This window comes from Ceratotherium simum, chromosome 16, assembly GCF_057802395.1.
Source record: "Ceratotherium simum simum isolate JZ-2026a chromosome 16, ASM5780239v1, whole genome shotgun sequence".
Classification (NCBI taxonomy): Eukaryota; Metazoa; Chordata; class Mammalia; order Perissodactyla; family Rhinocerotidae; genus Ceratotherium; species Ceratotherium simum.
Window position 1 is genome coordinate 40,658,546 of NC_141915.1, and position 72,089 is coordinate 40,730,634.

Genomic DNA, 72,089 nt, shown 5'->3' on the forward strand with positions numbered 1-72,089 from the left:
GGGACAGAGGTAAACAGAGATGGTGATCACGGGGCAGGGGGCTCAGCAGCAAGGGGAGGGGCAGCACACGGGGCGGGCGCAGGTGGAGATGACACACGTGGGGTGATAGCAAGTGGTGTGGCAGGAGACGCGGCCACAGACTGGGCGCAGGCAGCAGGAGGGGCGGCAGCAGCTGGAGCCACAGCAGCTAGAACCACAGCAAGAGGGCCGGCAGCAGCTAGAAAAGGAGTAGCTGGGGCGGCAGCAGCTGGAGCCACAGCTAGAGGGCTGGCAGCAGCTGGAGAGGCAGCAACTAGGGCGACAGCAGATGGGCTGGCAACACACAGATTGGCTGCAGCTGGGGCGGCAGCAGCTGGAAATGCAGCACTGGGCCCTGCAGCAGCTGGACACACTGCAGCTGGGGGGAGAGCAGGTGGTCCTGCAGCAGGTGGGCTGGCAGTAGCTGGGGCGGCAGCAGCTGGAAATACAGCAAGAGGGATGACTGCAACTAGAAATGCAGCAGCTGGAACCACAGCTATTGGAGCCACAGTAAGAAGCGTGGCCGCAGTTAGAGATGCAGCAGGGGTGACAGCATGTCTCCTGGCTGAGGCCACGGCCACAGCTGTGGTCAGAGCAGATGGAGCCACAACAGGAGCTGACCATTTTGTCAGAGGGTGGAGGTTACTACGAGAGTGAGGTTAGCGAATTTGAAAAGCCCTCTGCTGCTTGTCCTCTTTTATACTCTGCTGAGGCTGCTGCATCCATGGCTTACACTACTTCCTACTTTATTTTCCTAAAGAAATATGAGTCATTAAATTAGATCATTATGTTTTTCTCGTTGAATATTGTAAGATGAAGAAAAATAAGATTTCCTTTTCCTGGTGTGTTAAGATTTTCCATCTGGTCCTTCCCAGAATTGCCTTTCCTATTTCCTAGTTTGTCAAGAGGGCCCATCACGTGGCCTCAGTCACTGGTATTTACCTACGATCTGTGTATCACTCCACGATGCTGTTTGCATGAATTGTTCTCTCAACGCCGAGATCTCTTTCGATCTCAAACGAGAGGCAGAATTATAGTAGGCAAATAGAAAGAAAAATGATCATCTTTGTGAGTTACCTGTGTGCCATGAGGAAGACATCTGTGAGTCATGAATGCTCATTAGACAGTGGGCTCTCTGGCCGCTTCAAAGTACGTGCTAAGTGCTACTTCCTGTGCTCAATTTGAAACCCTTATCCATGATTCACTGTTTTTAAATACTAAAAGGCATTTGGAGTGATCTTGAAGGGACTCTCCCTTGCCCAATATGGGCCAACTCGATCACCAAAATGAATATTGGCCGTAACGGATTTTAACCTATTAAATAAAAAAAGAATCCGTGAGTCCATTCTGAGAATAATTAAATAAAGAAATAAAAAAAGATGAGAAATTTATCCATGACAGTAGAATGTCAACTAAGAAATGTAGAAGGAAAAATGGAGTTACAAAATCACCATTTACAACCCTTATAATAAAATTTGATTCAAGTAAATAGCATCATGATGCCATAACTATTGGGTGAAAGTTTGATGGGGAACAGGGTATTTGCACACTTTCAAAATATTTCCGCATTGATTATTTATTAATTTCCAAAGGAAACATCCTAACTTGACTGTGGAGAAACTTAAGAACACAGCCTTAACCATGGGATCGAAGTTCACATCATTAATAGTGGGACAAACTGACATGTGTCTCCTTAAGTCAGACACTGAAATCACACATCAATAGTGTAGTATTCCTATCAAAATGTGTCTTCTGAATCTAATTATGAGGAAACATTAGACAGACACAGACTAAGAAATATTCCACATGACTGGCCTGTTCTCTTAAAAAATATCAGAATCATCTATTATAAAGACAGACGGAGGACGTGTTTCAGATTTAAGGAGATTAGAGACATAGTATCTAAATGCAATACATGGATATGGATAAAAATTTCTCTGTAGGACATTATCGTTACAACTGGCAACATTTAGATATGAAATATATGTTAGATAATAGTAATGCATCAACATTTAATTCAATTAATATCTATACTGTGGTCATGCAAGAAAATGTCCTTAGTCTTAGGATATAAGTCTATCATCTCTCTCTCTCTCTCTCTTTCTCTCTCCCTCCCCCCCCCAAACTCCCATGACCTATGTCTATCTATTGAAATAAAACAAAATATGGCAAAATGTTGAATCTAGGTGAAAGCTATATGGTATAAGGGAGTACTTTGTATTACTCTTGGAACTATTCTGTAAGTTTGACATTATTTTTAAAAATACACAAAGGGATTGAGATTGAAAAAATCTTTTTCTACAGTGTTTAGTACATTAAGAGTGAGTAGTTTGTGTCTTCGGGGAGAAATACTAAAGTATATGATAAATTTTACTTTATAGGAGCTTCTACTATAGGAACTCTTTTTTATATTTCTAACTAATGCAGTAAATCTTTCATCTTTCCTAGATCCCTGACAATAGAGTACTTCTGGTAACATGGCTGGTTAAGGTAATATGGACAAGTATACCTTCTGGTACAAGCAAATCGAAATGTTTGAAAAATATTTTTTAGGTATTTCATTTACATAGCTGAACTTGAAAAAAGAGAAGAAAAAATATCATTTTCCAGAAACAAAAAGGAATCTCAAACTGAAAACAGTAGCTGATGTCCTGTGGCCTATGAAGGTTTGGTATCTAGAAACAGGCTCTCAGAACTGGAGGCTGGTAGATAAAACCCAGGCAGAGGCAAGAAATGGGACCTCAAGCTGTCATAAGGCAGGGTCCAGGAAGGGAGATCTCTGTATAAAGTTTGCATTCTTGAAGTGGCACCTTGTGAGTAAAATGGGGACAAGAAAACCTTGGTCTCCTCACAAGGGATTGCAAGTGGTAATCAAGGCTCTTGGGAACATCTAAACTACAGCAACATCACCAAAATTTTTCATTTACACTATATGCATAGTGAAGGAATCTCAAGGTGAGAAACTGACTATTACAAAATAGTGAATGTCCTTGAAATCATCAGAAACAAAAGCAAAAATCATAGCACACAGGAATAACTTCCATTAGAGAAAAACTCAAAATAAAAAAGCATTAACCATGAAGAGATATAAATCTCTAAGAAACCACAATAGACTGCATGGGCTGTCCACAGGAGAAAATGTTATAAAATATACAAGAAAATAATCCATCATGAGTGGCACAGTAACTATAGGAAAAGGAAATATAACCCCCAAGAACTTAGATAATTGGAGATTCTGAAGGAGATTAAATAAATTGGGGTTCAAAGAGGTTCTTGAATCTGTAGCTTGAAGTCTTTCCTCAGTTTTGTCAAATTGCACACCAGTGTCTCATTCTTTATAGCTTCTGCCTTCTTCTCTCTTCTCTCGTCCTGGGATTCCCATTTATGTGTATGTTGGACCTTTTCACTGTGCTGCATATGTGTCTTATCCTCTTGTCTTTACCTTTTTTTTCTCTGTATTTCAACGTGGATATTTTCTACTTCCAATTTACTCTTCCTCTCTTCTATTCTGTCTAATCTGTTAAATCCATATATTGAATTTGGAATTTCAGTTTTTCAGTTCTAGGTTTTTCAGTGGCTTTTTGTTTTTACAGATTCCAGTTCTCTGATGAAATTCAACCTTTTTAAATCTATTATTTCAAACATATTAATCATAATTATTCTAAAGTTAGTGTTAACACCTATATATGGATCATCCTTGGTCTACTTGTATTGTCTTTTTCTTGTTTTTAGTAATTTTTTTTGGTTCTTTTCTTCTGACATACCTGGTAATTTTTTTTTTTTATTGAATGCCAGACATTGTATATATGAAAAACTGTAGAGGCTTGGGTAATTTCTTCTTCCATCTGAAAGGGTTTCATCTTCTTCTTAGATTGGGGGCCCTCAAATCCTGCCCGCATAGGTCAATTCCTAATGCTTACCAACAACTATTTTCCTACTTTTATCCAATTCTCAATTATCCTAATTGAGAGGTTTGGTCTGATACTAGCTGTTTGTCATTCCTGGAAGCAGAATTCTGTCCTTTAATTTTTCAAGTGGCCACTCTCTTTTGGACCCTGCCCTCAACTGGTTGTCTTCCTACTTCTCTGGCTATTCCTTCTAGTCTCTTGTGGTTGATGCTGGTCCTCTTTCAACTCACAAATGTTGGAGTGTCCCACAGCTCAGGTCACAGATGTCTTCTTTTTAGATACTTAATGTCCAATGACCCGGGAAACCATATACAGTCCCACAGCATTAAAACCCATTTTAGATTTGTAAGCACCTCTCTCACATATTGTGTTTGGTAACCTATAAGATGACCCCCAGTGATCCCTGCCTCCTGGTACTCATGTCCTTGTGTAATCCCCTCCCCTTGAGTATGAGCCAGACATTGTGATTCACTTTGAATGAATGGAATACAGCAGTGGCAAAGGTAGGTCACTTTCAAGATTAGGTTTATATAGGAAGACTGTGCCTTCCATCTTTGGATTTCTTTCTATTTCTCTCACTTTCTCAGATCACTCACTCTGGGGGAAGCCAGCTGCCGTGTTGTGTTAGCAGTCCACAAGGTGAATAACTGAGGCCTCCTGCCAACAGCCGTGTGAGTAAGCTTGGAAGTGGACTTTCCTCCCTTCATATGAATGTAGCCCTGTCCAACAACTTGCCTGCAAGCTCATGAGAGACCCTGACATGCCTCTTCTGGATTTCTAACCCTCAGAAAGTGTGTGAGAGAATAAGCTGATAAATTTGAGGATAACTTGTTACACAACCTTAGGTAACTAATATACACACCAATTCCATATATGTGAAATTCTCCTGGATTTTCCATGAAGGCAATCATATTATCTGCAAATAATGACAGTGGTTTTTTGGTCATTTTCTTTCCAATTTTTCCACTTATATTATTTTTCTTTAAATCTTTATTGTGAAAAAAAGCACTGATAGAGCCCCTCCCCCCACCAAAAGAAAAAAAAAGAAGACAAAAAATTTTTTATGCTGAGACCAACTGAAGGTGCAAGCAATTCTCATCTACCATCTCAGATCCATTAGGAGCTCTGTGCATTGAGTGGGGTTAAGGAATAATTCCCCTACACAAGTGAAATTACTTTCTCCTTAATCATTATTATTCATGTAGTAGAATTCATGGAAGTTAAAGATATTCATGATTGAATACCACTGTACTACTTAGTAGCCCTACGACTCTTCGAATATGTGTTTAGTACAAAGCTTTCTAAATATTTCTCCTATTTTCACTAGCGTGAATTCATCAGAAATTTATTTTTACATTTTTTTCCCCTAAGACCGAGTTCATAGGAATCTGGGAGTGTTCTGAGTCTACCTAAGAACAAAACTAGTTCATTAATTGGTTTCTTGTCAGTCCCCACATTCCTCAGAGAATTTATTGACAAAGTGCTCCAGACCATGCTAAATACACATCCCAGAAAAAGTCATTCAGATAGGAGAATATTAAAATTTGGATATTTTGCATTTCCTGCTATCCCTAAATTTCTCAGGAAGGTTGATCTTCCCAAAAGATAATTATTTTGTTGTCAATGGATGGAGATGAAATTAGAGAAGCTGAGAATGTAATAAATCGAGTTACGTGAGAGACGAATAAACTCTAAGGTGGACCCTCTTGTTTTCCAAGAAAAAGAGACAAGGGAAGAATAAGAGATGGGTGAGGGAGGAAGAAAGAGAGAGGAAAGGAGAATGGGGGGATGAGGCAACTAAGAGAGGAGTGAACTGTAGAGAAAGATAGGCTTCTAAAATATTTAAGAAAGGTTTGTTGTGGGATATAGCCCTTCTCCTTCATACTCCTAAAGATTTTAAATTAAAATCTTTATTATTCTTCAATGCATTTGGAGACATCTATGTATTGTTGTTATTTCTGGGTTTGTTTGTTTGTTTAAATGTTGCCACGTGTTGAGATTTTCCTGAAGGTGAGAGCAGGAATTGGAAAGTCTGATTCAATTGTATGAGGGATATAATTTCCCAGGAAATGAGGACAATCCTTACAAAGCAGCAGAAACAAGAACATGGTATTTCTAGGCCAGGAAAGAGGAGCTTTATTCAGAAGCAGCAACAATAAGATACAGCAATCTCCCTGTAAAAGAAGATAGAGAATGGAGCCCCCAGACTTTCAGATCTGAGGTTGTGACATCAGTACCCCTACAGGCCCTGCAGGAATTTCCCTGTTTGGGACAGGATGACCTGGCACTCAGAAGTCAAAAGGTCTGATGTTGAATTTGGGCGATTCTATTAATTTCTTGCTATAAATACCACCTAATTTCACACTCTGGGTCCACATGGAGAAAAGGTCAACAAAGGAGAGAGTTTGGCCTGAGGTCACGATGTGGACACACAGTTGGCGGGAATGGCTTCTCTTAGGGCATCTATGAGGTGCATCTATGTCTGCTTCTGTGATGAGTGAGACAAAGGGGAGAGGGTGGGTTCAGGGCAGGAGTTCAGCAGCAGGAAGAGGTGCAGCATGTGGGTTGGGGGCAGGTGGAGATGACACAGGTGGGGCGATAGCAAGTGGTGTGGCAGGAGACCTGGCCACAGACTGGGCGTAGGCAGCAGGAGGGGTGGCAGCAGCTGGAACCCCAGCTGCTGGAGCCACAGCAAGAGGGCCGGCAGCAGCTAGAAATGCAGCAACTGGGGTGACTGCAGGTGGGCTGGCAGCACACAGATTGGCAGCAGCTGGGGTGGCGGCAGCTGGAGATGCAGCACCGGGGCCTGCAGCAGCTGGACACACTGCAGCTGGGGTGGCAGCAGCTGGGATGACAACAGGTAGTTCTGCAGCAGGTGATCTGGCAGCAGTGGGGGCGACAGCAGGTCTCCTGGCCACAGCTGTGCTCAGAGCAGACAGAGCCACAACAGGAGCTGACCATGGTGTCAGAGGGTGGAGGTTCTGGGTGGGTTTCCAGGAGAGTGAGGTTCTTGAGTTTGGAAGTCTCTTTGTGACACATCCCCTTTTATACTCAGCTGAGGGACTTCTGTGATTATGAAAAGACTGTTTCCTTCTTTTTGTTTATGTGACTACAAATGCAATTAGTAAATGATATCACTGTATTTTTCTAGTAAAAACTCTCAATGTATAGAAAATAATTACTTCCCTTTTCTCAAGTTCCCCAGTGTTCGCACATGAATCACCTCTTCTGTTTCTTCCTTTGTTTGCAGTGTCACGTGTCTTCAATCCCTGGGTATCATTTGACACAGGTGGGTCACTGTCTCTTGTCTGTTTCTCACCTTGATATGATGTTGGGAGACCTTCCGATGGGATTAGGATCCCTACTGGAAAAGTCACGTTTCAATCAGATGGAATTCTAATAGGAAAAAAGGAAGTAAGCTCCTCTTCTTGAGTGTGAGAAATGAGGAAACTTATGATTCGCTGTGCAGATACCAGGAGTCATTTAGCTAACGAAATTCCTAGGACATTCCAAGCTGTGTTATTTCTCATCATCCTGGTGCACTTTGAAACAGTTAGCAGCAACTCAGTGTTTTTAAGTAGCCAAGAGTCATCTGGGGTTAATCAGTGTTGATCTTCAGAAATGTCTTCTAGGCTGGGAAAGAGTACACTGGGACAATAGTTTTTGATCTGCCTTTTGAAATATCAAAATACGTCGTGGTTGTGCTTTATGGATGTTTTATTAAAATATTTTTCAAATATTCTGAGCTAAAACGTCTAGAAGTTCTTATAGTAGTACCACCTATGTTTAAGATTTTCTTAGAAGCATTAAGGGGAATATAAATGACATATTCATTATCTTACATATACTTACATAGAAATTGCATCCATAAAGTGTTTTATAACCAAAGTCACATATGATTATGCTCCTAAATAAGAGGTCTTCTTTAGTGCCACAGGCATTCAGGAGAAAAAAATATTCAAGGAAAGAACAAATTACCTTCACGACATTCAGTCTTCCTGCAGTCTCTTGTGAGCTCAGCATTCTCCTGGTTAACTTTTACTGGTTAAGTTCAAATGCCATCTTCCTCCAGTATCTTCCATAGCGTCACTCAGAGTAAAGACCTTCCTCCATTGCACTTCCTTTGTGCTTTGTATATGCATGGGCTCTATCATATTATTCTCTACCAGAAATGCATCTATGTGTCTGGCTCCCTCTACAATATAAACTCCAGTAGGGCAGGGACTATGCTTTATTCATCTTTGTACCCCCAAGGGCTGAAATAGAATGAGTTTTTGATAAAGGAGATGTCTGTTTAATGAGTAAAGATTTTGTCTAGGTCATCAAAGAGGACACGGTGACCTTAAGAACACGTTATTCACACAGATGGACGGAAAGAGGATTCAAAAGAAAGAACAACAATTGAGATTGGGAAGAACCCTGGCTTATGATGATGAAAAGGATATGTCTGCAAGGTCTATTTTAAGAAGTAGTGAGAGAGAAATTGAGATTGCTAGAATGAGGAGAGATTGTGTGTGGAGATCTTTTAAAAGCCTTTAGGCAGGGATGTAATATAATATATATGCCCTATACAATTTATTTTAATGTATGATCTGCCTTTATAAATGCCAAAATACACTTGGATTTCTGAGAGAAACATTGTTTAAAAGTTGAAATGGGGCAGGGTGAGAAGTGTGCTGGATGGTAATGAGCATAGCAGTCATTTCAAAGAAAGAATCAGCAGAGACTTGGACCAAACTGAAAACAGAGTTATAAGGAAGATCTTTCATAAAAGTTATAAAACATACCTCAATCTATTTTTTATATGTTTCATAACTTTTATGTGTATAATTTATGCCCTCTACCTCCTAAAAGCCAATAATTTAAAACTTTTAAAGGATAAATAAGTCAGACAGGACTTGTGCTAAAAAAGAAGAACTAAAGCCATTTAGAGATAAGGAAGAGATATTTGCATCAAAAGACAAGAATGGGATATTTGGCACAATTATGCACTAAATATATCCATTGTCCTCAGGAGCCTAAGCAAATGAAAACGTAATGGATGATGGAATTCCTGATTTTCTTTCCTTCCTTCTCCAAACCTGAGTGCTGTACGCTGAACGCTTTGCTGGATGCTGGAAGAATGACCATCATGTTATACAGTCGTCCTAGTGCTTTACACACATTAGCTTGTTTACTCGTCTCAACAACCCAGTGCTGCAAGTTTCATTATAATCCCTCCTTTACAGACGAGGAAACTGAAGCACAGGGAGGATTAAAACCAGTAAGCAAGGAAGCTGTGATTTGATCCCAGCCAGCCCAGCACTGGAGTCCACGTTTTTAACTGCTACACACACTGCCTCTCTGAAAAATCAGATGTGAAACAAATTGTCTTTATCTTCATGTTGCTCCAGGTTATCAGAGCAACGTGTGTTATTAACATACAAATACGGTGCATGAAACTTACACCTAGTCTTTCAACACCCCACTGTCAGCAAATGTCTGTGGACCTGTATTCTGGGTAACTGCAGTCAAATTCCCTTTCATGGGCCTAAGGACCCCTTGACATTCACTATTCATATCTTTTCCTATTTGTTTTCGGAAATTAGCTATGACAGTTGTGTATTTTTCTTAAATAATTCAAACTAAAATCCGAGTCCCTTTCAGATGGTAAGTTATTTATGTTGCAATGAAGCAGAAGAACATAGAACACTTAAACAATTCCCTTGGAATTTACCTCTATGCCCCCAACATGCTTGCTCGCTATTTAATTTTTCTCTTAGAGGATAAAGAAAGTACATGCTTAGTAAAGCTACCTCAAACGATGTAATTGAATTATGATTTGATGCCACCATAGCCCACCGTTTTTCCCAAGGGTCTAGAAACCTTTTCTCCATCCCAAGTCTCCCCACTGTTTGGATCAGCCCTCTGGTCACGCTCACTGAGCTGGGCTGTGGGTTGCAGCCAATCCCTCGGTGTCCACCCCTGTGTCCATATGCGCTGCAGCAGGACCACTATCGCTAAGATATGAAAAGAAAAGAATCCCCTTTGGAAGGAGTGCAGGAAAAGTTTGAATGTTGCTCAGCATTGTCTTGGATAGGGAAGAAGTGGAGAGTAAAAATGAAACAAAATAGTCTCTGGAGAGAGGTTTTTATATTTTGCATCTTTTATATATATATTTTTAATTTTATTTATTTGGTTTTTTTCCCCCCAAAGCCCCAGTATATAGCTGTATGTCATAGCTGCACATCCTTCTAGTTGCTGTATGTGGGACGTGGCCTCAGCATGGCCGGAGAAGCGGTGCGTCAGTGCGCGCCCGGGATCCGAACCCAGGCCGCCAGCAGCGGAGCGCACGCACTTAACCACTAAGCCACAGGGCCGGCCCCGCATCTTTTATATTTTAAATTTTAATTTAAATGTTTTGAATATCATCTATATTCACATGTTAAAAAGTCAAAAGACAAAGTGAAAGATATCCCTCCCACCTTTCTTCACAGTCACCCAGGTCGCCTCCTCGAAGGCAGCCAGACTTGACAGTTTCTGTGAGTCCTTCTGGAGACATTTAGCACACAAGAAACAAATAGTAAGATTTATCCACTTCTTTCCTTTCGACAAATGGTGGCATCCCAGCCATGCTCTTCCAGCTTTGCTGCTTTCGCTTGAAGCATTCAGAGAGCGTCTACACAGCTATGCTATTCTTTTTCATTTATAGTTGCACAGTATTCAATTTATGAATGTGCCATAATTTATTTAACCAATCTCCCATTACTGGGCTTAGTTAGTTTCCAATCTTTTGATATTATGTGCAACGCTGCAATGAAGAAGCCTGTTTATACATAATTCCACACACGTGAACATTTTCTATAGGATAAATTCCCACAGATACAGAACTGCTGAATCAAAGAGTATGCACTTATTTATAATATTTGTTAGATAACGCCAACTTCACCTTCCACAGAGATTGTACCAATTTACATTTCTATCAGTAATGAGTGAATGCTTGTTTTTCCCCATTTTTGTTGACACAACGATACACATGTTACACGGATACATAGACACATATGTAGACATGTGTTGATATATATAGACATCTATCTATCCTAGTCAGTATGACAGAGAGTTGAAAGTTTCTCCATGTGATTTTAATTTGCATTTCTCTCATTGTAAATGAGATTGAACAGCTCTTCAGATGTTTAAGAGCTATTAATATTTCCTTTTCTGTAAAGAAAATTATAGGAAATTTTCTGTGTTATCTGTAATTTGTATTTTTATGTTTTCCTACTGGGTTTAGCCCTTATACATTGATTTTTATAAAAGCTCTTTATATATTATAAAAATTAGCCTTTTTATATAATGTGAATTTCAAATATTTTTCCTAGTTAGTCTTCCTTCTTTGACTTTGCTTATGTGGTTTTTGCCACACAGGTGTTTACTTCTGGTACAGTCAAATTTATTAATCTTTTCTTTTATGGCCTCTGAGGTTGGTGTCATACTTTGAAAGGCCTTTCCGGTTGTAAATTTGCATAAACATTGTCCCACAGTTTCTTCTAAGTTCAAAGTTTCATGTTTTATATTTTCAAATGTTTGACCCATTATGAATTTACAAAGATATATGATATGCAGTTTAAATATTTTTAAATCTGATATGAACAGAGCCCATCACCATTTATTAAACAATACATTTTTCCCCCACTGATTTAAAATGCTACCTTTTCATTTACTAAATTCCTTTATGTATTTGAGTCAATTTCTGGACTTGCTTTTTTAATTCATTGATGATTTCTCATGCACTGGTACCATAGTCATCAATGTATAATATTGACTTGCTCTTAATGGTTACAAGTCCAAGGCCACCTCGCTAGATGAAGGCAATATGCTAGTGAACTCAAATATCTGTGTGTCAAAATAGTACATGTATACCAGGCTCCCCGCCACGAGAAAGTAAATTGTACCTGGCTGGACCCTCAAACTGGTGTTGTAAAGAATGCGTTAGCAGAGTTTGTAATGGCATACCAGTCTTGCTACGCTTGTTGCACTTCCTAGAAAGTTCTTATATATTAGTTACAGCTGAAGCGATCAGAGGCTTGATCTTGTTTAATGACTGAGAGTCCGCTGTTAACCTCTGGGAACTGTCTTCCCACATACCAGCCAGACAGGACTGTCAAAAGGGAGTTTGCAGGAAATAAAACACATGCTTCAGCTATTTCCTTAATAAGAACAGTCCTGTCTTGTTGCTTTTATGGAATTCTATATTGCTTAGTGTTTGCTACCCAGGAGAGCTTGAGCAATTCCGAAGGTATATGTTGAGCATGGCCAAATAAAACTGAGTGAAGGCAGACTTAGTTGATGCTCTGTTCACTTAAAATCCAGCCCAGCTATGCATTCAGGTGAAGTTGATGGGACCACAGAATAATCACTCCGGTCCCCCTTTGCCATTCATAACTTTATCTCTACCACGGTTTTCTCTACCACAATATCCCCTGTATCACTTTTGGAAGTTTTAGAGCACTGTTACTCTCCCTGATGGCAATTACTGTCCATGGAGTGCCTGCATGCAGGAATCCTAAGAGGTTGTGCATGCCACCATCTGGTTACTTCACCCAAACCACTGCATAGGCCTCAGGCCTAGGAGTAACTGTTCCTCACTATTGTGAACCCTGGATACTGAACGATCCCTCATTGCTTTCCCTAAACTCTATCCATATCTTTGTAAATATTCCTTTTTTCACCCAGATTCAATGTGCCATCTCGTTCCTGCTGTGACTCAGTTCTTGTTGTAAAAACAGGAAATTATAAGCTTCATATACTTTAATGCTGAAAAAGACAATATAGAACCTATATACTTTGATTTAGCTCTGGCTAATAAAGCGTAATGTTAAAACCAGAGCCTGCATCCTATAATTAACAGTTATTAAAGAAGAACCTACGGGAGGATAAAAGACATGTTAATTCTAGTGTATAAAAGACAAAGCTGTATCCTGTAGAACATTTCAGAGTATAGTGAAAAAGGTAAAGCTGAAGATGTCTGTGAGACATTTCTATGACAAGAATGTAAAACCCAACCTGTGTTGGGGTGAAACCCACTTTATATGCAGTTTGTGTCTTGACACTTTCAAACTTTTCGGGGGGTGGGGCCGGCCCGGTGGCACAAGTGGTTAGGTGAGTGCGCTCCACTTTGGTGGCCCGTGGTTCGTGGGTTTGGATCCTGGGCGTGCACCGACACACTGCTTGTCAAGCCATGCTGTGGTAGCGTCCCATATAAAGTAGAGGAAGATGGGGACGGATGTTAGCCCAGGGCCAGTCTTCCTCAGCAAAAAAAAGAGGAGGATTTGCATCGGATGTTACCTCAGTGCTGATCTTCCTCACAAAAAAAAAAAAAAAACTTTTTTTTAAATTTTAGAAATAACAACCGACTCTTAGTTACACCTTTAAGTTATTTGGAAATATAACACAGCTAATATGCAATATTTTACTTTGAATTTAAAATGTTTCTAATATACTTCAAATTATGAGCCAAAACTTATAGACCTTTATATTTGTATAAACGTGATGTTATTGTATATATTGTGACACATTTTCGCAGCTAAGGAGGATCATTCTTACCAGAGAGAACTAAGTCTTATGGTCTCTTAAGACCAAGCCAGGTGATGAAAGCCTAAAATGGGAGAGTAAAACCATCAGGAAGATGGAGAAATCTCAGTAATATGAAGGGCTAAAATTATGACGGAGTTTCAGTCTGGGAATACTAAAATTTTCAGCATTGATTAATAAAAAGTTTAAAAATTTTTTATGGAAAAGTTGCCACAGACTTCATAAATTGCCAGAAGTCTGGATTTAGAAGGTACACTTAGTATTCTGAAAGAAAGTATTACATTTAGAGAGGAAAGAAGGGGGAAGGAAGGAGGGAAGAAAGGAAGAAAGAGAAGGAATGAAGAAGGGAGTGAGAGAGAGGAAAAAGTACCTGAGCACAGTAGAACACCCAAAATTTACACAACTAATAATGGAACGTACTGGAAGTAGAAATATAGTCAAGTGAAATTTAGATGACTTTATGATGTTCAACTCACTGGAGTTTTTAAGGGACATTTGAAACATATATCAAAACAATTTTGAGTTATAGCGGGCAGTGAAAAAATTATACACACTCTCTTTGCTGTTCTGTCAAAGGGAACACTACGCTAATTTAATATTCTAGCCAAGGGTAGTGTTTCAATAACAATAACAATAAAATGATATTTATTGAGCGCTTACATTATGCACCCAGCTCTGTGCTAAGTGCCTTACGTGGAGTCTGTCTTTGGACCTTTGAAGAACATAATGTATTACCCTCATTTCACAGAGAAGAAAACTGAGGCTTGAAGAGGTAAAGTAACTTTGCCCATGCCATACAACTAATGTCTAGTGGAGTCTCGATTCCAACATAAGCAGCTGCTCTTGAATATGCCCTGCTGCATTTGAAGCAAGATGGTCCTTGGTGTGAAGTGATAGGTAAAGACACATACACACATGCACACGTGCATGTACACACCAAATCATTAACAAATCAGGGGATTTCAGTAGCAGGGGAAATGGCTGTTTATCAAGAACACATGGAAACAACGTAATACGAGATCATCACAATCAGTGTATACTTAGGATGAAGACATTGCTGGTCTGAAAATAGATGCATTTGGGCCTGGGTTAAAATCATTTGACAAATGTGTTTTCATCCATCATTTCCTAGAACTGAACACCAACTCTGAATGCCAAATCAGAAGGGTTGGCAGCTAAGAGTCCATTCCCCGATCACTGTTTGGCTCCAACACATTTTATATGGCTTGTGTGGACATCCATAGTGTGACAAAGATTACAGGCAGAGATTCAGCAGCAGGAAGAGGCACAGCACGCGGGACGGGGGCAGGTGGAGATGACACAGGTGGGGGGGTAGCAAGTGATGTGGCAGGAGACCTGGCCACGGACTGGACGTAGGCAGCAGGAAGGGCAGCAGCAGCTGGAACCACAGCTACTGGAGCCACAGCAAGAGGGATGACAGCAGCTAGAAATGCAGCAGGTGGGCTGGCAGCACTCAGACTGGCAGCACTGGGGCCTGCAGCAGCTGAAACCACAGCAGGAGGGGCGGCAACAACTAGAAATGCAGCAGCTGGGGCGGCAGCAGGTGGGCTGGCAGGACACAGACTGGCAGCAGCTGGGGTGGCAGCAGCTGGACACACTACAGCTGGGGCGGCAGCAGGTGGTCCTGCAGCTGGTGGTCTGGCAGCAGCTGGGGCGGTAGCAGGTCTCCTGGCAGATGCCTTGGCCACAACTGTGCTCAGAGCAGACGGAGCCACAACAGGAGCTGACCATGGTGTCAGAGGGTGGAGGTTCTGGGTGAGTTTCCAGGAGAGTGCGGTTCTTGAGGTTAGAAGTCTCCTTGTGCTACTGCCTCTTATATACTGCTGGAAGAGGGTGAGTTGTCAACGCAATTTCTTTGTTTTTCTTTACTTAACATTTAAGTAATTATCAGATTACACGATAATGTTTATCTAGTTAGTGGTTTAAACTTGGAAACAAAATTTTCTTTTCCAGATGTGATAAATTCTACCTGATCTGCTTTTTCTCCTGATTCTCATCTGCTGGCATCTTCTAGACCACACTCTCCTCATCTTCCTCCACAGTGGGCTGTCATGTGATATTCGGCATTTGGAATTGCATTTCTTACTCTCCCCTCCTGTATCCCCTACCAGGAAGCAACTTGGGCAGTCATATTTCTGGTTGTGCATTTCTTCCAGTGGCCAATGGGGAAGAAATCCCATCAGCATAGTGTGGCATCTGGCATGGACAAGAGGAAAAGGCCCTACTTTGTGGGTCATTTTTGAGCAAAGAGGAAGGGGACAGCTGTAGGTGTAAGGGACACTGGTGACCTCTACACCACTGGAAGGGATTTCCTCGGATGTTTCAAACTTTGGATCATGTTCCATATTCTAAAACCTTGGCAGGCAATTTATCTGTATGATTCCTGTTACTATATCTCATAGTTTTAAGCTGTTACTTTGCTGTCTTATATATTAGATCTCTCCGCTGGTCTCTTAGATTCTGGAAGACATAGCCTCATTTTTATTCCTTATCTCATTCTTAATTAAAAATATTCCCTCAATGGAGAAAAAAAAAGTTGAATAATCAGAATGTGCCTCTTTTCAGAACTAGGAAATCTACAGAACAAATTTTTTGGGTAAATTTGAAATGTGAATGGATTTTAGTAAATTCAACCTTATTTAATTACTATTTCTACGTATTCTCTATTTATGATAGTCCAACTTGAGCATACATCAGATTCATCTGGAGGGCCTGTTAAAAATGCTTGGAAGTGCTCCCAGAGTTTCTGATTGCAAGTTGGAGCTTGAGGTTCTGTATTTCTAACAAGTACCCAAATGACGTTGATGTGGAAGATCCAAGGACCACACTTGGAGACCTACTGCTTTATTCTGTTCAATCGAGCTTTGAAGAAGTGCCTCTAGTAAGTTCCTGCCTTATTTATAAAGCAGATTTCTTGAGTGGATAATCTGAGAGACACACGTTGCCAGTCACTGGAGTTACAAATGTGGTGTAGAGTCTCTTCTTGAGGAATTTACAGTTTAGTGGGAAGACCACACACACACACACACACACACAAACTGTAACACAATGTGGTAAAGCAACATCAAAGAGCTCATAGCAGTGTAATTTAACTAAAAGAATTGCTCTTAAGGCAAATTAGCCAACATGACAATTTGGTAAAGACATAGATTTATTCATAAATAAATATTTCTAGTCACTGTTTTTAATTTAATTTTTATAATTTATTTTACATTTTAGGTAAAAATTACATACATTGAAATGCACAGATTCTAAGTGTCCTATTTGATGAGTTCTGATAAGTGAATACATCCATGTAACCCCGCCCCTATCAAGACAGGAACATTTCCATTATACCAGAAGTTTCCCATGTGTCACCCCAATAAACTCCCCACCACCATAAAGGCAACCACTATTTTAACATTTTTTTCACCATAGATTCGTTTTGATCTAGAACTTCAAACAAGTGATACATGGTATAATTTCTTTTCTGCCTTGCACCTTTAGCTTGGCACATGTCTGTGAGAATTGCTAAAGTTGATGTGTGTATCACTAGTTCATTCACAGCTGCACTAATGAAGTACCAAGGCTTAATTTTAACTGTTACCAATCAATTTCATGGTAGGGTGACCAGCCGTCCCTGTTTGCCCACAACTGAGGACTCCCAGTGTTAAAATTAGGAAAGTCCCAGGTGAACAGAGACAAACTGATCACCCTCTGATGACATCCTTACATGTCTTAATTAGGACCGTTTAAAGAGCAAACCCCTGTGATATTTTTATCACAATCACTTGCTTAGCAAACACTCGATTTACATGTTTTTATTTTATAGGCTTGCATTTGCAGAGCTAAAGAACATGAGACATTTAAACAATTATACTGTGAGGCAATGTGGTGCCTTGAGGGGAGAGATTTTCACTTGATTTGCTGTATATGAGATGCTGAGGAAAAAATATACACATTAAAAGAGTTTTTGATTATTAGGAGCAAGTTTTCTATATAAATTCAGGACGATTAAGAAAACCCTTTGGCAACAGCTGCAATGGTAGAGTACATTCTTGTTATAGAGAAGTGTATAGAGAATCAGTCCCTAGACCAGTGGTTCACAAAGTTGGCTGCATATTTGGAATCAAACTGGTGCCCGCCTCCCGCCCAGGAAAATTCTGATTTGACTGGCTTGGTATATAGCCTGGGTGTCACAATTTTTTAAAGCTCCTCTCAGGTAACCTTAATGCACAGGCAAGTTTGAGACCCACCTCCTTAAATGTCTCTATTACGTGAATTTGTATAATATTAAATTAGGAACGGAAGTAGCTAAAATAGTAAAATAGAGTTGTAACATCTAAATAGTAGAGAAAATGATCCTGAATTTTTTTTTTTTTTTTTTGCGTTAGTACTACGGGAATTGTATTGTCCATAGGAAAAACAAAACAAAACAAAACAAACAAGCAAACTTCAGTCCCAGTATTGTATAATGAAATGAGCACTGATACAGGAGATCTAGGTTGTCTTGGCTTTGACACTGAGTAGCTATTGGACTTTGAACAAGTTACTTATTCTCTAAAACTCAGCTCTTGTATCTAGGTAAGGGATGACAAATAGGCGGCATGCAAGCTACCGTTTTCCCTAGCAGACATCACTAATGAATTGTAGCACTCTTTCAACAGGAAATGACCTTAGTGTCTTTCTCAAAGCAGAACTCCAAGCAGTCAGGAGCAATCAATCACAGATGGCAATAATGACGAAATCATTTTTTGCCTTCCCAGACCTTGAACATGTCTACTGTTAATTCCAGTATTAAAATTTATTTATTTATTTATTTATTTATTTATTTATTTATTTATTTATTTTTAAATTTTTTGTTTATTGCGGTAACGTTGGTTTATAACATTGTAAAAATTTCAGGTGTACATCATTGTACTTCTATTTCTGCATAGATTACATCATGTTCACCACCCAAATACTAATTACAACCCATCACCACACACATGTACCGAATTATCCCTTTCACCCTCCTCCCTCCCCCCTTCCCCTCTGGTAACCACCAATCCAATCTCTGTCCCTATGTGTTTGTTTATTGTTGTTATTATCTACTACTTAATGAAGGAAATCATACGGTATTTGACCTTCTCCCTCTGACTTATTTCACTTTGCATTATACCCTCAATGTCCATCCATGTTGTCACAAATGGCTGGATTTCATCGTTTCTTATGGCTGAGTAGTATTCCATTGTGTATATATACCACAGCTTCTTTATCCATTCGTCCCTTGATGGGCACTTAGGTTGCTTCCAAGTCTTGGCTATCGTGAATAAGGCTGCAATGAACACAGGGGTGCATGTACCCTTACAAATTGGTGTTTTCAAGTTCTTTGGATAAATACCCAACAGTGGAATAGCTGGATCATATGGTAGTTCTATCCTTGATTTTTTGAGGAATCTCCATACTGTTTTCCATAGTGGCTGCACCAGTTTGCACTCCCACCAGCAGTGTATGAGAGTTCCCTTCTGTCCACTTCCTCTCCAACACGTGTTGTTTCCTGTCTTGTTAATTATAGCCATTCTGACGGGCGTGAGGTGATATCTCATTGTAGTTTTGATTTGCATTTCCCTGATAGTTAGTGATTTTGAACATCTTTTCATGTGTCTGTTGGCCATCTGTATATCTTCTTTGGAGAAATGTCTGTTCAGGTCTTTTGCCCATTTTTTAATTGGGTTGGTAGTTTTTTTGTTGTTGAGATGCATGAGTTCTTTATATATTTTGGAGATTAAGCCCTTATCAGATGTATGGTTTGCAAATATCTTCTCCCAATTGTTAGGTTGTCTTTTCGTTTTGTTGATGGTTTCCTTTGCTGTGCAGAAGCTTTTTAGTTTGATGTAGTCCCATTTGTTTATTTTTTCTATTGTTTCTCTTGCCCGGTCAGATGTGGTGTTTGAAAAGATGTTGCTAAGACCGATGTCGAAGAGCGTACTGCCTATGTTTTCTTCTAGAACTTTCACAGTTTCAGGTCTTACATTCAAGTCTTTAATCCATTTGGAGTTAATTTTTGTGTATGGTGTAAGGTAAGGGTCTACTTTCATTTTTTTGCATATGGCTATCCAGTTTTCCCAACACCATTTGTTGAAGAGACTTTCTTTTCCCCAATCTATGTTCTTGGCTCCTTTGTCAAAGATTAGCTGTCCATAGATGTGTGGGTTGATCCTGAATTTGAAGCGCTGAACTTTAAGCAATTTCTGACTGAAACATGATAATTCTCTTTACTCTTTTAGATCACTCTAACACCAAGACCACAGTCTTACCTGGATGAGAATGGAAAAATGGGGCATGAACCATGGCAGGAAATTACTATAGACTATGCGCTGAATTTTTTTAAAACGAAAATTAAAACCAGGAGAGAAATCACCCTGTGTGCTCCTTGCAAAAATTCTTACCCATCGTCTGGTGAAGTAGAATTGATAGTTAACATCAGGGCCATACACACAAATTATGTAGTGTCTATGTAACATATACCTCTTTTATTACATAGAGTAGATGAAGTGTAATTTTTTTTCTTTTGTGTATGTTTTTTCTTTTTAAACTAATTGTTTTGCTGTCTTTTAGAATTCCATAATGAAAACCTCAGTTAGATAAATATCAAGGAAATTTGAATGAAGTGGACTCAAGTGATATTTACAATCACCATTGAGGAAACTGCGTTGTGTCTCACAGGGAAACTGGGCACGTCATGTTAATTTATCCTTTAAAAATGGGATGAAAAAAGGCTTTTTTTTTAACCAGGAATGACATACGTTACCTTAGTACTCATCATCGTTTTTATAAATACCTGGTATGTATTTTATCTTTAGCTATGTACTACCACTAAGTGAATTATAGTGACTTAGTTATAATATGATCTAAATAAAGACACTTGTAACAGGCATGGCTAAATGATAGAGAATTTAACATATTTCCATTTAATTAGTTCCTTTATAATAAAAATTAAACTCTATTAAAATATTTGAATACTGGAATACTCATGTGTTTGGATGCTCTTGGATAGCAGATCTGAGGTGACACTGAGAGCTGGATACCCCAAAATGCCAACATGGCCCCCCATTTGAATACATTAATCCAGAAACTCAGGGTTGAAGGAGGAGTTTCCCCATCACCTTCTGTTATGAGAGGTTTGGGGATTCGATCGGAGATGTAAAAGACACTTTCCACTCCAAACAAATGGACTGAAGGTATATTTTATTATATAGAGGATAGTAAAGGCGATAGTCCGCAAACAGATCCAAATAGGTCAAATAATAAGAGGGAAAAAACACCAGCTCGACTGGAAAGGGAAAGGGAAAGCTGATGTGGATCAGCTGAGATAGCAGCAGATCCGAATAGGTCATATAATAAGAGGGAAAAACATCAGATCGATCGGAAAGGGAAACACCAGATCGACTGAAGGGAAATGACACAAATCAACCGGAAAGAGAAACACCAGGTTGACCGAAAAGAGAACACATCAAATCAATTACTTTATATCAAATCAGTTATGCACAATATCCACGCCCCACTGCCGGGCGAGCCCTGTCAATCGACGCGGCTGGGCAAGGATCACACGTCCTGGGCAAGGTGTCCCTTCCACAGGTGGAACTCTCACCAGGTCTCAGCTTCCAGCAGTTTATATAAGCAGTTACAGAGTTTACAGAGCAAGCATCTAGTGTTTCCATGCACAAAATAGTTATCAGTGGCGTACGTGCACTGAGCCCCTTGGCTAACGTCCCAGCCCAGTAGTTGTGTACGTGCATTGTTTTCTTTGGTTATCGTCCTAGCCCGGCACAGATGGCCAGTCCATCCCGTGCTACGACGCTCCAAGAGCCTTGAACTGTTACAACTTGCAACTCTCTCCGTGGGAGAAAGGCCAGTTCCCGGGAAAAGGCCAGTTCCCACCACACAGAAAACAGCTTTGTATTTCTTTGTGTGCTGGTGGCTATAGGTCAATGGAGCGGCCAAACATGGCTGTACTCATGTCAAGACACCTTCATTCCCAGTGATCCATTTGGGGGAATTTATGCCTCCCTCCCCTATAATTGTAGGCTCTGTGCATCTAGAGGTCCCCGCTGTAAGAGGGGGACGTTACCTCGAGGGGACATAGTAAAGGTCTGATCAGAATTAAAGGTATGACTGTCACCTTATTGCTTTGGGCTTCTTGTGCCAGGGGATCAGCAAGCAAAGAAAGGAGCTATGGGGGCAAGGAGGAATATATTTAGCGTTTAAGTGATCCACTGGGGGCATTCTTGGTATTCCTAATTCCAGTTCTAACTGCACATGGGGAAGTACAACAGCTGTAGCCTGATGAGGACATAGTAACCAAGGGCTCAGAGCTCTCAGAGATGGGCATCTAGGTCACTCCACTGGGCAAGTCACCTAGATCAGCAGAGGTGCTGCCCACTAACCCTCCTCTTGTGGGTTTCCCTAGAAATTGTGGCCAACCAGTTGGAGTGAGCTTAATGAGAGAAATACGCAGACATGAGCAGTGCCAGGGGGAGACTATATGACGTCCTATCCAGATCCCTTTTGCCATAAAGGCCCCCATCCCCAAGCTAGTGTGAGTATGGACTGCTAGTGGCTCACGCCATTCACCCACACTGTTCTCCAATTAATTGTTCTCAGCCCAAAGGAGCCACCACACCTGGAGGTTTCTGCCCTCTCTGTCACCTCCCTCTACCAGGGGTGGTCCACAGTTGGTGACAACTGATGTAAGAGTACAAAGGCCCAACCACCTTTCCTCTAGGAGGGCAGGTCTGTGGTACCATTCACTTCCATCATCTGTGGGGTCAGATGATGACAGAATTCAACTGGCTTAGCTTCTTCCACTACCCTATCCCGCTTCCCCAGTCTCTTACCGATTTCTCCTGAGAGCACTTCCTTATAAATCACTCGTGAGAGAATCCCTGTTTCAGGCTCTGCTTTTAGTGAATCCAACATAAGACACACAGCTTGGAGTGGTACCCCCTTAAACACAGCCTGCTTCCAGATGAGTGTTACTAACACGGAGAGCCACGTGACTTGTGGGAGTGTGTCTTTTCCCTCAGATATAATGATATGAAAAAAAAAAAACAGATTGAAGACTACTAGTCTAAAAAAAATTGTGCAAAACTTGTAAGAAGAGACAGCAAAATATTCAAAAGATTTAGAAGTTCAGCTGACAGTAAATTCAAGAGTTGACTGTGACACTGTAGTGACCATCCATATTGTATGAAAAATGTTTTGGAGGGCACCGACGATGAGATTTGGAACACATATGTCTTAGATAGGGTGCCTTCAAGAGCAGACCCAAAAAAAGGGGTTTGAGAGCAAGTAGTTTATTTGGGAGATGATCCTAAGAAGCATTGTAGGGAACCTGGGAGGTGATCCTGGGAAGGGACAGAGGCCAATAGAGAATGATTTCAAGAGCAGATTACTCCTGTAGGCAGCCGGGGTCCAATCCCACTGAGGACCTCTGGAGACTGGTACAACATGCCCCCACTCAAGGGGAAAGAATCTAGGGTGTTTATCCATCAACTCCTGTCCGTTGGTGGAGCACTGCTCCTAGAGACTTCAACTCCCCTACTTATGGCCCACCCAGAGACTGCTCCTTCAGCCAAAGTCCTCAGGCAGAGAGTTCCAGGTGCTTGCCATAGGAAACTTCTTATATTAGAATGCGGAGTGCTGAGGGGCTAGAGGTAGAAACCGGAAATCACCTGCTGTAGTCTACTCCTTCTGCAGAGCAGAACAACAGAACAATTGTCAGCTAAGCATGACAATTCAAGAAAGAAAAATAATGAGATGCGATGCTCTTTTATGTGTATGCCTGGAAATTTAAGATTTATTTAAGATTTGGGAATATCTCCATATGAGAAAATCTGGCACAGAACAAATATATCAATTGGGATGATACGTTGGTTGACAGATTTTAGAGAAAATGTAAACTTTGTGTTCACTTGGGAGAGAGATAATAACATGGTGGGGGCAGTATATTTGGAAGCCAAACTCAGTCTAAGAATCAGCTGGAACTGAGGTTTTACGACTGGCCTCTCATAATTCAGCTCACAGATGGACTACATCAAGAAGTTTGATTGATGGTACAGTACAGGGCGCTCAGCAGCAAGAACCGCTAGAGCAGATAGGGCGGCAGCAGGTGGTCTGGCAACAGCTGGGGTGACAGCAGCTAGAAATGCAGGATGTGGGCCTGCAGCAGCTGGAACCACAGCAGGAGGGGCCACAGCAGCTGGAGATACAGCAGGAGGGGCGGCAGCAACTAGAAATGCAGTAGCTGGGGCGGCAGCAGGTGGTCTGGCAGCAGCTGGGGTGGCAGCAGCTAGAGATGCAGGAGGAGGGGCGGCAGCAGCTGGAACCACAGCAGGAGGGGTGGCAGCAGCTGGAGATACAGCAGGAGGGGCGGCAGCAGGTGGTCTGGCAGCAGCTGGGGCGATAGCAACTAGAGCTGCAGCAGCTGGGGCGGCAGCGGGTGGGCTGGCAGCACACAGAGTGGCAGCACTGGGGCCTGCAGCAGCTGGACACACTGCCGCTGGGTTGGCAGCAGGTGGTCCTGCAGCAGGTGGGCTGGCAGCAGCTGGGGCGGCAGCAGGTCTCCTGGCCACAGCCCTGCTCAGGGCAGAGGGAGCCACAACAGGAGCTGACCATGGTGTCAGAGGGTAGAGGTTCTGGGTGAGTTTCCAGGAGGGTGGGTTTGTAAGATTTGAAGGCTCTTTGCCCCAGGTCCCCTTTTATACCCTGCTAAGTGGCTGTTGTTTTCGGACGCAGCACTCTTTCCTCGTCATGGTTTGTCCTAGTAAATAGGCGATTATCAAATTAGGCAAGTTTGTTTTCCTGGTAAAACTTTGCAAGATGGATGGAAAATATTATTTTCTTTTCCTGATGCTTTAGGATTCATTCCGTCAGCTCTTCCTGAATCACTTCTTATGTGTCTGTCTTGCTTTAGCTTCCTCAAAGAAAGCTGTCACATGATGCCCTGCCTGCAGATGGTATGTGTGTTAGTCTAACTTTGCATAGCATATCATGTCTACCCTTGGGTGATGATAATTCTTATAGGCCCACATTCTCTTTGCTGACCTGGGAGGATAAAACTGCATTTCAGTCTGATGGCTCATTCATTGTGGATCAGGTGGGCAGAGAAGGTTTGCATGTCAAACGAGATCCTTGGCACGAGAATAAGACTAATAGTCTTATTAGGACATATCCCCCTCCCCACAGTGAATCATGACCCATTTTCTAGACTTTGTGATAGGAAACAAATAACTGTTCTTAGGAGGAAAACTAAGTTGTGAAATTTTAGTGTGTCTTTTTTTCCCCTCATCTTCGTTGAGGTATGCTTAATATACAGAAAATTGCATGTTAAATGTATACACTTTGATGAGTTTGGACATATGCATACACCCCTAATACCATCACCACAATTAAGGTAATAAACACATCCATCACCTCCAAAAGATTTCTTGTGTCCGTTTGATTTTTTCTGTGGTAAGAACACTTAGCATGAGATCTACCCTCTTAACAAGTTTTTGGGTGCACCATGTGGTATTGTTAACTATAGGCACAGTGCTGTGCAGCAGATCTCTAGACTTTATTCATCTTGCATAGCTGTAACTTTATACCCATTGCACCTATTTTCTCCTCCCTGCAGTCCCTGGAAACCAACATTTTATCCTCTGCTTCTATGAGTTTGACTATTTTAGATATCTCATTTAAGTGGAATCATGCAATATCTGTCCTTCTGTGACTTACTTCACTTAGCATAATGTCTTCAGGTCCATCCCTGTTGTCCAAAATGGCAGGATTCCCTTCTTTCTTAAGGCTGAATAATATTCACTTCCATTAATGTATCAGTGTTGACATTCAAGATTTAATGGCGGTAAAAGGTTGGCAGTAAGTGTGGGCTTATACTGGAGTCACTGTCATGTGAAACAGCTACGTCTTTTTCATTACAAACTGCTTCAATCTCTTCTTATAGATGTGCAGTGGTTATTTTAGACCAGCAACTCTCAATCTCTTTTTCTACCCAATACCAGGAGTAACATGGTTCATTTCGGTGATAATATTATAACTGAGGAAGAGGTGTTGAGGGTGAATACAACCTGAGGGTGTGTGTACATAGCTCAAATAAATTCTCCCAAGAAGTTTAGATATATTCACTCCTCCCAAATCTCATGTGCCGTGTTGCATTAATAACTACTCTTTTAGATCTTAGAAAGGCTCTGACATTTCATCTAGTTAGGTTTAGTCTCTTGTGCAAGGATGTTTAAAGCATTTGGAACCGTGATTCTGTCTTTCAACATAATCAGTCTCCCCCAACTTCACAGCCTCCAAATATTTTTGATAAACATATTTTCTGAAAAGACTCTTGACAAAGCTGAGATTTCCATGGCTCTGTTCTCAGAAAGACCAGTTCAAGACAGGCATAGCTACCCGAAAACCACCCGATAGTTGAAAATGATACGTATTTAGAAGAACATAGTACAAAGACAGGATTTTACAGTGAGGCTTCTCCTCCCTCTCTGGGTTTCTTTGACCCCCAAGGGGAAAAATGTATATAAAGATCCAACCGATGAACTGGCAGTACCCCTCATTTTTTGAAACACTAGTCAGCTAGTCATATGGTTGCTGCATGTGAGAGATTGGCTCTCCCCAAATGGCTGCAACAGGCTGATATAGGATAAGTGAGTGGCTCATGGAAAGAAACAAATTTTGACTCACCATGGAATGGCTCCCGCCATACATAGCTAGCGGAGGGATTTAAGTGCAAGCTGGTGTTGCAGAGGAAGACTCAAGAACCAGATGGAAGAGATTGGATGAAATGACTTTGAGGATCCCTCTCTACCTTTAGGGGCTTATAAGTCTAATAAACCAAAGTCCTTATGATCCTTTTTTGTTCCTAGCCGGTTTCTACTCCTGCCCCGGCCCTAATTTCTAGGTTGATACAACCAGGATGCTAACAACCTGGGCTCCTGATTGGACTTCTGCTTGGAGGTTTGGCTGGTGTTCTGAGCCTGCACTGTATACAACCCCGATGAACCAGAGGCAGCATTTTATTGGAAATGTCTGAGCCTCTTCTTCTGTCACAAGAAGATGAGGAAACAAAAGCAGTTTCCAAGTTGTTGTGGGGGCAAAGACCCTTGAAAGCCCCATTATAGAGTACGAAAATAACTCTAAGATTTCCATAAGACCTTGTATTTTGGGGAAAGAGGGTTGTCCCCAAGAAGCCTTGATGAATGGGGCTTACTGCTGACTCAGTAGAGATCATTTTTATTTACATTAATTGGCTATTTTTTTCCTTCATAGTCTGTGTGTATGCGTATGTTGTTTAGAATAAGCTTAAGATATGTTGGGAAATCCTGCATGATTTCTTCTAGCACTTGAACTATTTCACTTTTGGATTGAGTTTTTCATCCACAGGAGATTTGTTTTGGCGTAGTGAATGAAGTAGTCTTTCTCTCCTTCCTTTCTTTCTTTCTTTATCCACAAGTCGACAGCTGTCCTACACCATTTTTAAATAAACCTCTTTCCATAGCGATTTTAAACTGCCACTTTTATCGTGAACTTAATTCCTAAAGGCTTTTAGGTCTATTTCTGGACTCTATTCAGTAACATACCTCACTGGGTTGGAGGGTCTGTAATATGACTTTCAGTTCTACAAACCCATAAATTTACGACTATTTTTTCAATTCCCTTTTACTTGACTACTCATTGTTCTCCTTTCTTCCTCTTATGTATGTTCATGTTTATGTTCTAGAATTTATAATTGTTCTCAAATTTAGTCATGCAAAATCACATTTTTAAGAGTATTCACTTTTATAGGATATAATAAGCATCCCTTTGTTCATCCAAAGGATAGAGTTAAAAATAAAATACCCAGCCATAAACACCCAAAAGGTAATCCTGTCTGAGATAAATTATGACTTGGAAAAGTTTTATAGCACTCTTGGGAAATTATTTTTCCCTACAGCTATATTGGTAGTTAATGCTAAATCCACCAATGTCCCCTAAACACTGAACATAACTAAGTAGGCTACAGAAATAAATACAATCTGTGCTTCTATTTTTAGCAACATATTTTACCTGCTTCATGCCTGTCTGCCTTTCAAAATTTAAGTGAGACGTAAACTGATGGTTATACCAAAAAAGTATTATTTTGATTCTCAGAAGAAAAGAGTGATTCTCTTGCAAGAAAGACTAAAATATTAGAACCTTTTACTCCAAGAAGAAAATAGACTGGGCGGAGTCAAGATGGCGGCGTAGGCAGACTCTGAACTCACCTCCTCCCGTGGACACAGCCAATTTACAACTACTCGTGGAAAAATTACCCCTGAGACAGAACTGAAAACTGGATAAGAGGAACTCCTGCAACAACGGACAATCCTAACTGGGGTGGAAGAGGCAGAGACTCCCTTCCGGAGAGGAAAAACGCCGCCTTCACAAGCCGCCAGCGTCACTACCGCCGGGAGCAGCTCACAGGTACGCAGCCTCCCTGGAGGCGCGGGGCCCTGAGCCGGGGAGCCCCCGCTGTGGGCATTTTGTGGACCCAGCACAATTGACACCAGTGGCATAATATCTGACTTTGCCTGCTACTAAAGCATTGGGGAGCACCCCCAGAAAACCCGGTTCACAAAGAAACTAAAACTGGCTGTTAAAGGGCCCACGCACAAACTCACCCGTTCCAGAAAGCATCCTAAAATCACCAGAAAGAAAGGTGCACACTGCTTTGGTGACAAGAGACTCACCTAATAGGCCCTGAGTGCATCTTGGTGAGGGGTGAGACCTCTCCAGGGACTGGGACATTGGCGGCGGCCATTGTTGTGGCCTGGTGTGAGCATGCTGACACAGACGCCATTGGAGTTTTCCCTGAGACCTGCTAGCCCAGGGTCTGCTCCACCCGCTAGAGCACCGATTTAATCCAGCTCAGCCAGGGCAGGCAGCCCACCCTAGAGACTGGCCCCACCTAACAACAAGCCCTCAGGCAACGTGTGGGCCTGCATAGATTGGTGACTGGATTTTCTGCAGCCTGGCAACTGAGCTGACTTGAGCGGGGCAGGGTGTGCACGAGGAGCGGGTGGAGAGTGTGGGGTGTTGGCGGAGTGTGTGGGGCTCCCACTGTGGAGAGACTGGGTCCGCTTGGGGAGGTCGGGGCGCTCACATGGGGCAGGACTGTGTTGACTGTGTGTGTGGACCTCTGGGCGGCAGGGCTTGTCAGCTGCAGAAGACTTGTGCTTCTCAAAGACCCACATAGGAGGTTTGCCCCACCTTCCAAAGCCTGAAACAATTGGGTGCTCCTGTGCCTGAGGCCAGCCCCACCCAGCTGCAATCCTCAGAGAGCTGACAAGAGACCTAATAGGCTAGAGGTTTACAGCAATTCTAAGGCCCTGAGCCTAACAACCTGCCACACTGGGGGCCTACTCACTTAAAAGAAATACTGCAACACAAATGTGGTATTAGAACTTGCAGCCAACTGTGCTGGGGCTCCCCAGACCTGATAAAGAGACTGAAGGGCCCACAACAACTACAAGCAGCTGAGCATTTCAACAGCTGGCCAGGAGCATAACTCAGCCTCCCTGGGCGCCTATAGGGAGAGCTAACAGGCCACAATAGAAGGACACACGTAGCCCACATAGGGGCCACCCCTGGAACATTGAGAACTGAGGGAAGCACACTGGAAGCCTCCTAAGGTATCACTTACATAAGGTCACCTATCCAAGAGCAGGAGACGTAGCTGACCTACCTAATACGTAGACACAAGCACAGGGAAAGAGGCAAAATGAGGAGGCAAAAGAATACATTCCAAGTAAGGGAACAGGACAAAACCCCAGAAAAGGAACTAAGTGAAACAGAAATGAGCAACCTACCTGACAGAGAGTTCAAACTAAGAGTGTTAAGGATGCTCACTGATCTGGGGAGAAGAATAGATGAACTCAGTGAGAATGTCAACAAAGAAATGGAAGATATAAAAAAGAACCAATCAGAAATGAAGAATACAATACTGGAAATGAAAAACTCATTAGAGGGACTCAAAAGCAGACTAGAGGATACAGAAGAACGGATCAGTGAGCTGGAAGAAAGACTAGAACAAATTACCCAAGGTGAACAGGTAAAAGAGAAAAGAATTAAAAAGAGTGAGGACAGTCTAAGGGACCTCTGGGACAACATCAAGCGCACTAACATCCGTGTTATAGGTGTCCCAGAAGGAGAAGAGCGAGACAAGGGGGCAGAGAATCTATTTCAAGAAATAATAGATGAAAACTTCCCTAACCTAAGGAAGGAAACAGACATCCAGGTACAGGAGGCACAGAGAGCCCCAAACAAGATAAACCCAAAGAGGCCCACACCAAGACACATCATAATCAAAATGTCCAGAATTAAAGATAAAGAGAGAATCCTAAAAGCCGCAAGAGAATGTCAAGTTACATACAAAGGAAACCCCATAAGGCTATCAGCTGACTTCTCAGCAGAAACCTTACAGGCTAGAAGAGAATGGCATGATATATTTAAAGTGCTAAAAGGAAAAAACTTACAGCCAAGAATACTCTACCCGGCAAGGTTATCATTCAAAATGGAAGGAGAGATCAAAATTTTCCCAGATAAGCAAAAATTAAAAGAGTTTGTCACCAAGAAACCAGTGTTACAAGAAATGTTAAAGGGACTGATTTAAGGGGAAAAGAGAAGACCACAAATAGGAAAAATTATCTATTTCCACGATTAGAACGTAATGGATACAAATGCACAAAAAAGAGGTTAGATATGATATCAAAAACATAAAAGGAGGGAGGAGGGTAGTTAAAGAGTAGAGCTTTCAGACAGAGGTCAAACTAAAGTGACCATCAATTCTGTATAGAAGAAGTAAGGAACAGAGAAGGACTCTTAAACACTGAGGAAAAAAAAAGTTAAAAATGGCAGTAAGTACATACTTATCAATAGCTACTTTAAACGTCAATGGACTAAATGCCCCAATTAAAAGGCATAGGGTGGCTGACTGGATAAAAAACCAAGACCCATATATATGCTGCATACAAGAGACACACTTCAGACCTAAAGACACTCACAAACTGAAAGTGAAGGGATGGAAAAAGATACTCCACGCAAATGGCAATGAAAAGAAAGCTGGGGTAGCAGTACTCATATCAGACAAAATAGACTTTAAAACAAAAACTGTAAAAAGAGACAAAGAAGGGCATTACATAATGATCAAGGGAACAATCCAACAAGAGGATATAACACTTGTAAATATCTATGCACCCAATGTAGGTGCACCTAAATATATAAAGCAATTATTAACAGACATAAAAACAGAAATAGACAGTAACACAATAATAGTTGGGGACTTTAACACTCCACTTACACCAACAGATAGATCATCCAAACAGAAGATCAATAAGGAAACATTGGCCTTAAACGACACCTTAGAACAGATGGACCTAGTAGATATATACAGAGCATTCCATCCAAAAACCGAAGAATACACGTTCTTTTCAAATGCACATGGAACATTCTCCAAGATTGATCACATATTAGGCCACAAAACAAGTCTCCATAAATTTAAGAAGATTGAAATAATACCAAGCATCTTTTCTGACCACAACAGTATGAAACTAGAAATCAACTATAGGAAGAAAATCAGAAAAGCCACAAATACATGGAGATTAAACAAAATGCTGCTGAACAACGACTGGGTTAATGAAGAAATCAAAGAAGAAATCAAAAAATACCTGGAGACAAATGAAAATGAAAATACGACATGCTAGACTTTATGGGATACAGCAAAAGCGGTTCTAAGAGGGAAGTTTATAGCGATACAGGCCTATCTCAACAAACAAGAAAAATCTCAAATAAACAATCTAAAAATGCACCTAAAGGAACTGGAGAAAGAAGAACAAACAAAGCCCAAAATCAGTAGAAGAAGGGAAATAATAAAAATCAGAGCAGAAATAAATGAAATAGAGACCAAAAAAACAATAGAAAAATTTAATAAAACCAAGAGCTGGTTCTTTGAAAAGATCAACAAAATAGACAAACCTTTAGCTAGACTCACCAAGAAAAAAAGAGAGAAGGCACAAATAAGTAAAATCAGAAATGAAAGAGGAGAGGTTACAACAGACACCTCAGAAATACAAAAGATTATAAGAGAATACTATGAAAAACTATATGCCAACCAATTCGACAATCTGGAAGAAATGGATAAATTCTTAGAATCATACAACCTTCCAAAACTGGATCAAGAAGAAGTGGAGAATTTGAATAGACCAATCAACAGTAAGGAGATCGAAACAGTAATCAAAAACCTCCCCAAAAATAAAAGTCCAGGACCAGACGGCTTCCCTGGTGAATTCTACCAAACATTCAAAGAAGACTTAATACCTATCCTTCTCAAACTCTTCCAAAACATTGAGGAGGGGGAAGCTCCTATCTCATTCTACAAAGCTGACATTACCCTGATACCAAAACCAGACAAGGACAACACAAAAAAAGAAAATCACAGGCCAATATCACTGATGAACATCGATGCGAAAATCCTCAACAAAATACTAGCAAATCGCATACAACAATACGTTAAAAAGATTATACACCATGATCAAATGGGATTTATTCCAGGGATGCAGGGATGGTTTAACATTCGCAAATCAATCAACGTAATACACCACATTAATAAAATGAAGAACAAAAATCACATGATCATCTCAATAGATGCAGAGAAAGCATTTGACAAGATGCAGCATCCATTTAGGATAAAAACTCTGAATAAAATGGGTATAGAAGGAAAGTACCTCAACATAATAAAGACCATATATGAGAAACCCACAGCTAATATCATCCTCAATGGTGAAAAACTGAAAGCTATCCCTCTAAGAACAGGAACCAGACAAGGATGCCCACTCTCACCACTCCTATTTAACATAGTATTGGAAGTCCTAGCCAGAGCAATCAGGCAAGAGAAAGAAATAAAAGGGATCCAAATTGGAAAGGAAGAAGTGAAACTGTCACTATTTGCAGATGACATGATTTTATATATAGAAAACCCTAAAGAATCCACCAGAAAACTTTTAGAAGTAATAAACGAATATGGTCAAGTTGCAGGATACAAAATCAACATACAAAAATCAGTTGCATTTCTGTACACTAACAACGAAGTAGCAGAAAGAGAAATTAAGAATACCATCCCATTTACAATTGCAACAAAAAGAATAAAATACCTAGGAATAAATTTAACCAAAGAAGTGAAAGATCTGTACACCGAAAACGATAAAACATTTCTGAAAGAAATTGAAGAAGACACAAAGAAATGGAAAGATATTCCATGCTCTTGGATTGGAAGAATTAACATAGTTAAGATGTCCATACTTCCTAAAGCCATCTATAGATTCAATGCAATCCCTATCAAAGTTCCAACAACATTTTTCACAGAAATAGAACAAAGAATCCTAAAATTCATATGGAACAACAAAAGACCCCGAATAGCTAAAGGAATCCTGAGAAAAAAGAACAAAGCTGGAGGTATCACACTCCCTGATATCAAAATATACTACAAAGCTATAGTAACCAAAACAGCATGGTACTGGCACAAAAATAGACACACAGATCAATGGAATAGAATCGAAAGCCCAGAAATAAACCCACACATCTATGGACAGCTAATCTTTGACAAAGGAGCCAAAAACATACAATGGGGAAAAGAAAGTCTCTTCAACAAATGGTGTTGGGAAAACTGGATAGCCATATGCAAAAAAATGAAAGTAGATCCTTACCTTACACCATACACAAAAATTAACTCCAAATGGATTAAAGACTTGAATGTAAGACCTGAAACTGTGAAAGTTCTAGAAGAAAACATAGGCAGTACGCTCTTTGACATTGGTCTTAGCAACATCTTTTCAAACACCACATCTGACCGGGCAAGAGAAACAATAGAAAAAATAAACAAATGGGACTACATCAAACTAAAAAGCTTCTGCACAGCAAAGGAAACCATCAACAAAACGAAAAGACAACCTAACAATTGGGAGAAGATATTTGCAAACCATACATCTGATAAGGGCTTAATCTCCAAAATATATAAAGAACTCATGCATCTCAACAACAAAACTACCAACGCAATTAAAAAATGGGCACAAGACCTGAACAGACATTTCTCCAAAGAAGATATACAGATGGCCAACAGACACATGAAAAGATGTTCAAAATCACTAACTATCAGGGAAATGCAAATCAAAACTACAATGAGATATCACCTCACGCCCGTCAGAATGGCTATAATTAACAAGACAGGAAACAACACGTGTTGGAGAGGAAGTGGACAGAAGGGAACTCTCATACACTGCTGGTGGGAGTGCAAACTGGTGCAGCCACTATGGAAAACAGTATGGAGATTCCTCAAAAAATCAAGGATAGAACTACCATATGATCCAGCTATTCCACTGTTGGGTATTTATCCAAAGAACTTGAAAACACCAATTTGCAAAGGTACATGCACCCCTGTGTTCATTGCAGCCTTATTCACAATAGCCAAGACTTGGAAGCAACCTAAGTGCCCATCAAGGGACGAATGGATAAAGAAGCTGTGGTATATATACACAATGGAATACTACTCAGCCATAAGAAACGACGAAATCCAGCCATTTGTGACAACATGGATGGACATTGAGGGTATAATGCAAAGTGAAATAAGTCAGAGGGAGAAGGCCAAATACCGTATGATTTCCTTCATTAAGTAGTAGATAATAACAACCATAAACAAACACATAGGGACAGAGATTGGATTGGTGGTTACCAGAGGGGAAGGGGGGAGGGTGGAGGGTGAAAGGGATAATTCGGTACATGTGTGTGGTGATGGGTTGTAATTAGTATTTTGGTGGTGAACATAATGTAGTCCATGCAGAAATAGAAGTACAATGATGTACACCTGAAATTTTTGCAATGTTATAAACCAAATTTACTGCAATAAACAAATAAGCTAAAAAAAAAAAAAAAGAAAATAGATAGGTTTGTGATGAAAGTTTTAAAAGCCATAAGGTACAAGAGATAAAGAAATGTAAAGACATACGTACTAAACCCAACACTGTTAGAATTAGACAGCATGTCTTACAACGGAAAAGTGGCAATGTTTGCCTGCAAGTAGGAAGCTCCAATAAATTTTTGCAAATAAATAAATTAATACATGCATACTTACATACATATATAATTCTGAACTTGAAAGAGCCCAGATGTCCTTCAACAGGTGAGTGGTTGAAAAAACCAAACTGTGGTACATCTATACTGTGGAATACTGCTCAGCAATAAAAAGGAACAAGCTATTTGACTGAACAACTTGCACGATCTCAAGAGAATGATACTGAGTGTAAAAAGCCGATCACCAAGGTTATATTCTGTAAGATTCCATTTGTAGAACATGCTTGAAATAAAATTATAGAGATGGAGAACAGATTAGTAGTTGCCAGGGGTTATGGATGCTGAGTAAGAGGGAGTGAGGAGCGGGTATGGTTAAACAGGAGTACCGTGAGAGGGCCTTATGGAGACATAACAACTCTGTATCTTGATTGTGATGGTGGTTTCCCAAATCTATACACATGATAAAATTGCATAGAACCACATACACACACACACACACACACACACACACACACACAAGTGCATGTAAAACTGGTAAAATCTGAACAAATTCTATGGACTGTACCAACGTCAATTTCTGAATTTTGATATGTACTACAATTATATAAGATGTGACCATTGCAGGAAATTGGGTAGAGGGTACACAGGACTTTGCTGCCCTTTTTTTAAAACTTTCTATGAATCTATAGTTGTTTCCAAATAAAATTTAAATAAAAAAAAACAAATGAAGCTAATTGGAAGTAAAAGGGAGCATGCCTTTATTTGCCTACCATGCACCTTTATCTCAATGTTTATAACAACTTTCTTTCCCTTCAATCAATCAAATTTTTATTTGAGAAATGAAAGGATTCTAGTAGATATGAGATAAAATCTGAAAATTCTAGTCTGCTGCCTTGAAGTCAGACACAGTTTTTTAAAAAATTATTATTATTATTATTTTGGTTAAGTGTAAGAACACAACATAAGATATAACCTCTTGGAAAATTTTAAGTGTACGAAACAGTATTGTTAGCTCTAAGCATTATGCAGTATTATAGATCTCCAGAACTTACTTATCTTTCATAACTGAAACTTTGTGCCCTTTGACCAACATCTCTCCATTTTCTCCTTCCCTAGCAATCACCATTCTACTCTCTGCTTCTGTGAGTTTGACTGTTACAGATTTCATGTATAAGTGAGATCATATAGTATTTGTCTTTCTGCATCTGGCTTATTTCACTTAGCATAATGTCTTCCAGGTCCATCTGTTATTGTCAAAGTCAGGATTTCCTTCATTTTTAAGGCTGAGTAATATTCCATTGTATATATGCACCACATTTTCTTTATCCATTCATCTGCTGATGGACGCTAAGCTTGTTTCCGTAGCTTGGCTACTGTGAATAACGTTGCAATAAACATGGGAGTGCAGGTATCCCTTTGAGATTCTGATTTCAATTCTTTTGGATAAATACCCATAAATGGGAGTGCTGGATCCTATGGTAGTTCTATTTTTAATTTTTTGAGGAACCTCCATACTGTTTTCCATAATAGCTGTACCAATTTACGTTCCCACCAACAGTGTACCAGGGTTCCGTTTGTCCGCATCCTCATCAACATTTGTTCTCTTTTGTTTATTTTAATAATAGCCATCCTAACAGGTGTGAGGTGATATCTCATTGTGGTCTTGATTTGCATTTCCCTCTTGATTAATGATGTATGACAACATTGGTAGGTGGGTATTGCGATTCTTTCTTTATAGCAAAGCAATCCTAGGTTGAGAGAATTCAAGTAACATGTCCAACATCACAGCTGGTATTCAGTACAGTCAGAATTCAGATCTAACTCTAATTCCCAAGTCCATGGGCTATCCTCTGGACTAAGCGGCCTCTATTTAATTGGTTTAAATCAATTCATGGATTACAGTTTACTGAAGACTCTTTTTTTTTGGCAGCAGTTATAATCTATAACTACATGTATATGTTATATGTATTACATATGTTATACATTATTAGGTTCAAAGATGCCTTCCTTTAAATCTTTTTTAATTTCTGCTCTGAGACTGAATTCTGGTCTGGATAAAAACTCATTGGCGAGTGCCAATTTAACTTTTCTATTGTAGAGTCCCCTGAGAACATGTACTCCTGTGTTGTGCAGAAAAAGAGACAGCACTATGCATTGAATGTTTCATTAACAAGAAATAATGAGAGATGAGCAATTTTAGTGCCTTTGAATGCTAAAACGTTTTATTGGAGAACATCAAGCAATTCTACATGAAAATGAATTCCATATAAAAACATTAGAAAGAAAAAATATAGAAGGGAAACATTTGAAGACTCCTATATTTTGAATCAGAATTAGGAATTCTAAAACAATTTAATGCAAAATCTGACTGTAAATTCTGATTCACTAGTAATAAGATGTTTCTACAAAAGAGAATAAATAATAATATAGAGACCAAAAGTTTCCAGATCAGTCCATGGGTCTGTTTGTAAATTCATAATATTAAGGAAGTGCCACATGTTTTATTGAATTAGACACTCTCTGCCTGGACTGAAGGATGGGGACAAGGAAGTTCATGAGTCCAGAGCAGGACACTCAGCAGCAAGAACCGCTGTAGCAGCTGGGGCGGCAGCAGGTTATTCTGCAGCAGGTGGTCTGGCAGCAGGAGGGACGGCAACAGCTGGACACACAGCAGCTTGGGCGGCAACTGGTGGTCCTGCAGCAGGTGGTCCTGTAGCAGGTGGGCTGGCAGCAACTGGGGGGGCAGCAGGTCTCTTGGCAGAGGCCTTGGCCGCAGCTCTGATCAGAGCAAACAGCGCCACAACAAGAGTTGACCATGGTGTCAGAGGGTGAGGTTCTGGGTGGGTTTCCAGGAGAGTGTATTTCTTGAATCTGGAAGTCTTCTTGCTCCGGGTCCCCTTTCATCCTTTGCTGAGGGAGGTCTTTCCTTGTTATTGTTTACCCAAATAATTAAGCAATTGTTAAATTAGGCAATTATATTTTCCAAGTTGGGTGGAAAGCATCGTTTCCTTTTCCTGATGGATTAGGATTTATCCCATTGACTCTTCCTGCACCACATCTCAACTGTCTTTCTATGTGTGTACCATCTTCATTCAGATGCTGGTTAAATATTCTAAGCTGAGCGTGTTGACTCTCTCTTCCTGAATCATCTCCTGTCATTCCTTCCTTGAAGGCATCATCTATGTTTATAGATACTGCAGCTCCTGCCATAGAGCAGTTGTCGTGCGGACTTTGAAATGGGGGAGTCCAGCTGTCACTTTTTCCCACCTGTGGGTCTTACCATGCCCTCAATTTGTGCAGCATTCCTTGTATAAAAGAGATTTAGTCACAGGTCCAATCCAGATATAAGGAAATCTCCGAAGGATGGAATCTTATCGTGGAAAAACAAGATAAAATCCACCAGTGTGGTTAGTTGTAAGCAAAAATGGTCAGGCGGGAAGTCAGGACCATCCCCGGGCCACCCAGACTGTGTTCTCATCCCACTTCCTGGACTTGAAAATATTGGCACATTTCCTCTTCGTAAAGAACAAATGTGTCTGGAATAGACATAGCCCTTCAGGAATCACCACTGGAATTGATAACCGTGTTTATGTTACTGAAAATTTTTATATTTATATACAAAATAGAATATACCGTGTAACCTCAATTACGTAAAAAGGACATAGAAAAATAATTGACATATTTACCAGAAATAGTAGTAGTAATTATCTCTGGCTGATAGGCTCATGGAAATTTTTAATTTTCTTCTTAACACTTTTATCTCCTTTTTCTTTGATGACTTGTTTTTCTTTTGTAAACACAAAAAAAATTAAAGGAAACTTTGTCAAGCTACTACACTATTTAGAGATATCTACCATGACTCTCCAGGGCTGGGGGTTAGGGGGTTCCAGGCCAGCATGGTGCTCAGCCAGTAGCACAAGTTCAGCTGTACTGGTTGTTAAGATATTGAAGTTCCGTTGGTAAACAGCCCCTGCCCTGAGCTCCCTGGATGTCCCCCTCAATGCCACATCCCTGTGATCCAGCAAGAAAAAGTTAAAGACAAGAATCTGAGAGAGGGCTTTAGGCTCCTCCTCTAGGGCTAAGCCTGAAGTCCATTCTGACCTAGTTGGTGACTTTGAACTACTGGTTTTCAAATATTTTTAATCTCACTCCTGCCGCAGAATGCCGATTCACAATCCTGAGGCTGCCCAGTGGTACATTTCACAAGGGGGCATTCGACAAACACATACGCCTTTAAACTGCTTGGGAGGCAGGACACCAATGCCTCACCAGTGGGAAGGGGCTTGCTATGAACTGGAAAAGGAAGCCCGGAGTCCTAGGCAGGAGGCAAGGTACTAGACTTCATTCTCAGTTCAGCTCTAGATAGTCTGACTCAGAAGGTTTCTGGGGAGGAGCCTAGACTCCCCCTCTTTATTCTTTATAGTCTCTGAGGTAATTCTGATGCAGAGCTAGAGTTTCAAACACCAGAATGAGATGCCTAAGTTTGAAGTGCAGCTGTAGCAACTGGGCAACTTAAAGAATGAGGCAGAGGCACATGTGGCACTGGCAGAAATGGAGCACAGTATGGGCGGGTGCTGGGGAGGAAAAATAATTTTCCCTCTACCCTTCTAGGTTCCTGGCTGAATGACCCTGTATTAAAAGACAGATTTAAAGGAGAAAAACAAATAGAAGTTTAAGAACATCTATACCTCCTGTATACGTGGGAGGTACCCAAGAAAATTGAATAACTCCACAAAATGGCGCAAGCCACCACCTTAAATATTATCTCCAGCTAAAGAGAGAAGATGTTCGGGTGGGGCAGGTTGGGGGCAGGGTGGGGGTGGGGACTAGTTGCGGAAGATTACCAGGGTAAGAGTTTCTAGAGATTTAGAATTATCCTTTTCTTCCTGGTACAGAGAGAGATACCCTTACAAATGGAGATTTCCCTTATAAATGTAAGTATCTTTTACAAAAAGGTATCTTCTACTCAGTTTTCAGAGCTTCTCCTGTGTCTATTGGTTCTTAAAAATAATCAGCCTAAAATAATCCTTATGCTTAAGAGGCATATTTTGGGGTGGCACACTGCTTCCCCTTAGAGTAATAGATGCAAATAGCTAAAAGACATAAGAAAAGATGTTTAAATCAACTTGTAATTAAGAACATATAACTTAAAACAACCAAATACTATTTTCTCTTTTCAGGTTGGCAAAAAAAAAAAATTAATAAGATTGATCATAGCCAGGGCTGGTGATAATGTGGAGAAACCGGAAGGTTTATAAATGTATGGTGAAAGTGTAAATTGATGCCGCTCTTTGGAGGATGAGTTGGCAACAGTTTTGTTAAAAAAAAGAGATCATGGGCCCAATACAGCCTGACTCACTCTAAAAGCCCATGATATCAAACCTAGATTTAATACCTAATCTAATTGCAGTTCTGTTACCACCCAAGAGAGGTTGTCTGCCCACTGCAAGACATGCCAATAGTCAAGAGGCAAGGTGGTAGGAGAGAAAGGGTTTTATTACAGCTTGCTAGCAAGAGGGAAGATGGCTGACTAATGTCCAAAAGAATCATCTTACAGAGCAAAGATGACAGGCCAGTCATGAAGGAGGCTGGTCTCCAGGTGGGGCAGACATCTGGTCTTCAGGTGGGGCAGACATCTGGTTTTCAGGTGGGGTAGATATCTGGGCTTAATTCCTGATAATCTTTTGTTTTACTGGATGTGCATCAGAGATTGGAGCAATACACGCTGATTTAGCTTAAAGATAGTAAGAACAAAATCTTTAACATGCATAGTAAAGATTACTGTTTACGTAAGTGATACCAACAGTTTCAACCTCTCCCTGAAATGTAATTTTAGTCAACCAATCTGAAAGTTTCGGGTTAGCACCAATGAGGTCATCTGCCATGTGGGCCCTCTCCATCCCCCCAGAGGAAGAAGAGGCAGTCTGTTTGATAAAATCCTTGCCATTCCCTTCCCCACAAAAGAAGATCTCCTGGGCTAAAAATAATCCCTTCTTTTCTTTTGCTAGTAGCTCCCTTGCCCCACCATTCTTCCTATAAAAGCCTCCCATTTTGTACAACTCCTCTGAGTGCGCTTCTAGTTGCTAGATGGAATGCTGCCTGATTCATGAATCACCAAATAAAGCCAATTAGATGTTCAAATTTACTTGGTAGAATTTTGTTTTTTAACATTATTAAAATTATAAAGGCAAATTTGTGGTCCAATAACCCCACTTGATAATCCTGAAGTCTATCCTTTCTTATCTGCCTTTGCTGCAGCTTCTCCTTCCTTGACCTGGACATGTTGAGATACCCCCTGGGCTCTGAATTTACCCTCTTCCATTTATTCTCTGTTTACCTTCACACTCTCTCTGTGTGATTTCACCCTACTCCATAATGACCAAGAACACCACATTTTTATCTCCATCCCTGACTTTGCCACTGAGCCGCAAACTTCCTACTTGCTATCTTCATTTGAGTGACTAATGAAACCGGCAAACAGTTAGCCATTGATGATTAAGCAGCTAGTAACTGTGGGGGATCAGAATTGGCCACCTCAAAATATATCTCTGCCTGAAAGACACTTTGACCTCTACCCCTACTAACTGACCAAAAGAGTTTTGGATGGGAGACCTGCCCCCAGAACAGGCCATCACCATAGACATCTCCGGGTATCTGGGAGGGTTCTTGCTAAGCCCACTCTTAGTTCTGGTTACCCTTTATGAGAGACATTTACACTTGTAAAGGAAAGCTCCATTTGTAAAGATATCTTCTTCACTGTACCAGGAAGAAGAGGGAGATGGCCTTACCTAGAAACTTATCAGAGTGGAAGGCGAGGACTTAAATCCGCATGAAAAACTTATCCATTGTTAACTGTGCTGTTTAGGCAATATGCTATCTGACTGCCACTAGGTTCCTATAGATAACATCTCCCTGGAGCCTGGGTCACCATGGTAGTGGGTGTTTGAGCTATTTTTTTTTCAGGAATTGGAACCTCCTGTCCACTTCAGGCTGGTTGAGACCACCCTCAGAGCATGCTAACACCGCCATTCTGTGAACATGCATCCTACAAAGAGGCATGAAGCCTGACTCCACTTGCACAGATCATCAATTACCTCATCTCTCCTCACCTCCAATCATTTCAGACCACCTCACCCCCTACCCCGTAGATATCCCTGAGTTCCTATTTTCAGGGAAGCAGATTTGAGGTTCATTCTCTTGTTTCCTCACTTGGCTGCCTTGTGATTAATAAACCCTCTCTCTCTCTGTAATCTCATTGTCTTGGCGCTTGCCTTTCTGGGCAGTGGGCAAAAACGGACCTGGTGTGATAACACTAATATCTGTCTTCAAGTTCACATGGTCAAAACAGAACCCTTGATCTCCCTCTTTCCCCAGTTGTATTCCTCATTCAGTCTTCATGTCTTTAAATGGCACTACCGTAGTCTTGATTGTTAACTTAAAATTCTAGATGACTCATGATTAATCCCTTCTCTCACCTTTCATGTCCAGGCCATCAGTAAGCCTCTACTAAGTCTCCAGAACATTTCCCTGTACATTCTCTCCATCTCCATTGCCACTATCTTTGTCCAAGCAACTGTCTTCTCTCACTTGTACTAATGTAATAATTTCTTAACTAGTGTAGGAGAGGAAGAAATTTTCCTCTACCCTCTAGGTTCTTCTGGCTGGTCTAAGAATTAAGTTGACATGAGGCACATTAATAGAAGAAAATCAGATTCAATTAATTTTGTACATACACGAACTCCACATACATGAAGAAGTCAGAGACCCCACATACATGAGAAGTTCAAAGATAAAAAGGTAAAATGAGGTATTTATGCCATCTTGAGCTAAGGAATGGGATAGGAGCCTGAGGCTTCAGAGGGGAGGAGTGTAAGTCACAGCACGATAAAAAGAGCAGATGTTTTGTAATTAGAGGTTTGCCCTGCCATCCAGATAGGTCGTAAAAATGTATTTCTGGGGGCCGGCCCAGTGGCGCAAGCGGTTAAGTGTGCGTGCTCCGCTGCGGCGGCCCGGGGTTTGCCGGTTCAGATCCCGGGCGTGCACCGACGCAGCGCTTGGCAAGCCACGCTGTGGCGGCATCCCGTATAAAGTAGAGGAAGATGGGCATGGATGTTAGCCCAGGGCCAGTCTTCCTCAGCAAAAGGAGGAGGATTGGCAGATGTTAGCTCAGGGCCGATCTTCCTCACAAAAAAAAAAAAATGTATTTCTGGTAATAACTCTTGTTATGGGTAAGGCCCCTAATTTAAATTCTTTAAAGGAGAGGTAAAAATTTCTTGAGCCCACAAGGTCTTAATCGCCTTTAACTCAAAATATTCCACATGCCAAAGTCGCACATCTTGGGGAGGCCTGTTCTAAACCCTTTCACTAGTCTCTCTGCTTTCTCCGTTGCTCTACTACAATCCTTTCTCAGACAACAGCCACAGTTATATTTTTTAAATACGAAATTTAAGATGCTATTCTTGTCCATAAAACCCTTCAATGGGTTATTTTTGAACTTAGGAAAAATAATCTCAAGTTCTTGACCTGCGATGCCTTTCCTAAGCTGATCTCTACCCACCTCTCTGGGCTTATCCCTTAGAAACCTCCCCACCACCACCCACTCACTGGGCTCCAGTCACACTGGTGGCTTTTCTGTCCCTGTTCACACAATAGGGTCTTATCATTTACTGTTTCCTCTTCCTGAAAGGCTTGACCTCCAGATCACGACCTCTGGCTTCTCAGCATCATTCAAGTCTCAACTTAAATCATCCTTTCCCCTAGAGAAGCCACCTCCAATCTCCCAATCTCAAGAACCTCCCCAGGCCCTCCCATCACAACTGTGATGTCTTCCTTGTGATTGTCTTCCTAGCACTTATCTCTATTTGAAATTACCTTATTTGTTCTTGTGCTCATTGTCTTTGTCCTTCTAGAATGTAAACTCTCGGTGTTGTGGCTCAGCAGCTTGAACAATGCACGGTATACAGTAAGCATTCAATAAATATTCATGGAATGAATGGATAAATGTACCACGTGATTCCGTAAGAGGAGAGTATGATATGTGTGTATACATATTTATACAAAGAAATATTTGTACAAAAGTGGAAAAAAGTCAGGAAGGATATCCATCAATCTAATCTAGGGATGGGAGGAAAGTCATTAGGGAGATTTTACTTCTTACTTTATATGATTTTAATGTTGGGATTATTGGGGGTATTTTTGTCTTCTTTTCAGTATTTTTCAAATAAAATCAAGTTTTAAAACAAACAAGAGAGTTGGCTTAGCCAAGAAACTCATCTTGTGAACTATGGTTTCTTGTTGTGACCTCTGTGCTAGATTTGGTGTGACTTGGGGCAGGACCTTAAGATGAAAAGCTGTTGACTCCCTGAAGGCTTAGGTATAGAATGACATGATTCACTTGTAATTAGCACTAGGTAGGTCCACATTGAGTTACATATATTTTCTGTAATTATCTTTACCTCCTCAATTTGCCTTACAAACAATCATTTTATGGAAGATGCCAAATTTCATATGGGTGTAGGCCAGGGAAAATTAGCCTGCACATGTCCCAAATGGAATGTGTCCAAATTAATGAGATTTTATTGTGGGAATGTCATAGCAAGAGATTTAAAGGGTGTAGTGGGCATTCAAGACGTTGTCCTAATCCTTTTCTGATGATTTAGATAATATGTCAACCAAGTGATGGATTATTGCCCCAATACATAACACTCCCAGGAACTCATAACGCTCTTAGAATAGAATCAGTTTCCTGAGAGCAAAAGTGAGTCACTGATCCCACAGTCTTCAATGTTCAGAATGTGCACAGAGTCATGTAGGGATTGGGTTGGGCCTAAAAGAACCCCAGGTGACTCACAATTGGGGTCACAATAGCAGGCCCATGTTTGCAGACAGGCTTTACATTGGTCGATGTTCTTCTTGGAAGGTCTTTGTTGGGGTTAATAGAATTATAAAACTGGAGTCCTTTAGAACTGTAGATTGTCACTCACTCATCTGTTCAGCAAACTGGTTGATAGCTCCCCCATTCTGTTCCAGGCACTATGCATGGACCTCCATACTACTTGTTCTCTAAGATTATGGGTCATTATCTCCTCCAGCAAACATTATACTCTCCACCCAAACCACGTATCCCTTAGCTAGCCTCCTCTAATATCCTGAGATCATGTGTGTTTCACATTGTTTTATCATCACTTTTCTTGAGCTCCAGCAATAGTAGCTTTCCAAATGAGCTACTCTCATTTTGGTCTTCTTTATAACCCCTGTGAACCCAAAAATAAAGAGCCAAAATGAGAGGAAGAGAGGCATTTATTTTGGGATCAAAAATTGCAATTTGGGGTACACAGATTTGGGTAGCATCCCAAATAGCGTGCTGCTAGGGAGTAAGAGGCAGGGGCTTTTAAAGACAAAAGAGGGAGGTTTGTATCACAAAGAATGTTAATTGGGATTGGGGGCAGAAAGCTAACTCTGGTTAAACATAATTGATTGCCAGGGCTATAGCTAAAGGGAGGTTAAAAGTCTGTCACGGCGATGAGTTGCAGGTTAGAATTTTTGTCTCTTCACTCAGTTCAAAAGTGCATGTTCTGCCCCGTGAGGACATGCATAAGACCCATTTCCTTAATGGCTTCCCAGCTCCATTTCAAAGTCCTTAGACATGAGTGACTGTTTTGTTTCACATTTCACACTCCATGCCTAGTTCACAGCATGGCCAAGAGCTGGCTCTATATAAAAGTTTGTTGAGGGGCCGACCTGGTGGCGCAAGCAGTTAAGTGCGCGTTCTCTGCTGTGGCAGCCCGGGGTTCGTCAGTTCGGATCCCGGGCGTGCACCGATGCACCGCTTGTCAAGCCATGCTGTGGCAGTGTCTCATATAAAGTAGAGGAAGATGGACACGGATATTAGCCCAGGGCCAGTCTTCCTCAGCAAAAAGAGGAGGATTGGCATGGATGTTAGCTCAGGGTTAGTCCTCCTCACAAAAAAAACAACAACAACAACAAAAAGTTTGTTGAATAAATCAGATAGTCCCATATCATACCCTTGAGAAACTCAGTGTGGATAGGGAGAGAGGTGAGTAAGCAGTCACAGTACAAAGAATAATTCTATGTAGAGAATTGAGCTCTGTGGACACCATCATGGTAGGAGGAGTAACTAACTATCTAAAAGTCATGCAGAAAAGGGACATTAGACATAGACTTTAAAGAAGGGGACAGGTGGAGAGCGAACTTGAGCCAGAGATGCCAACACATACAAAGGCACAGAGGGTGGGAGGGCATGGCATGTTCACGGAGTGGTAAGTGATTTTGGAGAGCTAGAGTTACCTTGGGAACTTGATAAAATGTGAAATTCCTAGCCTGTCCCCCAAAGATTCTGATATACAAAATCTTAGACCACAGGAGTTTTCATTTTAAATAAGCACCTCCATTAATTCCAATACAGGTTGTCCCTGGACATCGTTCAGGATTTGGGTGGAGAAGCGGTATCAGAAAGATCAGATTGCAATGACTTTCCGTGCTCACTGCAGTAGAATTAAATGAAAACCCGTAGACCAGGGAAGAATTGGAGAATTTTGCCAGTTCAGTGTTCTTTTTGTGGTAGTACTTTAAATATAACATTTCTGGTGTTATTTTTTCCACTTATGCCACCTTCTTAGTATTTTATTCACACTATGCCTATTAGTGTGAATTTCTTGTTTTAACTTAATGATTTTCAAACCTTTTAAAGCTTTTAAAAAATGCTTCCTTTCTTGGAAACTCACTATATACAAATCAGATAAAAAGGAGCCACTCCAATTGGAGGGAGACAGCCCAGCTCCCAGCCCAAAGTGCGGCAGTGTGTGAGACACTTCTGCAAAAGTCCGAGTACCCCATCTGGAAAACTACTGTTCCAGCCAACAGAGCCAGGCAAGCTGGGTACAATAACTTATTTGAGTCCTGATTTCATGTTCATTTGAATAAAAGGTGCCAGTAAGCTAGGCTGATGCATTTAATCAATCCCCCAAATACACTGCTTGGGGAAAGGATGCCTTTGGGAAAGGCAGTATCCTCCGGTTGGGTGAGCTCTTCATGAGACAAAATACCTGGGATGGGGGTAGGGGAGTGAACCCAGCAGAAATGTCATGATGAAGAGTAACAGAAGGCAAATGAGTTTTCTTTTTTCCCCAAAGGATGTATACTTTGGGGGATGTTGGAATGTCACAGAGCGCCACTGGTGGGGCAGGAGAGATGGATTTTCCTCTTTAGCTTGAATCACCTAAGGGTAGAGAAACTGAAATGTAAAAAAAAAAAAAAGAAAAAGAAACTGAAATGTAATTGAAATCTGCATTTGATACATGGATGGAGAAGAACTCTTCCCAAAAGTTTTCTACAGCCTCTGTCTGCCTGGTAGGGCCAGTGGGAAAAATGGGACAGTGCTGGTGCATGGCGGAATCAAAGAGATGAGTTGGTTTGTGTTATCTGGTGCCTTTTTGTTTTCAAAATAAATCTGGAATTTCTGTTATATAGTGACCCATATCTAAATTCTTGTCTGTATCTGTATATAAAATCAATTATTCAGAATCTAGTTATGAACACAGGAGAAGAATGAAAAGTAAGTCCATTTTATTTTTGTAGTCAGAAAAGTAAAGGTAGAACCAAAAATAAATAAATAAATGGGATTATCAATAGAAGAGAAAAATATGAGAAAATGTCATCAATGTAAGCTGAGAATTTAAATGAGTTACCCATGCTCATATAAGCCTAGACAATACTTTCTTTCTTCTTGAGTAATGGGAGATGACGTCTGGGTGCCTGGGAGGAGGGCAGCAATCTGGGACTCCCGTTAGTCACATACAGAGACACTCAGAGTGAGGGGCTTAGGGCCAATGTGGGAGCAAAGCCAGAGACTGGACACACAACCGTGGGTATTGATTTAAGTAACATCACCCAGGACTCTGTATCCTAGTGCCTTGAAGACCAGAAGCTCCTGATTCTGTGAAGAGAATGTTGGTGGGGAAAGTAGGGGTGTGGGACAGGGAGCTCAGCAACAAGAGGATCCCTGGCAGCTGGGGTGGTGGCAGGTGGTATCTCAGCAGGTGATCTGACAACAGCTGGGGCAGCAACAGCTGGGCACACAGCAGCTAGGGCAGCAGCAACTGGACATACCACAGCTGGGGCTGCATCAGCTGGACATGCAACAGCTGAGGTGACAATAGCTAGAACCACAACCAGAAAGGCGGCAGCATCTGGACACACTGCAGCTGGGGGCAGCAGCAGGTGGTCCTGCAGCAGGTGGTCTGGCAGCAGCTGGGGGGGGGCAGCAGATCTCCTGGCAGAGGCAATGGCCACAGCCCTGGTCAGAGCAGACAGAGCCACACAGGAGCTGACCATGGTGTCAGAGGGTGGAGGTGCCGGGTGGGTTTCCAGATAGTGACTTTCTGAGCTATCTCCTTATATGTTGTCCCTTTTATACCGAGCTGAGATGCTGCTCCTCAAAAATAGAACTCAACCAGCAACTGCACCTTAACTTTCATTACTTTCCTTCCCATAAGCAACATGATTCACCCATCATACTAACTTATTTCCCACTACATCTGTAGCTTCAAACTAAACTCCCCAGCTCTTGTCTTCTCTTAATCCCACTCCATGAATTAATCTTGATACACTTCTCCTTAAATGGCTATAATGTTTTCCTGGTCCTTTTTAAATTAAGATTGGCTTCACAAGGATGTAAACGCCCTGCTCTCAACCAATCATCTCCTTCATTTTGTCTTGTGTGTTTGCAAGTTGTACACCTTCCCCTGAATTTTCACACTTGACAGTTTATTTTTAGGAATCAATCCTTACATATCACCCTTCTCCAATGAATGATTCCCCTTTCTCACCAATATTACCAACATACTCTACCTGACGTCTATCTTCCTTTTAAATCCGAGATTTCACCGTGAGTTACCTGAGGGATGGGAACTGCGTCACGTTCGACTTATGTGCTTCTCAGAGCCCGATGGGGCAAGGACCTTCTAGGTGGTCTATAATTCAATTATAGGAAAAAGGACATTCTTGTTTTCTCTCAATTAACTTGATAGCAGGCAAGGTGGGCGATCTGGTTTGGGGAAGTTCTTGGCATTTTCTCTGATGTAGGCTTTGATTGATATGCAAAATCAGTTTTCTATGTTTGCATGACAGGAACACAAACTTATCTCCAGTTCATAATCAACACTGAAAAATAATTAAGGACCACAAATGTTTCTGATTCCAAGACAGTGAGTAATTATTGAGACAGTTATTCTACCATACATAATTCATTGTGAAGGCCAAGCCATGCATAGCAATCGTAGGAATTGGAGCCTGTCCCCATGAGGTAGTGTAGACATCTGGTCATCTGCCTAAATGCCAAGGTAATAGGCATAGAACTTGCAGGTTTTGTGTGGTATTTAGTGTAAATTATAGATTTTTAAACAGTTGCTTGGTGGCATGACCGACAGGATGAATAAACAGATCAGAACAAGGCCAGGTGATGTGGACAAAGGAAATGAGAACAAGGCTGATCCTGGCATGATGGTGGTTGACTCAGCTGGTTGTGAGGAATAAAGTTCAACAACAAGGGGATCCACAGCAGACCGGGCGGCAGCAGCTGGTCACACAGCAGGTGGGATGGGAGCAGTTGGAACTGTAGCGGAAGGGGCAGTGGCAAGCAGAAATGCAGCAGCCGGGGTGACAGCAGCTGTACACACAGCATCTAGGGCAGCAGCAGCTGGGACGGCAGCAGGTGTCCTGGCAGAGGCCTCAGCCACAGCGCTGGTCAGAGCAGACAGAGCCACAACGGGAGCTGACCATGGTGTCCGAAGGTGGAGGTTTTAGACGAGTTTCTAGGAGACTGAGTTTCCTGAGTCTCCTTGCCCCAGATCCCCTTTTATACTCTGTTGAGGGAACTTCTTCTTTGTCATTGTTTATCCTAAGAGATAAGCAATTATTCAGTTAGATCACTGTAAGCATTTTTTTCTTGGAAAGTTAGATAGAATACATTTTTCGTTTCTATGATGTGTCTTCACTCTAATCTTTCCTTCCAAATCAATTCTGATGTTTCTTCCTTTGTGTTTCATCTAATTCAAGACTGCAGGTCTCTCCTCCAATTGACTGTGACTGACCATTTGTTACTAGGTGCTCATATGCTTCTGTTTCAACCATGAGAGAGCTAGGCCTAAGCTTTGAGTCTCACGAGTTCAGGACACGGAGCAGACAGGACCACAGCTGGGGAAGGTCAATGAGAATGTAATAATTCCCACTTCAACATGACGTGCTGAGAGATCATGGAGAGGAGAAGAAGGCCGCACTGTGAGTGATTCCTGAGCAGTGAGAGATGGTATGGCTCTAGGTGCAGGCTGGTGATTAGGGAGTTGGAGAAAGGAATCCTGAGCAATGCATCTTGGCATATTTCCTCACGTTGTTACTGATTCTTATTGGTACTATTGCTCTATTTAGGATCAAAGTTGCATATGAAATTACCATATCTCTTCTTTCTAGAGTAACCAAGTGACACATAATCCCCAGTAGCGCAGCCTGGAAATCTGTATTTTTCAAAAGCTGCCTAGGATGTTCTGGGGAGGTGCCCAGGAGAGCCCAGGGCCATGACCTTCTCTCGCAAGGTCTGCTGGTACAATTCAATCAATAATAATAGGGCCTAAAGTTAAATACACTGAGACTTCGTCTTCTCAAGAAGATGGGACAGGAGGAGAGTTCTGTAAAGTGTGGCCTAACAGGCCACGGTTTTTACGACAAGGTGGGAAACACCCAGGGCTTAGTGACTTGAGAGCAAATGTGGATCAAAGATCACTCCCCTTGTATCTGGGTGAGGATGGCTACTTCCCTGAGCCATATGGAGACTTAGTACACAAGGAGAGGCACCTCTGTTTGCTTCTTATCTGCAGTTCTTGAGAAGTCTGCTGATTTAGAGTGTCCCTGAGAGGAGATGCACTGATGGATACAAGAGCTTCTCTTCCATCCAATTATAGAAGGACGAAGTCTCCCTGATCACACTCAGTCAAGCCTACTCGCTCTCAGTGAAGCAGTCTCATTACCCCTACCCCGTCTTGCTCATAGAGAAGAGGTTGCATGTCATGAGAGGCAAGCTGAGATGATGAGAAAGGTGACCCACCTGAGTACCCACTAGTGGTGTGGGGGTGTCACATTAGGAAAAGTGGGTCCCTGCCCTGGTCCTGGGTGCGGTGGCACAGAGACTCTGCCCAGAGGGAAGGGCAGGTCTTAAAGACTAAGAGTTTTGCACCTCTGCCTGAGAAGACTGACTATATTTGGAACAGAGTTTGGAGAACTCCACACCTAAGGGCATTGTCGAAAAGAGTGGAGATCTCTGTGGAGACTAATTAAAACAAGGCCAGTAGCCCCTGACACATGCAAACAGTGGAGGGTAGTTGACTCTGGTGGTCGGGAAGGCTGTGTAGACAATTTTATATACTGCATGTTCCTTCTTCTTTCTTCTTTTAACCGATTTAAAAGCAATTGCATAAAACAATATGCAGATAATCGTACTGTTGGGCCTATAACAATTGGATCTGTAATGCATTTGCCAATAACAGCTCAAAGAAAACAGAGGAGAGCAAAGCTGTATTGGATTAGGGAAATGACATCAGATGGTGACTTGAATCTGCAGGAAGAAACGAAGAGAACCAAAAACGTTAAATAAGGGGCCGGCCCCGTGGCTTAGCGGTTAAGTGCGCACGCTCCGCTACTGGCGGCCAGGGTTCGGATCCCGGGAGTGCACCGACGCACCGCTTCTCCGGCCACGCTGAGGCCAAGTCCCACATACAGCAACTAGAAAGATGTGCAACTACGACATACAACTATCTACTGGGGCTTTGGGGGAAAAAAAAAGGAGGAGGATTGGCAATAGATGTTAGCTCAGAGCCGGTCTTCCTCAGCAAAAAGAGGAGGATTAGCATGGATGTTAGCTCAGGGCTGATCTTCCTCAAAAAAAAAAAAAAAAAGGTTAAATAAGAAGGTCAATATAACCCTATAAATATACACTTGCTCTCCTTTCTTTGCTCACCTTGTATTTTAAAATTTTAAAAGATATAAAATTATATGAGTTATTATAACAATGTGTTGTTGAGTTTGTACATATATATACATAATATATATAACAAAAATAGCACAAGAAAGGGGGACAGAACGGAGTTATATAAGAATAAAGTTTCTATATTTCGCTGAAACTAAATCGGTATAAATCTGAAGTATACTCTGAAAAATCAAGGTATATATTGTAAGCCCTAAAGCTTAAACATTTATATAATAGATAGAGAGTTTATACACATATACCCACAAGATTCAGCAAAGGAATTAAAATGTTACACTAGAAAATATCCACTTGATACAATAGAAGGAAATAAAGAAGAGATATAAGAGAATGGATTTGTATCCAGGATATATAAAGAGTTCTTAGAACTCAATAATAAAAAGCAAAATAACCCAATTAAAAACGGAGAAAGAATTTGAATAGACGCGTGTCCACAGGTGATATACAAATGGCTTATAAGGACATGAAAAGATGCTCAACATCATTAGTCATTAGAGAAACGCAAATCAAAACAACACAGCACCACTTTACACCCACTAGGATGGCTATAACTTAAGAGACGGATAATAACAAGTGTGGGAGAGAATGTGAGCCCTTATACGTTGCTGGTGGGATTATACAGTGGTGCACTGCTTTGGAAAATAGTTTGACAGTTCCTCAGAAATTAACCGTAGAGTACCAGGCATGGAGACCCACCAATTCCACTCCTGGATGTATACTAGAGAGAAATGAAAATATATGTCCACACAAAAAAACATACACAAATATTCATAGCAGCATTATTCATAATAGCCCAAAAGTGGAAACAGCCCAAATGTCTATCAACTGAGGACTGGATAAACAAAATGTAGTATATCCATATGGTGGAATATTATTTGTCAATAAAAAGGAATGAAGTACTAACATATGCTACAACGTGGACGAAGCTTGAAAACAATAGACTAAGTGAAAGAAGTCAGTCAGAAAAGACCACATACTGTATGATTCCATGTATAGGAATGTCCAGGTAGGCAAATCTAGTGAGACAGAAAGTAGCTCAGTGTTTGCCTACAGCTGGACTGGAGGTTGGGGAGATGGAGAGTGACTGCTAGATGGATATGAAGTTTCTTTTTGGGGAGAAAAAATATGTTCTAAAATTAGATGTGGTGATCATTGCAAAACTCTGTTTAGATTCTTAAAAAAATTGAATTGTAAACTTTAAATAGGTAAATTCAGTGGTTTGTGAATTACATCTCAATAAAGCTCTTTAAAAATTAAAGATAAATATGTTAGTTATCTAAATATCATAGAAATAAAATCTTCAATTAAAAGACAATGATGAGTCGGACTCACACAAATATGCCCAACTAATTTCTTGACAAAGGAACTGTGGACATCTACAGGCAAAAAAGCAAGAAAAAAGAAAAACCTCCACCTAAGTCTCACACCTTATAAAAAAATTAACTCAAAATCATCCCAAGCTTAAATGTAAAAAGTAAAACTATAAAACTTTTAGAGGAAAACATAAGATAAAATCTTTGGGATCTTGGACTTGGCAAAGAGTTCTTGCTATTGACACCAAAAGTACAATCCATAAAATGAAAAATTGATAAATTGAACTTCGTCAAAAGTAAAAACTCTTGCTCTGCAAAAGACGCTATTAAGAGGATGAAAAGACAAGCTACGGAATGGGAGAAAATATTTGCAAACCACATAACTGACAAAGAATTATGTATCTAGAATACATAGAGAACTCTCAAACTCAACAGTAAGAAAAGCAAACAGTCCAGTTAGAGCATGGGCAAAACACATAAAGAGAGATTTTACTGAAGCAAAGAAGCACAGGAAAAGATGTCCAGAACCAATAGCCATTGGGAGAATACAAATTAAAGCCACAATGAGATATCACTACACATCTATCATAGTAGCTAAAATAAAAAATAGGTAACCACAAATGCTGGCGAGGATGTGGAGAAACTGTATCACCTGGATAATGTTGATGGGAATGTAAAACGATATAGGCAGTCTAGAAAATAGTTTGGCAGTTTCGTAAAAAGCTAAACATGTAACTATCATATGACCCAGAAATTGCACTCAGTATTTATAGCACAGAAATGAAGACTTTTGTTCTCACAATGGGTATTTATAGCACAGAAATGAAGACTTTTGTTCTCACAATGACCTGGTCATGAATGTTTATAGCATTTTGATTCATAATAGCCAAAGAATGGGAACAACCCAGATGTCCTTCAAAGGGTTGTTGGGGCCCAGGGCAGGCTGCCCTAAAATATCCTACAATGGCATATTAATTATTTTGAATTAAAGTTTCTTGTTTTGACTTAGTAAAGTTTTGACCCTCCTCTCTCTGCTCCCCCGAATGTAGAACATAAATCTCCCATGTGGAAGATACTCTCTCTGCACCAGGAGATAGAAACATCCTTATTACCAGAGCTAGAGAATTCAAGGCTGAGACCAGGAGATAGAAACATCCTTATTACCAGAGCTAGAGAATTCAAGGCTGAGAAGCCTGTATAACAAACCTTGTTACCTTTACTAATTTACTACCTCACACCTAAACTCTGCTTAAATTCCTCAGTAATTACATACTCCAAACCTAAGTTTCTTTGTCCTGGCAAATTCTCACAAGTTTATTATCTCTTTATGTAAAAAGATATATAAACTGCCTATTTTGTTCACTCTCTGGGCATCATTTTTAAATGATTTCCCATTTGTACATATTAAATTGGTTTTCCTACTGATAACCTGGTCCTATGTCAATTTTATTATTAGTCCACCCATAAGAATTCAGGAGTAGAGGAGGGAATGTCCCTCTCCCCAACAATTTTGGCAAGCCAACCAGGATAATCACCGACAGGAAAACTGCTTTCTCCCTGAGACCACTGTAGTTAAGAAAGTCTGGGACATCTGGCATGAAGCCAGCAAAAAAAAAAAAGTTATGCTTTCTTACCATGTCAGCCCCCCAGATCTCTGGCTATGGGGTCCAATGGCAGCGGAAGTGGTGAAAGTTTCGCTGTCTCTCTCTCTCTAAATTCAGATTAGCAGGAGAAAATATTTGTAGAATTAGTTCGTTGGACTTTAGTGACCCTTGTATTTGGTAAATAAGTACTCTTGATATTTTTTGTTGTTGTTGATTCTTTCCTCCCAGAGATGGTCATTGTTTTCCTTTGTCTCTGTCTATTGTGTTGTTTGTCATGAGGAGGAAAAATTATAGGGCAAGACAGTAGGTACAGGCCCTTTATAAGCCTGCTGATCAAGCTGGCCTCACAGACTGATGGGTTTTATGGTTCTCACCAGACCAGCGTCTATTTAGATGAACTCTGCTATGGGTCCTCTATGTAAAAACTGAATGAGGTTTTTCCTTCTGTATTGTTTTGTGTCTTGAGACCTTGGCTTTGTGACTAGTGAAAATATTTTCTCTGGTCTCTGCTATTCAAAAGGTGTATTACCGGAGTGCACCTGGTGGCCAGGCAAGTATATTGGGGTTCTGAGACACAAAGTCACAAGCAGCATTCTCTTTATCTGGCTGTGCCAGCTCTCAGGGGAATTTGTCATGAGGGGTCCCAGTTCATGAGGGGCTTTTGTCATCTCAACACTCATTGCTTGTTAGTGCTGGAAAAAATCCCATTCTGGTAGCACCTGTCTGGCGTCACAAATTATCAGGTTTATGACTGGAGGCATCCCATGTTCACAGAGGAGACCAGAGGCACTGTTTTAACTACGCCATCCTTACCACATGTGAAGTGAAGGCCTTTGCCTTGGTGAATTATACCTTTGTAAACAGAATTGAAGCAATTACTTTTTCTCCCTACCTGATCCCTCTAGAATTCAGAAACTCTCAGTGAGTGTTCTTATTTTCATGTCAAAATATTTCTTTTCATAAATTCCATAAGAATCTCTTCTCCTTATAACAGGACACGATTGGAAACATTGGTTATGTTACGAAGGCTTTGACTAGAATCCTGTTTGAGAGAGACGTGTATAAACTCAGATATGACCAAAAGCTTTAAGGAGCTAAGGTTGACTCTATGAAGCCAGTAAAGCCCCTTAGAAAAATAGCCTGGTGCCTTACTTACAGGGTTCCCAGCAGCCTACCCAGGTGATTAAAGAAAGTCAATTCCTGGCAAATGCAAGAAGCTCAAGATACGCTGGGAATCTCAAAAAAAGAGGTATTAACCAAAATCTATAGATATTACAGGCAGAGTGTGAAGGCAAGTATTTGGCTTGGCTTTTTAACATCAAAAAACTATTAAAAATTCAGTCTGGATATTCTTTATAAAAAGTTTCACCAAAGCAAATTTAAAAGATCCTATATGATCAATTGCTATTCTTACTGTACTTATGTAATTAAGCCAAGTTTATTGAAACTCGACTTATTCTGCAAACAAATTAGTCTTAATGTGACTATCTTTGGTTAAAAAATGAGCATAATTTCACAGAGCATAATTATGTTTCAATAGAAACTATAATATACACTTGTGGATATCAGATTCTAGCACTGTTAATTTTCCTTGGAGTTTTGTTATTTACCTAAAAACTGGACTGGATCCTAAATTCTTCTAGTTTCCTTCAATATGTGGATACCACTCTCCAGTAACATTTCCAGTTTTTATCCCACTTTTGACTTGGAATCGCTGAGAATTATAGCTACCCTTTTCCCTGAAGCCCTGAGAACTGAAGCTTGATATAAACTTAGGAGAGATCACCACAATTGCCCTTGTTTAGACAATCATCATGCTTGTTGCTGTGTAACACACTCAGAAATTTACCTGAACACCCAACAACATCATCAGAGACATTTCAAACTGCAAAAAATGCTTAAACCGTGACATCTAGAAATCTCCTTGACTGGCTGCCTCCTAGGCTCGGAAACTGGTTTATAATTTGCTCCAGTTATTAACCATTGATTTCTTTGTTTCCATATAAATGCCAACCAAATTAAAATTTTGGCTCCTTTGTTCATAAAGTTGTGCTACATAAATGAGTCCGTCAAAAAAAAATCGTAGAAAATCTGCTTGTGTATCACAACTCCAAGTTCTTTTCAACATTGAGGGTCTTAGTCCCAAGCTTTGGAGATTATAAACTGGGAAAAGCAATCTTAAATCACTCTATGACAATGGAACAAGAAACAAAAAATAAAAAAAAAGAAGTGGGAAATGGGTAATGGAACAAGAGTTCAATACCACTATGCAAACTGAAAATACTCCAGTCCAAAGTCAACAGCTTAGCCTCTGTGGTATGCCAAAATCGTCATGCCTTAGATACACTGACTTCCCAGCAAGGAAGAACTTGCACACTCATTGGTGAAAAATGTTGCTTCTATGTAAATCAAACGCGACAAGTAATGTCTAACTTAAATCTACTGAAAGAAAGGATTAATACTTTCTACCAGATAAGTGAAGCAAGGACATTTTATTGGACCAACCTATTCCCAGGGTTGGAAAGCTAATTTAATGAGGTATAAAGAAATGTGTTTCAGGGGCTGGCCCCATGGCATAGCGATTAAGTGCACGTGCTCCCCTGCTGGTGGCCTGGGTTCAGATCCTGGACGCACACCAACGCACCACTTGTCAGGCCATGCTGTGGCGGCAACCCACATAAAATGGAGAAAGATTGGCACAGATGTTAACTCAAGGCCAGTCTTCCTTAGCAAAAAGAGGAGGATTGGCATGGATGTTAGCCCAGGGCTGATCTTCCTCACAAAAAAAAAAAAAAAGAAATGTGTTTCAATTTGTTCTGTTCTGTCTGCTCATTCTCATTTTAATCTATGTTCTTTTCTCCCTTTGCAGATCTCTTATTACTCAGTTACTAACAAGATTTCTCTCTCCACAACTGCCAACTCAGCTTTTAATATGTGAAACTTTGAGGGAAGTTTGCAAGGAAGGAAATGTTGGGGTTTAGGTCAGGTCACCCTAAAATATCCCACTATGGCATATTGATTATTTTGAATGAAAGTTTCTTCTTTGCCTTGGTTAAGTTTTGATCCTGTTCTCTCTGTTCCCCCTGAAAACAGGAAATAAATCTCTCATGTGAAAGGTATGCTCTCTGCACCAGGAAATAGAGACAGTCTTATCACCAGAGCTAGAGAATTCAGGGCTGAGAAGCCTGTGTAAACAAACCTTGTTACTTTTACTAATTTACTACCTCAAAGCCAAACTCTGCTTAAATTCCTCACCAGTTATGTACTCCAAACCTAAGTTTCTTTGTACTGTCAAATCCTCACAAATTTATTGTCTCTTTGTGTAAAAAGATACATAAACTGCTTTTTTTGTTCACTCTCTGAGCATTGTTTTCTCTGATCTCCTCTACATATTTATTAAATTGGTTTTTCTCCTGTTAATCTGGTCCTATGTCAAGTTTATTATTAGTCCAGCCATGAGAACTCAAGAAGAACTCACACCTCCAAAACAGTGTGAATGGTTACACTAACTGTGGCACACTCATACTATGGAATACTTGTCAACAATAAAAGAGAATGAACTACTAATACACTCAATAACCTGGAACACTCCACAGAAAATTATGTTGAGTGAGTGAAAAATGGCAATCCTCAAAAGTTAAATATGTATGTTTCCATTACATGAAATTCTTGAAATGACAAAATTATAGAGATGAAGAACAGTTCAGTGGCTGCTAGGGGTTAAGGAGGAGGCGGGAGTGGGAGGGAGATGGTTGTGACTATAAAAAGACAACACAGGTGATCTTTGTGGTGATGGAAATGTTCTGTATCTTGATTGATGTAATTGACATAAGAAGTAATAAAATTAAAATAAATATTAAACAAAACAAAAGAGGATTTTGGGGGAGGAGGTATTTTTATATACTATGAAACTGTTAGGGATAAGAGAATAAGATCACAAATGTCCTGAGTTTGCTTTAACAGATTTCTCAGTCTTTATTACTTGAAACAGATGTGTGTGCACATTCTTGTATGTGTTAACAAGAGAGGGAATGCTGCAATGAGAATCTTAATGAGAGCAATTATTGTCTTAAATAAATGACTAAAAATAAAATACTGAGTTTAAAGGTATGACTTTATGAAAATAATGACATATTGGTCTACTGATGTTTAATTTTTGCTGTTTTCTTCTTTTTCAACTAAACTTTGGTTAGAACTAGTATAGGACCAGTGCATTGGGTGAGACCATGTATCTGAAACTCACTTCTCACGGTAAGAGGCCGATGTAAACTGCAGCTTGAACTGAGTGGAGCCAGAAGGGAGAACAAGTCTTGACAAGTTGCTTTGCCCATCATGGGCAAATTTTGACAGTTATAAGTATAAATGCATTACTACAGCAGTCAAGCCCATCAAAATTAGAAGTTAGCCAGTATTTCTAGCCTCAACCTCCTACTGTCCTACCCATAAGCTGAATCAGCTTTCTTTCCCGGCCAAGGAAACCCACACTTCTCTTCATCTAGAGAGAAAGAATGCTAGAAAATAAACTGATAATCAATTCTCAGAAATAATTGAAGAAGGATACAAGAATGTATGATATCAAGATCATATTATTGTTGAGAAATAGTTTACATGTAATTATGAAGGTCAAGGCAAGCATAACAGTCAGAGCCTCGGGGGTTTAGTCCAACTGCACCATGTATGTGAGGCCTGAATGCAGGGAAGAGATCTGCGGGAGGCAGGAGTGGTATTTAACGTCGATGGGCGCCCTTACTCCAGCGGCATAGTGGTGTCACAGGGTAATAAGGCTGGTGGTCATTTAAAACATGGGAACGTTAAAACGAATAACCCTTTCACACTGAGGTGATGGTAGCTAGTTCACGGTTGCTAGTCAGATATGAGCTCAACAAGAGGATCCACTGCAGCTGGGGCGGCAGCAAGTTGTGCGGCAGCAAGTTGTGCGGCAGCAAGTGGTCCGGCAGTAGACTGGGCGGAAGCAGGTGGACACACCACAGCTGGGGCGGCAGGTGGTCTGGCAGCAGGCTGGAGGGAAGCAGCTGGATACACCACAGCTGGGGTGGCAGGTGGTCTGGCAGCAGGCTGGGCGGCAGCAGCTATATACACTGTAGCTGGGTTGGCAGCAGGTGGTTCTGCAGCAGGTGGTCTGGCAGCAGCTGGGGCGGCAGCAGGTCTCCTGGCCACGGCCCTGCTCAGGGCAGAGGGAACCACAACAGGAGCTGACCATGGTGTCAGAGGATGGAGGTTCTTGTTTCAGAAGAGTGAGTTTCCCAAATGTGGGAGTGTCCTTATCCCGTGTCCACTTTTATACCCAGCTGAGGGGCTGCTGTCACAATATTAAGGGCTATTTCCATGTCATTGTTTATCTTAGTAGACAGGCAATTATCAAATTAGTTAATTGTGGGGAATTTATACAAAGTTGGATAGAATGCATTTTTTCCTTTCTCTGTGTTAGCGTTCCTTCAATCCAATCTTTCCTCCTGAGTCACTTCTTGTCTTCTTCCTTCTGTGTATCATCTAATTTCAAAGACTCCTGAGTTCCTCATCAGATTGGTTGTCATGTGACACATCATTTGGAACTAAACACACGATGTGTCATCTCTAAAGCTTTGTCTCACGCCAGTCCTCAAGGGGGGCAGTGTGTCTTATTTTCTAAAGACTCTTTTGAGAAACATAGACTGTGAGCATAGTAGGACACTTGGAAGAGTTTTTCTTAAAACATTTGAAGTGAAGAGGCTTTTCTAAGATAGAAAACTTAATAACAATAAAGGAAAAGACTGAAAAATTATACAGCAGTTTAAACGCCTAATTGGTTTTTTAAAGCCTTAAACAATATCTATGCAGAAATAGAAGTGTAATGATGTACGCCTGAAATTTATACAATGTTATAAACCAATGTTACTGCAATAAACAAAAAATTAAAAAAAAAATAAAGCCTTAAACAAACAAGAAGGCTAAAGAGAAAATGGGGAAGAAATAACAAATACCTTAACCAATATAACAGAAAAGGAGCTGATTTCCTTAACACGTGACTACATCTTATAATTCAATAAGAAAAAAAGGCCGAAACCAAATAGAAAATTGAGTAAATGACATTAATGGTCATTTCACTGAAAAAGAAATATAAATGTCTTTTAAGCTTTTGAAAGATGTTCGGACTCACTTGTAACTTCAAAATTTTTAATTGAACAACTTATCCACTTGTTCATCTATTGAACGCCTACTGCGTGCCAGGTCCTGCCCTATGCTCTGGAGATAGAACGGTGAATAGTTTATAATGATGAATATAAAATTTTTAATTTTAAAATCTTTAATAAGTTGGTGAGGTTATAAGGAAACAGACATTCTCATACACAGATGGCAGGGATCTAAATTGGGACAACTTCTGGGGCCTGCCCGGTGGCGCAAGGAGTTAGGTGCGCACGCTCCACTGCGGCAGCCCGGGGTGTGCCGGTTCGGATCCCGGGTGTGCACTGACGCACCACTTGGCAGGCCATGCAGTGGCGGTGTCCCATATAAAGTGGAGGAAGATGGGCACAGATGTTAGCCCAGGGCCAGTCTTCTTCAGTGAAAAAGGAGGAGGTTTGGCATTGGATGTCAGCTCAGGGCTGGTCTTCCTCACAAAAAATAAAAAATAAAATAAATAAATAAATTGGGGCAACTTCTTTATAAGATAATTTAACAGTTTCTATAAGATTTTTAAACATGCGTGCCCTTTGATTGAGCAATTTCACTTCTAGAAATTTATTCAACAGACACCCATATACATGTGCTCCAAGACATAAATTCAAGACGTTCTTTGCAGCATTCTTTGTAAGAGCAAAAGTCAGATCGAGCTGTAGTGTGGTTATGGAGGAGAATGTCCTTAATGTAGGAAACGCAGATAGTGTTTAGGAGTGATGGGGTATCATTTCGTCATGAGGAAGAACACTCTCTGAACCATTCTTGCAACTTTTATGTAACTTTAAAATTATTTTGATTAAAAAAAAAAAACTAAGTACACTTTTAAGGCAAAACAGGCCATCTATGTCCAATACAGACACCATCTTGCCTTTTAGACTGAATTATTCAGGAAGGAGGGAAAAAGGGAAGGAAGGAAAGCCACAAGAACATATTTGGTTGTGCTGTTTTTCCAGTTCTTGAGTCTAATTTCATTGCATTTTGGTAAGAGAAAAAGGCTTATGTTATTTCTGCTATTAAGATTTTCTTTGCAGCCTGCACGTTTTGTGAATATTCTGGGTGTGTATGAAAATTAGGGAAACAATTTGTTAAGCATAAGATTGCATATCAATATCAACTACATCTAAGTTGATAATGGTCCTACTCAAATTCTCTATATCCTTGTTTATTTTTCTCCCTCAAATGCCCGTTGTTGAAATAGTGCGTTAAAGTTTCTGCTGCTACGATTGTGATTTTTATCATTTTTCCTTGTATTTATAACAGCTTTTTTGCACTTAGTTTCAATGTATCTCAAAGTGCTTATGACAACAGGAAAGTTAATATTTATGGAGACATAATTAATATATCAATGAGAAGTCACTATCAAAGTCAAGAAAGTACAGGCATTATAGGCTTAGGATTCTGATCTAATTGGGCCACAGTCCCATGGTCATTTGTTTGTGTAGAGATGGTTGGTCCTCTGTCTGAAGGCGAAGAGACTGGAGATATCCCTCCTCCTTAAAATGAATATCATTCTTTTTGGTACTTTTAAAATAATTACTTTCATAATAATATAAACCCTCTGCTCTCAGCCAATCCTCTCATTCATTTTGTCTTGTCTTGTGTGTTTGTGAGCTGTAAACCTTCCCCTGAATTTTCACACTTGACACAGTTTATTTCTAGGAATCAATACTTACATATTACCCTCCTCCAATAGAATGATTCCTCTTTCTCACCAATATTACCAACATACTCTACCTGACATCTATCGTCCTATTAAATCCAACAACTCACTGTGAGTTACCTGAGGGATGGGAACTGGGTCTCATTCAATTTACTCGCTTCTCAGAGCCCGATGGCGCAAGGCCCTTGCTAGGTGGTCTATAATTCAACTATAGGAAAAAGGACATTCTTGTTTTCTCTCAGTTAACTTGATGGCAGGCAAGATGGGCAATCTGGTTTGGGGAAAAAATTAATTATTTGAAGTTTTTTCTGATGTAGGCTTTGACTGAAAAGCAAAATCAGTTTTCTTTGTTTGCATGACAGAAACACAAATATCTCCAGTTCATAATCAACACTGAAAAATAATTAAGGGCCCCAAATGTTTCTGATTCCAAGAGAGTAAGTAATTATTGACACATAGTTATTACCACACATAATTCATTGCGAAGGCCAAGCCATGCACAGCAATAATAGGAATTGGAGCCTGTCCCACGAGGTAGTGTAGACATTTGGTCGTCTGCCTGAATGCCAAAGTAATAGGCATAGAACTTGGAGGTTTTGTGTGGTATTTAGTTTAAATTATTGCTTTTTAAAAGCGTGGTGGCGTGACTGATGGGATGAATAAACGGAGTGACAGATCAGAACAAGGCCGGGTGATGTGGACAAAGGAAATGAGAACAAGGCTGATCCTGGCATGATGGTGGTTGACTCAGGGTGGTTGTGAGGAACAAAGTTCAACAACAAGGGGATCCACAGCAGACTGGGACAACCAGAGGTGCTCCGGCCACAGACTGAATGGCAGCAGCTGGAACTGTAGCAGAAGGGGCGGCAGCAACTAGAAATGCAACAGCTGGGGCAGCAGCTGGACACATAGCAGCTGGGGTGGCATCACGTGGTCCTGCAGCATGTGGTCTGGCAGCAGCTGCAGCTGCAGCAGCAGCAAGTCTCCTGGCAGAGACCTTGGCCACAGCTGTGCTCAGAGCAGATGGAGCCACAACAGGAGCTGACCATGGTGTCAGAGGGTGGAGGTTCTTATTGGGTTTCCAGGAAAGTGAGATTCTCAGATGGAAGTCTTCTCTCAAATCCTCTTTTATGCCTTGCTGAGGAGCTGTCATTGTCGTGTCTTGGATTATTTTCTTGCTATTATTCATCATGTTTAAAGAGAAATTATCAGACATTCTGACTGTGGCATGACTCTGATGTAGTGTTAGCCTTGGCATTTAAAACGGATGCTTACATAATTTTCATTTAATAATTTATTTATCCCTAAAAGCACCATGTGCCTTTCTTTTTGTTTCAACATCTTCTCATCTGTTCCGTCTTCTACTTTTCAGAGTGTGTCATTGATATCCTGAGCATAGTTCAAGTCATCTTTGTCCCTACAACCATTTAACTTCTTGTATCTGAAAGAGACATGGAGCCACAGTTCCTTCTGTTTGGACAGTCCTTGAAGTAGACACAAACATGGATATACTAATGCACAAAACATCAGACCTCAGTACACTATAGCAAAATGGCTGGTGGTAACATCAGCATGGCACACTTGTAACTTATGAAGAAGCTAAGAAATGTAACTGGGCTTAAGGCAAGTAACTTCAAACTTACCTTCTTCAAAATAGAATTGGTCGTTCTGTCCCTTTTCCAAACCAACACCCTAATTATCCAGTCCTATTACAAATTACCGTTAGTCCAAGTTTTCAAGCTAGTAAACATTGTGTTCTCCTTTATTCAAATAATTGTACATAGATTCCCACTCTGTGCCAGAGCTTTTCTCAGGACAGAGACACAGAAGTGAATAACATCTACCCTATCCCCTTTCCACTATGACTCCATTCTGACTCAGTGAACAGCAGCAAATTATTCAACAGAATGAACTGGTATTGCCATTACCCATATGGTAGATCTGCAAACAGGGCGTTTATCCTTCTTGGCAGCCAAGGTCAGGACGCCTCCGCAGCAGAGGCACCAGAAATCCACAGCCACATTTGAGTCAGAGCAAATGAAGTTGTATCAGGAGCCACATTGTTGCCAGTGAAAGAAAGAGGCTCTTTCTTTCAAAAGGTTACAAATATGGAAATTGCCAAAATACTATATGCTTTCTTCTGCTTTGATACATTGAAACAGACCACGGAGTCATTGTTATTCATTCTGTTCCTGCCTTTAACACACTTATTGGCTTTTGTATTTTTAAACTGCAATTCAAAGCAAAATATTTTAGTTGTCAGACTAATTGCTTTGAAACCTTTCTCTTCACCACTAAATGTAAATATAGTGCCCCCAGAGCAGGTTTGTTATCAGGTCTGTCAACAGCTTTGGGGCTCATAATGAAAAGATTGTCAATTATAGTCGAATTCAGTCCCCTGTTGCAGGAAATGTGATACCCAACTGGAGCTGCTTGCTACTAATAGATTTATCTATCATTGAATTTTATGTGACACAGATGAAAACCTCATTAAAATATGGTTTTAATTCAAAATGTGTTAAAATATGGTTTGAATTCATCACCACGTTTCATCTATCTTCAGAGGTGTGTCCCAAAATAAGTAGCACCAAGGGGAAAATAGTAGTGGTGACAATGGCTCTAACCTCTTCTCCAAGTCAGCCTGAACTGTCGGGTGACCAGAGGATGTACTGTTTATTGAAAAATTATGATTCATAGTTAATGATGCTATTGATGTTGATTGCCTCTCCCACTTCTGGAAATAAGTTCTTACGGGTTATCTGTTAACTAAGAGAACAACTCTATCATTTATTTTCAGAAGATTCATAACATTTAGGGAACTCTCCTTTCTTGGGCAATTCTGCATGGGTCATGAAAAAATGTCATAGATAATAACCAGGAAAATTCTGTTCATTGGTCCCAAATTTGGGACCCAGTGTATAAAAAGGTTCAGTAAAGAACCTGATTTCAGATTCTGAGAAATTTGTCTCTATTCAGAAGCCCACCCTCCACCCCTGACACCATGACCCACTCCTGCTGCTCCCCTTGCTGCCAGCCTACCTGCTGCAGGACCACCTGCTGCCAGCCCACTTGCAGTGGGTCCAGCTGCTGCCAGCCTTGCTGCCCCCCAACGCAGTGTCAAACCACCTGCTGCAGGACCACCTGCTCCCAGCCAACTTGTGTGACCAGTTGCTGCCGCCCTTCCTGCTGCAGCTCTCCCTGCTGCCAGCCCACCTGCTCTGAGTCCAGCTGCTGTGGACAAATTAGCAGAGAGTCTAGCTACTGCCAGCCTTGCTTCTCCCCATCTCGCTGTCAAACCACCCGCTGCCAGCCAGCTTGCTCTGGACCCGTGTACTGCCGGAGAACCTGCCACCACCCCACCTGCATCTGCTTGCCTGAGTGCCAAGCCCAGAGCTGCGGATCCAGCTGCTGCCAGTTTTGCTGCCGCCGTGTCTGCTGTCAGATCACCTGTTGCCGGCCCCGCCGCAGCTGTAGCTCCTGCTGTGTGTCCAGTTGCTTCCAGCCTTCCTGCGGCTGATCCACTTGCTGCAGACCCACCACCCGCCAGAGACATATTTCCTAGACCATTTTGCCAAAGTTACTGTTCCCGCAAGAAACTTGCTCCCTAAGCTTTGCTGAGAAATAACCTGCTGACACTGAGCTTTGCTGTCATCTTTTTCTACAGTGCTTGCAAGTCTACTGAGGGATGCAGTCTACTTCACTTTGATCTCATTTTTCTTCATTTCCTCTTGATTGTTGTAGCAGATACTGGTCAGATGCACCTGAATTTGACATGGATTCATGGTCTCAGCCTCGAGAAAATGATCATCACCTTTTGCCTCTATGGCACTTAAACAGATTCTTATGACTGCATATTTAACTCTCCACAGTCATCAACATGGATCATCTTTTTAGATACACACACTACATTTAGTAACTTCTGCTAGGTCACCAAACTCTTCACAATCACTTGAATTGTCTTCCTACCTGTTCTTTCCTAATAAAATCTGTATTCTCCTGCATCCTTTGGTATGTTTTTATTTGTTTGTTTGTTTGTTTACAGTACTTTCTTTATGAAGCCTTACTTTTGAGTTTCATTTTATGTTTATTATATCATTCAAGTCTCACAATGGCCCCACAAGTTAGGCAGAGAAAAGATTATCATTCCATTATCGTTCTCATTTCAGTGATCAGAAAATGATTTGCCATACAGCTAGTGATTTACAGAAGCAGGTCCTATGCACAGGACTTTTGATTCCAGGTCAAGGGCACTTTTATACACGTATTTTACAAGTAGAGGTAACACTGGTGACTGGGCACAGGGAGGGTGTACATTTTGAGTTGCTTCTCTAACAATGGAAATAATTATATCTTTCATATACAGAACCGTTTTCTGTCCACAAAGCTCTTCCCAAATATTCTTCCCACTTTTATGACCAGTAGAGACTACCTTTAAGAATTTTAGGGGCCGGCCCTGTGGCGTAGCAGTTAAGTGCTGGCGGCCCAGGTTCGGATCCTGGGCACGCACCCATTCACCACTTGTCAGGCCATGCTGTGGCGGCGTCCCATATAAGGTGGAGGAAGATGGGCATGGATGTTAGCTCAGGGCCAGTCTTCCTCACAAAAAAAAAGAATTTTAGTCAATGAAGGGAGCCCTTACATCTTCTCTGGGTCCTAATCCACCACTTTTTCAATCTACTACCAACAAGTAACGTGAGGGTCATTGGTATTCCTGGCCCTACCCTTGCCTAGAAGAACCTGTTCTTTGATGTCATGGAATTGGCATCCTGGTATCATTTCACTCATCTCAACAGAAATGGAATTAAGAATCACCCTTGCAAAGCACACAAGCTCAGGCCGTATTTCCTGGGCTACCAAACTTTGAGGCAATTTGGTCTCCTGAGCAGGACATTGTTAAAGGAAGATAAATTTGTAGAGTTTTGAGAATTGAGGAAACCATGCAATAGGCATATAACCTATTTGATCCAATCATAATATTTAGGCCAAAAAAGGAAAGAGAACAATTTCCCATATTTTATGAGATAAAGACACATAAGCTAAAGGAAATCAAAATCAGAGTTTTCAGGAAAAAAGAGGAAAAGGTAGGAAGAAGAAAAGAAGGAAGGACGTGCTATTCAAAGTCAAGATGGGCATTAGGTTGGTTCCCAAATGGGGAGAACCTGGATCTTCAGATGAAAAACTGAATAATAAAGAGAATAGTGAAAGCACCCAACAGCACAAGGGCTGATATAGCTCTGGGAGAAAAATAAAAAGTTTTGATAATGGCCATCTTCTTAAGAGATGTAAAGGTGTTTTGGGTTACTTAACACACTAGATGTGACAGGGAGTGTGATCTTCCTAGAGGATGTATCTGGAATTCTCTGCCAGATTACTAAGCTTTCCAACATGGAGAATGGATGGGAAGAATTCTAACATTTATTGAGGGCCTGTCATACACTGGGTATTGAGCTAGATGCTTATCTACTTTAGCTCTCATTCTCATATAATCCTAAACAGTGAGTATTATTGTCCCCACATCAGAACTGAGGAAATCAGTGTTGAGGGAGGCAAAGTAATTTCCATGAAATTGCATGAATAGCAAAACACCATCTGGCTTCAAAAACAGAGCTATTTTGTAGGGGTACCAGTGAAATGATGAAGATACAGATGAATGGAGCAAAACTGGGAGTCCAGAAGCAGGTTCACACATATATTTGCAATGATGTTTGAAAAAGGTGCTAAATTAATATGCAGAGAAAGTGTGGTCTTTTGAACAAAATGGCACTGGAACAATTCAACATCTGTGTGCAAAACAATAAATAAATAAACTTTGACCTATACATCACATCGTATACAAATACCAACTCAAAATGGATCACAGACCTAAATGTAAAGCCTAAGACTACAGACCTTCTAGAAGGAAACATAGGAAAAAGTTCTATCTATCTCCTAGCTCCCACTCCGACTCCATTACAGAGAAGTTCTCCATTGTGGGAAAGAAGACAAGAGATCTTGGTTATGGGAATGAGAAACATAGAGAAGAGCTCAAATTCCTGTTCCGCCACTCACTAGCTGTGTGTGGGGGGAAAAATACAGAATATATTTTTGCCCCCTCGTGAATATTCCTCATATATATTGTGTCATCCTCCTTTATGTATATTTCTTTCTTTTTCCCACTTCCATCTTAAATTTTATGTCCACCCGTGGGTTAATCTGGAGTTATTTCTTTCTCTTTTTCTCCTCCTTTGCTGTGTCAGCCAGTCGGTAGGCAGATACCTTCTTTAAGAGATCACAATTCTTATATTTTCAAGAGATATCACGATAACGAATATTATTCAAAACCCTTAATAGTAGAGAATAATTTATTTGCCCTTTCTTTTTCCTCAATAATCTGGGATTTGCCTTTTTGTTTACACCTGTATCCCTGACTTAACATAAACAATACCTCAAATTTACATATTAAACCTCCAGACCAACTTATTAATAAGAAGCTATAGCACGTCCAGAGTTTAGTGTTGACCCAAATGACTAAAGGAGACATGATTTGTTTACAACTCCACTTGATTTCTGCAGAAACCTAATGGAATGTGATATATGATCATGGACTATTTTAAACTTTATCAACTGATAGCGACAAGAGCAGCTATTATGCCACATATGGAAATTTTACAACAGATCCACAACTTCTGGTCTGAAAAGGCAGTGGAAGGGGAAATACTCCCAGTGAAAAGAACTGTGAGCAGTACACATGGTTATAAATTTTGCTTGGAAAGAAGAGTGGACTGAGGAAATGATGTTCATGGCCTACTACCAAGCGGTGAAAAGCTTGGTTGATTGGTCTGAGACCTGAAAGTGGCAAGATTGAAAGATCAGAGATACAGAGATTGGGAGAAGAATCATGTAGATAGAACTAAGCGTGTGGACAGAATGTGCTCCCCCTCTGTGTCCCACGTCAATGCCCACCTGAGAGTATTTGCCACTTAGGAGGTTCTGGACAAAAAGGAGCTTGGGTAACTCATCCCGTCTCCCTCCTCGGGCACTCTAGTACTTGGATAATAGACCACGAGCAACGTGACCTGGTAGCCGGGTTGGAGGCTTGTGTGGAACCAACAGCATGAGCTCTCTCTGACCACGGCTGCCTCTGCTGAATGTACTGTTAGGGCTCTTCGTATGGTGACACCCCTCATAAAAACTAATCACACCACTCTATGGAAGATTGGCTTAAAGTTGGGGAGCGCAATACAGGGTCTATGTTTTGCCAGCAATTGCTTAATTCATTTTGCTCTAAAACGCACTCAGGAGAAGGAGGCCATACGAGAATTTGGTTTACATGATACCAAAGAACAAGTGCCCATACGTGAGCCTCTCTCTCGTGAGGGCAGAATGGATGCTCAAGATTATTTGATGTAGATGAATTGCATGAGAGGTTGGTCAGAGCCTGAGACAAAGGAAGTCTCCCTGCATTCATGCGAGTCCTTCAATGCGGCCATTGCTTCTCTAACTAAAACAGCTGCTGCTTGCTGAAACGTAGGACGCTGATTTGGGAAAAACTTTGTAAACACAAATGTTATCTGCATATGTGAAAAACTATTCCTTCCATTGTTAAAGAAGAAACTCAAGTGCTCATCTTGCTGGTGCTCAGTCCCAGTTTCATCTCTGCTTGTCTTGATATGTAAATGTAAGCACCCTCGAGCAGGAGCGGAAGACCCAGTCTTCAATTTGAATATGTCCATTTTTAGGTACATAATGTTACAAAGTGAAATTTTCTCATCTGAAAAATGGAGACTATAACTTGAGGGATGCTATCATGAGGCTCAGAATGGATAATGCATATGGTATGCAATATGTATATAGGTCCCTATGTCAGAAATGCTGTACAATAAAACACAACTTAGGATGAATAATGGTACAGGCTTTATTAAGAAATATAGGTAAGACTCCCTGCATCTAGGGAGACAAGTCAAAGTGATCATGAAAAGAAGAAAGCAAGATACGAGAACCATGAGTACCTTGAAAAGAAAAAAACAAGATTGTGAAGATTAGTCAACAGTTGCAGAAACCTACATAAAAGTTATGGGGATTTGTTTTTCTAGGTTACATAGAGGAAGAGGATAAAGATTCTGACTTCAGGTCAAAGCAGAGATCATAACTCTGTGTCGAGGATGTACGAAGCTGGCACATGATCTACAGACACAAGGAGAAAGAGAATTGGGGGAAGTCCTCTGCACTCCATCAAGCTAGATTCACAAGCTTTTCAACAGGCAGATGAGTAACAAAAATTTAGTGATAGCATGCTGGCTTTCAGCAACCTTGGTAAGTAAACTTGTGCTAGGAATGGCAAGTCAGGTGATAAAAAGTTTGGTTTGTGCTGATGGCGGTTCTTTGGTGAAGCAATCAGCAGCAGCAAGGCTGGCGGCAGCTGGATCTGCAGCTCTGGGCTTGGCACCCAGGCAGGCAGACGCAGGTGGGGTGGTAGCAGGTTCTCTGGCAGTACACGGGTCCAGAGCAAGCTGGCTGGCAGCAGGTGGTTTGACAGTTAATTGAGTGGCAGCAATGCTGGCAGCAGCTGGACCCACTGCAGGTTTGTCCACAGCAGCTGGACTCAGAGCAGGTGGGCTGGCAGCAGGGAGAGCTGCAGTAGGAAGGGCGGCAGCAGCTGGTCACACAAGTTGGCTGGGAGCAGGTGGTCCTGCAGCAGGTGGTTTGACAGCGAGTTGGGGGGCAGCAAGGCTGGCAGCAGCTGGACTCAGAGCAGGTGGGCTGGCAGCAGGTGGTCCTGCAGCAGGTAGGCTGGCAGCAAGGGGAGCAGCAGGAGTGGGTCATGGTGTCAGGGCTGGAGGGTGGGCTCCTGTTCAGAGGTGAGTTTTCAAGAATCTGATGACTCCTTCTCTTCTGGGGCTTTTATACGCTGACCCCCAAAGTTGGCACCAATGAGCAGGACTTTCCTTGTTATTGTTTACATTATCTTCCACAGTCACTGGGGGAGTTGTCATGGAGGAAGCTGTTCCCTAAATATCACGAATCTTTAGAAAATAAGTGTTTAAATCTGTTTCTTAATTGAGAATAACTCACAGAAAGCTTTTTCAGATAAAAGGAAGGCACTCACATCATCAGCATCATTCCTGCTTCAATCACAATCTGATCATGTGATCTATTTCCCACTGGCCTGGGGAGGTCAGAGCCGTTGTCCCTCCCCAGCTTTGTTCCTTTGGTTGTCTGTAGATTGGGAAGCCTCCTTGGGGAGGGGCATGATGCTGACATGTTCACAGTGAGGAACTGAATCCATGCTGAGTCCAAGTCTGTTACCCATAAAGCCTGAATCAAGACACCCACAGGCATCTCTCTCTGTAGCAACCTACCCACCTGTGTAGCCCAGTTCTATCAAAGACACTTGGGTGGAGGATGTTGGCACAATCTCCTCCATATGGCAAAGCAGAGCCAAAGTAGGTGGGCTGAAGCAGAGGCAGTGCACTGGAACTAGGGAAGGATCAGTCAATTTTCATCCCAGGTGACCAGTTGTCCTGATTTGCCCAGGACTGAGGATTTTTCCTAGAATTGGGCCTTTCAGCGATGGAACTGGGGCAACGCTGGGAAAATGGGAAGAGTTGGTGCCTCTAGTCCTAACCTTGTTTACCAGCCAAGTCGGTGACCTCACATCACTGACAACACATTTATTGTTGTATC

General features: G+C 41.0%; 1 protein-coding gene across 10 annotated transcripts; it reads right to left on the bottom strand.

The window, feature by feature from the left end:
• Nucleotides 1-6,461: 6,461 nt before the first annotated feature.
• On the bottom strand, nt 6,462-37,436 carry LOC101387654 (uncharacterized). 10 transcript variants are annotated; one of them, XM_087441141.1, is made up of 3 exons: nt 23,635-24,550; nt 14,771-15,165; nt 6,462-6,841 (listed from the first exon to the last, which is right to left on the bottom strand). In XM_087441141.1, exons 1-3 carry the CDS (start codon nt 24,153-24,155, stop codon nt 6,462-6,464), a joined length of 1,296 nt encoding a protein of 431 aa, XP_087297267.1. In that variant the 5' UTR covers nt 24,156-24,550. The 10 variants fall into 10 exon arrangements, with proteins under 10 accessions (XP_087297267.1, XP_087297274.1, XP_087297273.1 ...); XM_087441148.1 differs by lacking the exon at nt 23,635-24,550 and adding an exon at nt 11,399-11,408 and having other exon boundaries at nt 6,462-6,771; nt 14,921-15,248; XM_087441147.1 differs by lacking the exon at nt 23,635-24,550 and adding an exon at nt 14,255-14,259 and having other exon boundaries at nt 6,462-6,806; nt 14,921-15,248.
• Between the last annotated feature and the right edge of the window lie 34,653 nt (nt 37,437-72,089).

Excerpts from the sequence above, each read along its gene's own strand:
- LOC101387654 (XM_087441141.1), bottom strand. The coding sequence starts at position 24,155 with ATGGTCAGCTCCTGTTGTGGCTCCCTCTGCCCTGAGCAGGGCTGTGGC. Across the intron at positions 15,166-23,634 it reads ACCACCTGCTGCCGCCCTAT|CTGCTGCCAGACCACCAGCT; the intron begins CTGCTCTAGCGG and ends CTACCGCCCCAG. Across the intron at positions 6,842-14,770 it reads GTGCTGTGCCTCTTCCTGCT|GCCAGGAGACCTGCTGTCGC; the intron begins GCTGAATCTCTG and ends AGCACAGCTGTG.